Here is a 72089-nt window from a genome sequence, read left to right on the forward strand (position 1 = left end):
TCCAACTCTGGAATTCTATGCTTGGAAATTTCCACGTTGAACCTCTTCCAAGAACATCAAGCTTCCTCACACCCTTTGCATAAAAGAAATGCTTATTCTCATCTTTATTGTTGCAGTCTGGAATGACTGTACAATTGTACATTGTACATAGAACACAAATAGAGGCAAAAATGATTTGAAATGGGATTGTCAATGATGAGTACACAATGTGTTTTATTTTGTAAATGTATTCTCAATTATATTGTAAATAACCCTTTGTGGTTTATCGAAATTACTTGCATGGCCATAAGAATTTAAATCAAGTGAAGATGAACTACGAAACACAAATTCAATACAATAGGCATATTTTAAAACCTTTCAACAGTAGCACATAAATTGAAGATGAAACTAATTTGGTTGTTATTGTTGGAGTTGATGAAATCCAACTCCGAAAACACCCAAGATCACCTGCATGCGAAAACCTATCAAAGGGAAGCCAAGGAAGGAAGAGCGTGGAGCAAGGGGAAAACCCTATACGGACATGAGAGAGAAAATATGCAAACACAAGGGAAAATGTATTTACAATAGAATGTGATGTTGTTGTTATGAAAATACAATGAGGGACCCCAAATATAAAGAGCTCAAGGAATCTTCTAGAACAAGCTAGAAGATGCTAGGAGATAAGTCTGACAACTAAGCATACATTCATAAGAGGTGGAAAGTCCTCGAACAATGTGAGAGGATAAGTATGACTTAGGAGAGAACAAACTCCTATATTGTCAACAACTTATAACTAACTCCTAGACTACAACTAATAAATAAATGCATTTACCTAAGTAAGCTTAAGTAAATAGAATAAATAATTAGTAAATTAATTATTTACTCTAACACCCCCCCTTAAGTGCAACTTAGGGAAATGCCTTAAGCTCACAAAACTAAGATGAATGCAGAATGGGTTCCTGCAACGAGGCCATGTTAGGTACCCATGTACAATGCAAAAGAGATGCAACCTCTGTAAACGAGGAAAGATAGAAAACCACGTGGAAAAAACCCTCTCCCAAAAAGAGGTAAAAACCTAGTGAAGAACAGAAGAAGCCTCCAACTAGAAAAATGTCCCCTAAAACAGGAACAAGGAGTGATCATGAAGAGCATCACTAAAGCATGAAGAAGCTGCAAAATTTGTCATCCGAAAGAAAACTGGTCATCTGAAGAACCTCCATGGAAGAAGAAGGCACAAAATCAAGCGTGTCTATATGGTAGATGATCCATCTCACCGAAATGCATAGGTAGCTAGCCACTGCAATCGCCTTGTATATAGGATCAACCATTGAATACATAGCTCACACTATCAAACCATCAAACCAAGGATGCATTAGAACAATAGCATAACCCACCCCCCCTTAATGCAAATAGGGTGAGATAACAGGCAATTAAGAAGGTGGGCCAAAGTCTCCTGCAGAAAAACCAAGAACGACAAGAGAGGAAGAGGTACAAAACACCCATAAAGACACGGTCAAACTAACGCTAAATGGGGCTAATGTCATGGAAGGGACACTCACTTGACAAAGGGAGAATGTCTAAAAAAGAAAACAACTATCCCCCCCATGGTGCTTTATAAAAATAGTTCAAGTACAACTGACTCAAAACAACATTCATGACCCCTAGAATGCAAGAGTGGCACTTTATCTCAATGCTATACATAAAAGTGCTTCAAAATGATAGCTACAATGATCAAAACCAAAAACAAGCTGCAACAAAACAAAGTACAGCCCAAAACAAAGGAAACCATGCTAGGAAAACGATCCTCGGGCTTAAAATACTCAAGATATCCACCATATAGCAAAAATGCCAAAAAAATGATAGTAAGAGCATGGGCCAAAAAATATAAAAAATGACCACATTTCTGAAAAGGTGACAGAACCAGCTTTTCAAAAATATAAAGTTTTCAAAAAATTGACATGAGAAGCAAAAGATATGCATGCCGGAGTCAAAAACATAACTTCGGACTTCAACTAAAAAAAGGGCAATAAAAAAGCATCAAAACCTGAAAATACTTGACCAATGTCTCCGTCTTGAAACCAGTTTTTCGGCATTTCTTTCAAATCGGAAAAATACCTCAGTATGCTCAAGTTATGGCCAAAAAACTGAAGGTAGGTCAAAAAGGACCTAGGAGATGTGCAAGAAGGTGCTAATGTAGTGTTGATGTCATGTTGACTTCAACATTTCACTGTCCTAAATTTGACGGCCAAGATCACCTGCATGCGAAAACCTGTCAAAGAGAAGCCAAGGAAGGAAGAGCGTGGAGCAAGGGAAAAACCATGTACAGACATGAGAGAGAAAATATGCAAACACAAGAAAAAATGTATTTACAATAGAATGTGATGTTGTTATGAAAATACAATGAGGGAGCCCGAATATAAAGAGCTAAAGAAATCTCCTAGAACAAGCTAGAAGACGCTAGGAGATAAGTGTGACAACTAAGCATACATCCACAAGAGGTGGAAAGTCCTCGAACAATGTGAGAGGATAAGTATGACTTAGGAGAGAACAAACTCCCGTATTGTCAACAACTTATAACTAACTCCTAGACTACAACTAATAAATAAATGCATTTACCTAAGTAAACTTAAGTAACTAGAATAAATAATTAGTAAATTAATTATTTACTCTAAAAATTATTGGATAATACTCATGTATAAATACATTTTACATGTTTACATGTTACCCTTCAATTGTTTTTAGTTAACATGAACTATTAATTTAATGTAATTGTTAGTATTTGTTTCTTCTCCAGGAAGTAAGAGTGATTGATGTCTCTAGTGAAGGGCATCCAGCTTGTCCAATGCATAGAGAGATGTAAAGCTTCCATAAAGTTAGAAAAAAGAAAAAGATGTTGAAAACAGAAGAATGGTGCACAATCTTTTGTTAGTTTGGTTAGTTTGGATAGATGTTTGTTCATATGTGATTATTTAGTAAATAATTATTTTACTAACTAATTAGTTAGAGTAGGGACAGTTATTTGTTAAATAATTGGTCACTTTTAGAAGCAACTAGGAACCAATTTTGTTATTGGTTGTTGGGTTGTTTTAATCTCAACCATTGATTAACAATCAATCTCGGTCATTGGTTTTTGAACAGTAGTATATAAGGGGGTCAGAGGGGGCATTTGGAGAACACAAGTTGGAGAAACATTTGCAGTGATAGCAAATAGTCTTGTAGTGTTAGCAAGGGCCCAGTGATAGCGTTGGGTATAGCAGTGGAAAATATCAGCGAGAGAAATTGGGAGGTTGTCAAAGTTCTGCCAGTAAAAGGCAAGGAATTTTGTATCTCTTAATTTGCTGAAGTTTAATGTAATTCCTCATCTGTAGAACTAGTTTTTCCTTAGGGGGTTTTTTCCAAGGATAATTTGTTTGAAAATATTGTGTCATTGTGTTGCTTATTTATTTTCGTATTTTTATTGGTAAAGTTGCAATTGTGTTACTTTTTGATATTAGCTGTGAATTAATTTTTGGTACTTAAACGATCTTTTAAGATACAAGATTAATAATCAATGACTGCAATAGGAATTTGTATATGGTATTAGAGCAGTGTTGAGGGTAGAAAATTTTTTCCCTAGGAAAGAAATTAAGGGTTTATAAAATCTAGGTTCATCTCTTTAGATTTATTATTTTTTTAATCCCTTGAGATGGCTTCAATTGGTTTGAGAGATCAAGACAAATTGGATGGTGCCTCAAATTTTGGTGGTTAGAAGGCCAAACTTTCTTTATCGTTGGAAGAGAATGGTATCAAGGGTTATGTTACCAATGTTGTAGTTGTACTTAGAGATGTGACATAGCTCACAACATACAAGAATGACAATGCCAAGGCAACCAAGATAATCCTTGATGGTGTCAAGGATCATATTGTTCCACATATCTCAGAGCTAGATACAACAAAGAAGATGCGGGATGCCATTTTGTATCTATACCAAAATGTTACCACCAACAGGAAGTTGATTCTGAGAGAGAAGTTGAAGAATACCTAGATGAACGAAGGAGAAGACATCACAAGTTACCTCACCAAGCTTAGACATGTCAAGGATGAGTTAGCAATTGTTGGATATAGCCCTAGTGATGATCATCTACTGAGAATGGCCCTAAATGGGCTTACTAAGTAGTGGAGTGTCTTTGTTCAAGTTGTCAGTAGATGAGGCACCTTACGAAGTTAGGATTAACTATGGAGTGATTTCACTCAGGAGGAGTTCAAACTAAGTCTTGTCAATGTGGCCAACAAGAGTCAAAAAAGTGAGGTGGAACAAGATAATGTTGCCCTAGTGGGGAAAGGGAAAGAAAAGAAGGGGTCTAAAAAAGGATCAAATTCACAAAGTGAGAAGAAGAAAAAGAAGAAGGACCTTTCTAATGTCAAGTGCTTTGGTTGTCACGAGTATGGTCACTATGTCAGTGATTGCCCAGAAAGGAAGAAGGGAAAGAAGCAGGTGGCAACTTCAGCAAGTGTAGAATAACTCTCTAGTAGAATGGAAGATGAGTTTGCACCCATAGCTTGTATGGGATTAGCTCAACCTCATAGTGTGTTTTTTATATAGATAGTGGGGCGTCATTTCATATGACAAGAGTTATAGAGTACTTCTCCAATTATAAGGAGGAGAACACCAGTATCCAAATCTCTATGGGAAACTTGTCCAAACTCAACCCAGTTGAGAAAGGGATTGTTTAGTTTGAGAGGGAGAATGGAAAGATAATTCCACTTCATGATCTATTGCATGTGTCAGGCTTAGGTATGAATCTAGTTTCCATATATGTCCTTCAGGATAAGGGGTATAATGTACTCTTTAGAGGGACACGTGTTGATCAAGCATAAGGATTGGAAGTCACCCATAATTATTGGAGTTAGGAATGGTCACCTTTATAGGATGCAATTTGATACTCCTAAGGCACTCATGAACATCAATAATCCTAGAGATCTTAGAGAGTTGTGGCATAGGAGGATGGTCCATATTCATCATGGAGCACTTAAGTTGCTTCATGAGATAGTGACAGGTATTCCAGAGGTGAGCACAAAGCATGATGATGTATGTAAGGGATGTGTGTTGGAAAAGTTTGCAAAATCATATTTTCCAAGGAGTGATATTAGATCTAAGGATGTTCTTGATCTAGAACATTCAGATGTATGTGAACCAATGCTAATGAAATCTCTCTAAGGATATGATTACTATGTTACTTTTATTGATGATTTCTCCGAGAAGACCCAGATTTACTTCTTGAAGACCAAGGGTGTGGTTTTCAGTCGCTTCCAAGAGTTCAAAGCTCTTGGGGAGAACTCAACAGGAAGGAAGATAAAGGATCTTTGATCAGACAATGGAGGCAAGTACAAAAGAAATGACTTCCAGGAGTTTTGTACCAAAAAAGGAACCAAGAGAGTGGATTATTCCTTACAATCCACAATGTTGAGAGGAAGAATTGTTCTATATTGGAGGCAGCAAGGGCTATGCTACATGACCAGGACATGCCCAGTTACTTATGGGCAGAGGCGTGTAGTACAATAGTCTACATTTCAAACATGGTTCCACACAAGGTGTTAGGGAAGATGATAGCAAAGGAAGCTTTCACAGGGAAGAAGCCAAATCTAGGTCACTTCAGGATATTTGAGAGTTTGGCATATTGTCATATTCCAAATGATACACGTACGAAGTTAGATCATATTGCAGAGAGAGGATACCTAGTTGGGTACAGTGAAACCTCAAAGGCATATAGGATTTTTATCCCCAGGACCAGAAGAATTATTGTCAAAAGTGATTTCAAGTTCATGGAGGACGAGACATTTAGAAGGTCCAAAGATTTTCCAGTAGATGATCAGAGTGAGTAGCCAACAGAAGCTCCAAGACCAAGTCAAGGGCAATAAAGCTCAAGTACAGTTACTAGTACAAGTGTTGGCTCGAATGGTGAAGGTTCACTAAATATGGAGCAACTGGTGCAACAAGAAATGCATCACGAAGACATAGAGGTTGATATTTGATCCTCTACAGTTGGTAGTAGGAGCCATGAGGTTTAAGATACACAAAGGGATACTCAGGAGTTTGTGGGAGCTCCTAGGAAGAGTATTAACAGCGGAGACAACCAGCCAAGTTTAATGACTATGTGGCACTAGTTAGTCAGTAGATAGTGAGCCTTCCAGCTATCAGGAGGTTGTAGAACATCAGGTATGGCGAGATGTTATGGTTGAGGGATATTCCTCAATAATGTAGAATGATGTGTGAGAGGTAGTGCCTAGACCAACAGATAGAGCAACAGTTGGATCACACTGGATCTATAAAATAAAGCATGGTACATATGGTAGCATCAAGAAATACAAGGTAAGGTTTGTAGCAAATGGGTTCTCTCAGAAGGAGGGTGTAACATCCACTTTTATTGGGTCTTAACTAACAACTAGCATATCAAGAAATACAGTTAATATTTCATATTCATGGGAAGATAGTTATAACAGAGACATTCTTGTGAATGAGATTAATGGTTAAAATTAGTTAAACGAAAATTTCATAACATTTGAAAACATCATCAATGAATTTAACGAGGAATTTAAAATCTACATGCCATAGAATTCAAAAACGAAATACATCTAGGGACGCTTCTACAAAACCAAGATTAGTCTATAAATACCGCTCAAGGATCAAATAGCTATATCACTTTATCATAATGACAAATACCAATATATCATCTAGAGCATCAAATACCACTGTATTATTCAAGGTGTCAATACCATTGTATCATCTAGGGCATCAAATACTATTGTATGGTTTAGAGCATCAAATACCACTAAATCATTTAGGGTGACAATACCACTATGTCATTTAGGGCATCAAATACTACTGTGTCTTTTAGAGCATCAAATACCACTGTATCATTTAGGGTATCAATACTACTATATCATTTAGGGCATCAAATACTACTGTATCATTCTACTTCTTTCTAATGCTAACTATGGCAATAACATACAGTCAGAAGGTACGCTCATATTCATCATTCAAATAAATGAAGACAAAAATAGCAATCCATCAGATAAACCTATCTCTTGCATATAGTTATCTTTCATATTCAGTTGAAAGATTAATCGATCTAATGGGTTACCAATTACATTGACGAAGAGTTGCTTTCATTAAAAGAATAACTGAATCAATGATATAAATCAATCCATCATATCTTCTACTCATATAAACATCATAAAAGTAAAATACATATTCCAGCCAAAGGTTTGAATGCATAACTTATCTTTGTCTACTGCGTATCCTAACATCTTGTGGAGAGGGGAAACATTGTCAGGGGCTTAACCACTCAACCACAAACCTTAAACTTATCCCCACACTTTATCTAACTAGAAATACCCTCCCTACCCAAAATAGACATGGAATGCCTTGTCTAGCCACTTAGCCTCCTGATACTTAATTCCACCACTCGACTTGACAGTAGAGTATATGAATTAGACAACATGAGCTATTGATTAGTTTCGTTAAAAATAATAAAATTATCATATCAAAGTTGATTCCATTTTTTTGTTCTTATAGAACTTTATTTCCACCTCTTCACCCTCTTTCTTGGCCGAACAATCAGGTGAGTCCTGGGTGTCTAATCTCAAAGGATATCAACTCACTGTTGAAACTTAGCTGATGAGAAAGATAATATAAAATCAGTACTATCACAATACAATTCTTAAGGCTATAGAACTTCACTTAAGGAACTTCAGAGACATAAACTTGAATCTGAAAAATTGACTGAAACAAAGAGGTATTCTTAGCATATTGTGTGTATTTGGTTTAGACTTAACATGATGAGATAGCTTCATCGAATGTACCATTTGATATCACAGTCAAGCATCGATATTTAGAAATCATTGACACTATCCTTGCAGCTTTACTATCGAATGCATAATATATATCAAATAAGATTTAGGAAGGCTGATCACATAACCTGATCAACGAAAGATATGGAACTTTTCTTAGCTCTGATCAACTGGCTCTTAAAGTTGAGTTTTAAAATGCAAAGCTCAAAATCAAAGACCTTTCAATGACAAAAATTAGTGACTCTGATTCATCTTCAATCCAATCACAGAATAAGGAAAGAGAAGAATAAGGGAACGAAGGTAGAGCTACCGAACTCGGGGTTGGTTTTTAGATTTGTGTTGAGCAAAAAGACATACAGAAATAATATAGAGACTTGAAAGAAGTTGTAGCTATTGGTGGCAGTTATAAAAAGATAACCAGCTTCTTGGTTCACCAATTTTAAAAGAAGATGTCAAATGTACTCCTCATCTCTTATAGAGACTTATAATTATGAGGAAAGAATTTGAAGGTGTCTTTATATATATATATATATATATATATATATATATATATATATATATATATATATATATATATATATATAATTCTTAAATGGTGTCATCATATTATTATTTTATACGTATATCAATAGAGATGAGCTTGTATAATTTAATACTAAGGTGGCACCATACTTTATACTTGTGCGTGCACACACACACACACATTATTTTGAAGTGATGAGAGTGTCAAAATAAACCATTTAAAAGTACGAATTTTGATTATGTTTAAATATTTAATGTTTTATTGACTGTTAAAATAGCTCATGCATATTGTCCAATGTACACTCTTGTTTGCCTAGTCGTTTACCCTTAATCATGGTGATTCAAGATTCATACCTATTTGCCCAATGATGGTGATGCCCATGTGCCTAATTCTTTTCTAACAATGCTTCCACCCCTTTGGCGTGCTCCCTACAAGAGAAAATTTCACGATTAAAATATTGCCATAACAAGTTATTCATCATAAACAATCATAACGACTAACTACCTTTTCAATTCTTATGAATTCATGATAAATAACTGCCTTCCAAAAATAGCTTTAAAATATCATCATAACATTTAACTAGCATGTCATCTTCATATGAAATTATAATGATTAAGCATCTTACCATTTCACATGATTATAACAAATTTTAATTGTCAACTGACTTCAAGTGAAACCTCAAGGGCTAAATGAACATTTTAAATTGGGTCAAAATTTGGGATGTTGCAGAGGGAATAGACTATGAGGAGACATTTGCTTCATTGGCCAGATATACTTCTAAACGAGTTGTGGTCTCATTTGCAGTATAGATTGGATGGCAAATTCATCAAATGGATGTCAAGACAACATTCTTTAATGGTGAGTTGAAGGAGTATGTATACATAGAGCAACTAGAAGGCTTTATAGCACACCGCATAGAGACCCACATGTGCAAATTGAAGAAAGTCTTGTACGGACTCAAGCAAGCTCCTAAAGCGTGGTATAAGTGCATTGATACATTCTTGTAGGAAATGGGCTTTGTGAAGAGTGAAGTGGATGCCAACCTCTACTAGTTGGTGGTTGGGGATGAGGTTCTCATTCTTTTTCTTTATGTAGATGACATGTTTCTTACAAGTTCACTAGGTCTTATAGAGGATTGCAAGAGAGACCTTGTAGAAGATTTCGAGATGAAGGATTTGAGACTTATGCGCTACTTTCTAGGCATGGAGGTGTGGCAGACAGATGGAGAGATTTTCCTTAATCAAGGAAAATATTGCATTGAAATCTTGAAGAGATTTAGGAAGGAGGATTGTGAAGTCATGTATACACCCATTATCACAAACTAGAGGAAGGTAGATACATCTAGGGAAAGGATGTAGATCCCATTTTATATAGGCAGTTGATTGGTTCTCTTATGCATTTGGTCAATACTAGGCCGATATAGCATTTGTGGTACCAAAGAGTGCATTGGACAACAGCTAATGCACATAATGTGTTACTTACGTGGTATAGTTGAGTATGGGATCAGATATGTTCAATGTGAAGGAATCAAATTGATAGGCTATGCTGACGTAGATTGGGCAGGCAGTACAACAGACAAGAGGAGCACTTTAGGGTGTCGTTTCAATTTGGGATCAGGAGTTGTCTCTTGGTTCAACAGGAAGCAGAAGTCCATGGCTCTGAATTTAGCAAAAGCGGAATACATAGCAGCTAGCATGGCGACATGTGAAGCTATATTGCTTTGAAAGTTGTTAGTGGTCTTATTTGGTTAGAAGGTTGAGACTGCTATGATACACTGCGACAATCAGAGTTGCATCAAGTTGTCCAAGAATCCAGTGTTTCGTAATAGGTCTAAACATATAGACAACATATATCAATTCATCAAAAATTATGTATAAGAAAGGGTTGTTCAACTACAATACATACCTACAAAAGAGTAGGTAGCAAACATTCTAACCAAGGCATTGGGGAAGACAAAATTCATCTTCTTCATAGATAAGGTGTCATGCAAAATAGCTTCCTCACTAAGAGGGGGTGTGTGTTTGGTTGACTTGGATAGTTTTTCGTCCATATGTGATTATTTAGTAAATAATTATTTTACTCATTAATTAATTAGAGTAGGGACAATTATTAGTCAGATAATTGACTGATTTTAGAAGCAACTAGAAACCAAATTTATTATTGGTTGTTGGGTTGTTTTAATCTCAACCGTTGATTGAGAATCAATTTCAACCATTGGTTTTGCATTCCAACAAGAGTGCTATATAAGGGGATCAAGGGGCATTTGAAGAAACAAGTTGGAGAAGCATTTACAGTGTTAGCAAATAGTCTTAAGTGTTAAGAAGGGCATAGTGATAACATTGGAGATAGCAGTGGGGAATCAACGAGAGAAATTGGGAAGCTGTCGAAGTTCTGCCAATAAGAGGCAAGAAATTGTGTATCTGTTGATTTGTCGAAGTTTAATATAATTCCTCATCTGTAGAACTTGTTTTCTCTTTGGATCCATTTGGTTTGTGGAATTTAAAAAGCCAGGATTTCTACAAACCTTGGTTTAGCCAAATCAAGGTTTTGCAAATCTTCATTCTGATTTTTTGGATTTTTCTTAAACCGTTTGTTTCACTCGGAAGATGCATGTGAAGACACATTTTTATGTGTAAACTTGAAGTTGAAGGCAAATTTCAAAAAGCAGTCCAATCTATTGTTTTACAATCCTTAAAAAACATAACTAGGTTTTGATTTTCAATTCCTACTTGCTAGTAGGAAGTTGGAAAACCTAGTTTTGAAGCAAAATTGAAAGTCTGATATGCTAATTCTATTTTGCCAATTTTGAAACAAATACAAAAAATTTCAAATCCAAATTTTGAAAAAGCCAAATACTGTACTGTCATCTTCTAGGAACCAAACGGACCCTTAGGACTCGTTTAGTAGTTGGAATTAGAATAGAATGGGCATTCGAAATTCTAAAATATTTCTAATCCATTGTTTGGGTCTGCACAATCAGAATTGGAATTGGAAAAAAGTAGAATCTGATATCCCCATTTGACCCCCAAAACAAAAATTTAAAATTCTTCAAAATATTTATTATTTAGAATCCACGGTTTAAATCTCATTTTAAATCCCACTTTTTCAAAATGAAGATTTCAAATAAAATGAAATTTAATTGAATTTTACATCCACTATTGCTAGTAAGAAACAATTCTTCGTGACCGGATGAAGCATAAATTCTTATCAATAGCAAAGATCTTTCAATACATATTATATTATCGAAAGCAGAGAAGATCTTTCAAACCATTTCTCACACAATAAAACCCAAAGAGGGAAGGGCAAAGAGGACAGAGTCTTTCAAAATGCAACCCAAAACAGCTTCATAACATCACTTGCATCGAAGGTAAATTTGGTATGTGGGTTCTCACGGTGGCGCCATTGTCATATATGATAAATGCACAGATGGATGTATTGAGTTTTGCCCAAATAGAGTGTAATGCCCCGTAATGTCCATTATACCCGACAACTATGTAAAGACTGATACCACCATAATAGACTCTGGAGTAGACATGTCGATGTTGTTAGCTGCTAGCTCTCTCTCTTCAAGATGGGATCTTGCATTCTTGGGTCGTGAGATAAGGGTGAAAGTGTGGAAGTTGCCCAATTTTTAATGTGGAGTCCATCCACGCTCACGAGGATGCGGTGAATGGCATTTGTTGTGCGAGGAAGGAAGTTTCTTCATCGCCTCTATCGATGACATCGTTCAGGTGTGGAGTGATCATCATCATTATCAAAGCAAACATGGCAGACACGTATATGAAAAAATAATAGTTTTCTTTAAAGATTCAAATGTTGTGGATATGGAATGTTGAGTATGTTGAGTTTCAACCAAATAGGTTCCGAGTATTGAATTCAAAATATGAAATATTTTTGGGTTTCCAACAAACAATCCCAAACTAAATTCTCAAAACTATAATCTAGATTCTAAGTTTCAGAGTCCCAAATCTAATATTCTAAACGCCAATTCTCAAATCATACACTAGCAACCAAACAGACCCTTAAGAGTTTTCCCAATGACGATTTGTCCAAAAATAGTGTCATTGAATTGCTTTTTTATTTCCATATTTTTTATTAGTGAAGTTGCATTTGTATTGTTTTTGAATATAGATGTGAGTTAATTTTTGGCAATTAAATAACCTTTTAAAGTGGGAGATTAATAATTCATACCGAATAATCTTTTAAGTAGGAGATTAATAATTCATACTGCATGATGAGTTCATTATTAGAATAAATGACACAAAATATAGGTGTAAGATGTTTATATATATATATACACACAATCTCATTATAATGCTTTCTACCATTTCGTATGTTTTGATCAAGTAAAAACAGGTTTTCAAAGGACCTGAAACCTTTTACAAAAGACAAGAAAGATATAACAATGAAGATCTTAAAACAACTATGGAAAACCACTCGAGAAACAAGAGGGACACACCAAAATTCCCAACAAGAGGGCAAACAGCCCAAGAAGCCAGGGGAGACCATCAAGATTTACATTTTGATCCAGTCTTTTGAGAACGTAAAGACATGAAATGAAGGGAAAAAAATCAGATCAAGCAAACTATATGTAGTTTAATTTCAAACATTTCAGATCATGTACAAAAATTTCAAGCTGTTACAGATGCACACCTGCATCACTGGTAAAATAGATTGCAAGAGGCGCTAAAAAGCAAAATTTCAATAATTCTGACAAATTTGCTCTTATAGAAAGGAAGGCTATTAATTATAGTATACAAGGTAAATGAACAAAAACTATCTGTAGTCCCAATAAGCCACTTTTTAGCTCAGCAATGTAGAGGCTTACTGAAAATCACGGTAGTACATAAGCGCTGTAAAACATAAATATGTGCAAAACATCCTAAAAGCACAGATAGGAATATAAGAAAAAATCTACTTGCTCCATGTACTTGTGCGCCCTGGCCCCAACAGCAAAATTGTAACTACGGCAGAAGTGAATAGTACAGATGTTATAAAATTTGATTTTGTCTGCGCACAATCAGAATTATGTATACTAGGAGTTCTCCCTGCTATGGCAGGAGATACTGCTCGTGGTGAGGAATTCTGCTGTTGCTGTAAAGGTGATGGAGTTTTCAGTTCATTCTGAGGTGAAGGAGTAGGAGCCACATTCCCCTGATATTCATCCAACTGATAGCCTACTCCAACAAGCAACACAACTCAGAGATCAAAAGACTAAATACAGAATAAGAGCAACGACAGAAAAAAGATAAATGTAACTACTTCGCTTGAAAATACTAACAATCAGATGGAGACCAGCCCAGCCTCAAATTATCGCGATCAAAGACTAACCGGTAACCAGTCATAAAGTTCTCTGCAAAACATTTTCCAAATCAATAACAAAAATCTATGCGGGCATTAAAGTCCACTGCAACATTCATCAATTGTACATAAAAACATACCCAGGGTCCAAACTAAGAAATCCTCACAATTTACAAGCTAATGGAAAATGGTGAGTCGAGTATCAAATTTTGTTTCTGGATTGGATTGTGTATGTTTTTTTAGCATCAATGATTCAGATCACACTCCATGATCCATCATCCAGATGAGAGAGAAGGATAGTGAAAATCTGATGATGGATTACAGAGTGTGGTTCCAAACATTCATGCTCAAAAAAGCATACACCATTGAATCCAGAAACAAAATCTGATATAAGAAATGGATTGTGGAAATCTGATATTATTCCATCATCAGGATGAGAGAGAAGGATAGTGGAAATCTGATGATGGATTACCCAGTGTCATTCCAAACATCCATGCTAAAAAAAAATACACCATTGAATCCAGAAACAAAATTTGATATAAGAAATGGATTGTGGAAATCTGATAATAAGTCTCCAAGAGTCAAAAGCAACTACATGATTGTAAATATTTTCCTGTCATTTTATAGTTTAGAAAAAGTATCCAACCCAAAAAGTGACACTAAGATTCACCGTGTTTGATATTTGAAAGAATGAATGGACCAAGAACAAGTAGCACTGCCATATATCTCACAACCTGTACAGATGCCTAGCAAGAATAAACAAAACTGCATCCATACAAGAAAACAACTATGTGTATTCTTGTATAGTTTGTTTAACAGAAACAATACCCCAAAACCTTGACAGCTTTCCTTTCCTACTTAGTGTGATCCTTCAAACAATCACAGCCTCTGCAGGATTACCTTTCTCACACATGCATTAACACATAGACAGCCTCTGATATGTAATAACAAACAAATATCCTGCAGAAGAGAAGAAATGAAAACAAATTTTCTGACTCTTAGGTGACTACACGCATGTCACACATTCAACACAAAACTAATTGCAGACAATTTGTTCTATTTTGCATTTTGCATTTGCCCGAAACAAGGGTTGAGTTTCTGTATATATCATTTGAGATGTTAATTCAAATTGTATTAAAAGTGAAAATAAGAAAACATCGGAGAATGTTTTGGCCATGAATTTGAATTGCTTAAAAACAAAAAATTCGTTATAAACAGAGAAAACATGCTTCAAACAAATAAAAAAGGAGTGAAAAAACTGTAATCCATTATGAGACGCAACAGAATGCATATTCCTCAAGCTATGGTCTGAGGAAGAAGCTGTAAGAATGGGAGGCTCTCCAGGCTGAACAAGTTATATTCCAGCTCCCAGTGGCACAGCTATTTGAAATAAAACCGAAGCAAAACAAAAACCCATTTGATAGTATCTTATGATCACAGATATATAATATTGATGAACCAATTTTTTCACTGCACTAAACACATTTTCCTGCGACATTTGAAGCGCCTATAATTAACAGTTCAGTGACAAAAAAAAACAGAATGAATTAGCAAGATATTACTTATATTACCTACAAAACCTTGTAGTCGATTCATTCAAGAAACAACATTCACTACACCTCATGAAGGATTTAATAATTCATACATTAACTGAATATGCTGGAGACACCTCATTCTTGATATATTTGAGTTGCTTATTTTTTCTTGTAGACTTCCCAAGATTAGCATTGGGGAGCTAATTTTTTGCCATGAATCCAAAGAAAACCAATTTACAAACGCAACATATAACTGTCAAAAGGGCAATAAAAATGTTTCAGTAGTCCTAGGTATCACATCGGCTTTATTAGTGTACTTAGAGAGTGCTTTGTTCGTTAACAAAACAAAAAAAACTCCCAAAACATATAATTAATTTTCTTATAAATACAAACAATAGCGAGAAAATAGTAAAGCCAACAATAATGAGGAGTACAGACTTAACTAACATATACAAAAAGATGGGCGAAACTCTCTTTTCTGATAAAGCACCCAGGAGAAGTTAATTACTGGAAATCCAGTGTATAAGTTTCATTAACCAAAACAGACTTATTTGAATAAGTTGGTCATGGAACAAGAACCAGTCTGCATGAATGAAAAAGAAGCAAACACGCTTGCCATCACAAAAGTGTATAAATCTCTACAGTTTTGCCACTGTCAATCTTCCTGTGTTAGTTATGACAATTGGAAATTGACAAAGAATGAGTTAGCCCGTTTTTCGTTCTCTTCCTCACAAAAAAAATGACTCCAGATACCTCATAGATCCGAGTTTTTCCCATGGGAGAATGTATAGATAGATGAACATGAATGTTTTAACTACACATGCATAATATCCTTCTTATTAGAAAAGCATAATTTGCAGTAACGACATTAACAGTATTTAAGTAATATTGTAATATTTAGTGTGATTGTCATGCAAGTAACTTTCTCTTACGTTGTTCAGTCAGTTTTTAGTGTCCTTTTGTTCTTTAAATTGTTTAGTCAGTTTTTCTAAATTTCTACTGTCTTTAGTTCTGAATCGTTTCTGTTATGGAAAGATCTTATTGTAGTTGCTTATAAAGGAGTATTCCTCTCAATTGAGTATCTCAATCAATTATCATTTATCATTTCATGGTATTAGAAGTTGGTTTTTGGTAAAATTTTCCAATAAAATTTGTGGTTTAATTACCTAACATTTTCAAGGAAATTTATAGAAGATTTTAGCCAATATTTTCCCAAACAAATATTGCGGATTTTTCTTTGGACGGATTTTTCAATAGAATCAAATTTATAAATTTTTTCTGAACATTTCGCGAGGAAATTTTCAGAGGATTTTTTGCTCGATTTTTTAATAAAATTAAGGGCTTTCAGTTTCTGGTGATTTTTTTAACGGAAGTCATGCTTTCTGCAGATTTTTTACGCCTTTTTCCAATTAAAAGATGATTGTGTTAATAACTACGAGGCTTTCAGTTTTTGGTGATTTTTTTAACGTTAGTCATGCTTTCTGCAGATTTTTTACGCCTTTTCCAACAAAAAGATGATTGTTTTAATATCTACAAGAGTTCACTGTTCTTGTGACCAAAGGGTTTGCATTTTTATATTCGTGATAGGTTATCACTTTCCCACTAAATATCGCTTTGAGAATAATGGGATCTGATCCTATCACCCTATATTAACAGATGACATCGTGAGGATGTAGGTTAAGACTTCAGGATCTCTGGTATTGTTCTAGACCTCTTTCTGTATATCGTTGGAGAGTTGTATCCCGTAAGAAATGCCCAAATGAAAGTGTATAGCACCAAGTGAGATTACAGTTATACATCCGTTGGCATCTTGCCAATATGTATGGCCAATATATAAAGTATGATAAAATGTAGAAACGCTCTGTAGATGTCAAACATTTCAAATTTTCAACCAATCGGTTAACAGTAAGGATGCCCCCCAGCTAATTGTCTTAACTACTGAAAGCACAGCTACACAGAAACTCACAAATTCACCCACGGTTCACATCTCCATGAAGACATTAAATGAAAGTGAAACCAAACAAGATACCATAATATAATGAATCAACCAATTGCAACACCCATATATCCTTGTGAAATCCACTTAAGCTGAGAAGTCTGAAAAAATATAAGTATATCTCACTCAAACATGGCATACAACTTGGTCCAAGCCTCTTGGCCTTTCAGCAGCAATAAACTGGCATACCACCTCACAGACCTCAAGATTCCCTCGGATTTACACCACAACTAGAAAAGCCACTAGGAACTCAGAAACGTGCATAAAATGCTACTCTGAATGCCCCAATTGCTCTCCTTGATGCTCAATTCAACCATGAATTATAAAGTCTTAGGGAGCCCTTGAAAGCCAAAGAGGAGAGAAAATAAAGAGAACTGAAACTAGAATGTCTCTAGACATTTTTACAAGCTGGGGTGAGACTTCTGCGTCAAGCAGAAAGAAAGTTTTGAAACTGCTCCCGCATTTCCAGAACTGCCATTGGATCTTGTGCAACTGCCCCTGTTGGCTTTTTTTGCTCTCCACAACTTCCAGAGGCCAGGAGTTCCGTACACACAAAAAAACCATTTTATTTACATTAATTCTTCAATAGAAAACCAGATATCTAAAAATATTACTCAGGTATTGATGCCACTGAAAAAAATTTGGACCTGTAACACAAGTCAACACTTTACCATGTCGTGAAATTGTATACTTTTTCAAATCACACCTCCCCCATAATGAAGAAGACTCAATGGATGAGAGGGTAGAAGAACCCTCTAAACTGATGACAAATGTCATAGCTTGCACCACAATACAAAAGCCAACCAAAATTCAGCACATCTCCTCCTCCAAATGTCTGGGAAATGCAATGAAAATTTACTTTAAAGTTTAATATGGCGTAACTTATTCAACCTTGGTTCTCTTCATTAATACAATTCAAGTGTAAACTTTTCAAAATTAGCTTTCTTCTTTAATACAATTCATGTTTTACCTTCAACCTTTGTTTTCTTGATTAATACATTTCAAGTGCAAACTTTTCAAAATTAACTTTCTTCTTAAATACAATTCATGTGCTACCACTCATAGGGCCATCAAAATTTAGTATATAATGTTCTTGCTAAGAAAAGGACACAGCATGAGAAGCATACATTATGTGTTACCAGTAACTTCTCCTATAGAGGACCACCTTCAGTCATACAAGGGCTGCAAAATACAACTCAACAAATGTTTACAGGAACATCTACTACAGTTTCATCCATATTCCTGGAACTCGGTAATTTTTTATTTATGCTTACCAACTAGCATCTGTGTCCCTTCTTTGACTCAACATAAATCATAGGGCATAGACCATTGAAAAGTCCTCATTCTAAGTTTACCTACCAAATTTTGAACAATCAAATTAGCTTGTTAGTATGAACCAATCAATCTTAAGATCACTGACATGTATCTTAATGTTAAATAGTTCTTTACTATCCATCAAACCAACTTTCTTGGTAGAGCAAGAAAGTTAAGCATCAACTTAGAAGTGCAATTAATTACATTTATCTCTTTATGATTTTCAAGAGAGAGGATATCCACTTCCTTTTATAGTGTTTCTTATGTAAGTTATTTTCTAAATGAAGCTTCCAACAAGATACTTTCTAATGACCATTCTCACCACAGTGGTCACAATTTGCAGAATTTTTCCTAGCACTAGTGTTATGCGCCTTTGTATCCATAGGCTTTTCATTGGTTTCATTTCATTAAACTTAATGAGATAGTGCCAATATCTATCTCAAGACAATAAGCATGCAACATGCTTCACCAATGTCCACCATTTTGGAAAGCAACACAGGCCTATGAAAATGGTTATGAGGACCCTCTGTGTATTTCATTACTTCTTAACCTTACTTGAATAGCCCATCTGTGAAATCCACTAATGTATTTTTGTACTTTTTTATCCCTTATTCATTTCAAAACCTGTTGTGACATACTCTTTTCCTCTGTGTCGGACGTTAGATGAGATTCCTTCCTAATTAATTGCTTAAAATGTTCCCAGGAATTTATAGGAGTTTGTTGTAGAGCCATTGAATAGGATTATACAAGAGACTCTCAAACCACTACAAATCATGTTTTGCCAAATTTAGTCTACCAAATGATATATTTTGATCCAATGTAAAATATAAGCGCATTCTGAAATATACCTATGTAATCCAGTTGTCAAATTTTTCCTCATCCACATCTTCAAATGGTACATATCTCAATCCTGTCCAACAACATGCATAGAGGCTTGGTTGGAAGAATCTTCTCCACTTTTGGTGTTCTCTTCCTCATTGGAATCCATTGTCTTTGTCCAATCTCTCCCACAGGATTTTAAGTCTCTTCACGGTCCCCATGGACTGGGATAACCTTGCAATGGCGTTTTCCATCATGGAGAACCATGCTTCGACATCTACATAATTTTCTTATCCTTATGTGCTTCTCAACTTGTAGAATTTAGTTCGTTGCAACCACTTGATCCTGTTGTGGGCATGAACCTTCAAATGACTACACATACAATGTAACATCAACACACCAAAAGTCCACATACACTACAGTCAAAAATTGATCCATAATGGAGTTGTTGACTTCAATATTCTTGTCCATGTTACTGGATTCTTCTAATAAGGCCACTGTCATTGTGCTAAATGGAGCACATACAGGAACAGGCCCAAGTCCCAGGCAGATATACATGGTACCCAAGAGGGTCATGACCTACATGTACCCAGTGCTAGACTCAAGTGCACTCATGCTAAATTTAAAATAACTAATCTGAAATTGCATAAAGGGCACAACCTTTACAATAAATTTTTTGCGTACCATACCAACAGCTTTTGGATGATAAGACAGTGAACCTACAGCCAGACATCATAGTAGCAGCAGCCATCCATTTTTCTCTCTAGCATCTTATCATGAGCATGATTACAACTCTTGCATGACGATTGCTTGAACAAGTTCTCAAATATCTAATTGGAGGCATTGACAACTCAATTTTCAAACATTTGTCATCATACAAACAGCACCAACGCTTCATGGCACACGAAGTAATTTTTAAAGCCTAATGTTTCAAGTTATTAAAAAAGTGGATTTAGTTTATTTTTTGAGCATTTATGTGTCTTGTGTCCCTCTGTGTATGTATTGGGCATCTTCAACGAATCACTGATGCAAACCAAGTTCATTTAGCTACAAGGCATGTTGGAGGTTTTGAAAGTTGTTCTTCAGCAGGTTAATTGTAAATTCCTCCTCCAAGAGCCTCAAGTGAATCTCAAGAGTGTTGTTATAGTCAGCATTAGTTGAATAGTCAGCATTTTCTTATTTCTCTTACGTATGTTATACTATGTTTCTATAAATTAGCAATTATTCTGTTAATAATAAGTCATGACTAAATGCTATAAAATTGGTAAGTGATACGCTAACCTGGTTAATCCCATAGTCCGTCATAGAAAAATCTGACTCACTCTAAAATCAGCAACCATGATTCCGTGAATCATACCATATCTATTTTTATTTACTATTTTTGCACAAGTTATTTCATTTATGCATCTACATGAAATTCTAACTGTACATAAAAGGTTGTACATTTTATTCTTTTTGGCACTGCACTGCCAAAATTTGATCTAATCTATCACATAAACGTGTCCTTTTGTTACATTATGTCAATACAAAAAATTTGAGATTCTCTCAATTCATGTACCCCTCATTGGGATGGAATATCTGTCCAGCTTTGAAACAAGAAGCTAAATTATCTAAACCAAAGATTAAGAAAAGGAGAGTGGACTAAAATATTCTTCACAATGGAAAAATTTAACAAATCCATTGCTTCTAACCATTTTGTTGACCTGCGGTCTATTTAAAGAGCAGGAATGATGTTAATCACAAACCAATAAACACATCAAATTGAAAGCATACAAGCAACATCAAATGCATTGAAGAAAATACAAATACAAACAATCCAAACAAAACTTGGACAATAGCGTGCATTAGAGGAATAATCCCAACTATTAACAAAGAAATTTAGTACAAAGATCATAGGTAATAGAAGAAAACACAAGCACAAACAATTCTAAAAAACTTTGGACAATAGCTTGCATTCCAAAAATAATCCTTACAGTTCCAAAAATAAATAGTACTACAAAGTAATAGAACATTATAGAAGTAGAGCACTCACGCGCAACTATTGCATATTCACTCTCCTGCACTGCCAAGCAAAATCCTTCAAATGTGCCCTGAAATGACAAAAAATCATTACATGGTCTAAAACAAGGTTCATATTTGATCATGAAAGTAAAGGGCTTAAACTTGATTTGCTCTAGTCCATACGCAGAATACAAATAAATAAAACCTAGAGAGAAGCCATTCAACTTACATTATCTGAGAACAAATTCACTACAGGATTATAGATAGAAAAGTTGCTTCCACCTTTGAAAACAAATGAGACACTGGGAATCTCAGGTGAGTCCGAAGACCTGCACTCACCAATAAGCATAGAATGGCTCTAGAAGAATTAAATCTGTGAAATACTGCAAAATCTCACAACAAGATCTATTGTAACCACAGATGCCCACAAAAGACAATTAACTTACCTTACTCTGTAGCAATAATCCCAAGGAACATTTTCAAAAAAATGTTTTGGATAATCCACCTGCTCATCAAACTAAAAGAAACAATTGAAACACAGGTTATTGGCAGGTGTTAAGCTTCATATACAAGCTCTTTAATTTCGGCCTACGTTAGACTATAATAATTTTAATTAATAATTCAAGCTAAACACCAAAACCCTTACCTCTTCAGTAAGCTGTTTATATGCATTGCTGGGCAGATATGTGAATGAAGTTCCGCTATCAATCAAGACTTTGAAACCTGAAATTTTCAGAGCTTTTGAACCAACATGAATTCCTTCTACTCCAACAAAGTATCCTGATCTGAAACTAGTGAAATGTTGGAGTTAGCACCATAAATAGTTTACAATTGAAGACCAAAATAACTCTTAAATTTTATGTTTAGCACCAAAAATCCGAAGCACGCTTCTAAAGTAAACCCAAAACAATATTAGATTATGCATCAGCAAGCCATATGATTCAGGAAATCTACTAATAGGCAACAGATCTGGATCAATATTAGCATCCTCTATTGCCTTACAAGCAACAGCATTTACCCAAACAGCAGGGATGAATATACCCAGCAACATGGTTAATCTGCAGTTTATTACTTTTCTATCCTTTGAAATTAGGTATTCTTCAGAAACATAACTCAGATTGAAACAAACAATTTTTAAGTGTTTTCTCAATTTAAAACTTCAATTTTATATCGCATACTTATATCAGTCATACTTTTAATTATCTCCACTTGTCAAATACTCATGGCACACAGTAAATTACCCCGATCCATTATTAATTAAGAAAGGTGTGAACTGCTGGTTTGAAGCTCCTTTATCCCCAAAGAAAATTCTTCCTGAATCATCCAATTGAAAACACATTGAAAATGAATTTCGCACCAATCCTGCTTTTGCTAGCAAACTTGGAACTGAGATATCAGATAGCCCTAAACCCAAAAGACCATCTGGAGCCCCACCAATCAGAAAGCCACCAGTCTGTATTCGGCCACAGCTGTCCAAAAACAAAATACAGCATACAGTTAATATACGGGATATTATAAGTTATAAATATTGTTCATGTCTGATCAATTTCAGTAATACAAATAATAATTTTAGAATTTATTAAAAGGTATTGAGATTTTCATAGTAAAACTCAAAAGACTTACCCAATTACAACTGTTGTTTTAACTGACTGACCAGATGCAAGCTCACTTCCAGAGGCCAAATATAAGACATCCTCCACTAATGATCCAGAACTGTTTGTGTTATCAGATAGATATGACATAGAATAAGGGCATGCCTCTCTCTTTGTTTTGCAGTTGTGACCTAGCTCGCATAAGCTGCTGCTACAAGATAAATGTTTGCTGGTGCTAGAATTTTCCGGTCTGTACATGCTCAGATCTTTATCCTGCATAATCAAATGCCCCAAACACCAGAGAGTTCCTGCCAATCAATCATCGGTGATAAGTGCCAAACCTGTTATAAAAGTTTGTCACATTAATTTAAAGAAATATTGCTTTATAGTTATCAAGAAGTTTGTCCATTTTTAAAGGTTTGACAGTCATGCCCCATTTCCCTTATGAAAATATACTCTAGCAAATTTAGTATTCATCGAGTCTTATACTGCAGAATGGAAATTTAAATGTATTACACAAAAAACTGTGAATATAGACCGAACCAGTAGATGATGTTTTCTACCTACACGGAAATCAATATAAAGCAAAGCAACACAAAGAAGGGGTCATTAAAAAGTAAAAACCCATCTGGTTGGGCTTTGAACCAAATTAGATTTATTTACAACAAAATATATCAAACTACCCTTTGCTTATCCATCATGGTTTTGTTCTATCCCATTTGTATATGATATGCAGTTTACAGATAATGCAGAGCCTATTTTTAAAAAGTTGGACTTACCCACCATTCTCTCAATTTTACTTCAAGGAACAGAACCCATACATCATTAACTAAATTAACAGCTCTGATCCATCTATAGCTAGTAAAATGCCTACAAACCATTATGTAATCGACAGGTCATAAAACCACAAATGCATTGCACCACTCCCATCCACCATATATATTACTGACTTTTGCTGGAACCCTGGCCATGGCCAAAACTAAACCTGTCCGGACTGTATTCTGACTCTGGTCTGGGTCCAGCCTGACTCCTGTCCCAGGCCTCTCAATTTGTCATAGTTACATGTTAGCATATCTGGGTAAAGAAATAACCAAGCCAAATCCAGAGGCCCAGTGCAAATGCAGTGAGAATATGTGTGAAACCCAACCTCGATAAATTTTGACTATATATATATATATATATATATATATATATATATATATATATATATATATATATATATATATATATATATATATATATATATATATTTCCAAATTTAACCATTGGATTTCTCCCCATTTTGGATATATTGTTGAGAGGCAACTTTCCCAAATTCTCCCATAGAGATTGGCAAAAATTTATCATATGTAAATTTATTAATCTCTGAGTACAAGCCTATCAAAATAGACCAGCAACCTCAAGTTATCATATTGAACTTGAACCTTGAACCACATAGTTCAAGTTCAAAGGTACAAATCCAAATTATGGTTCAAAAGTTCAAGTTCAAGGTTCAACAGTTCAAAGAATCAGATGGTCTAACAATCTAGAATTGTTCTTCAGAGTTCAGGTCAGCAAGTTGTCATATTGAACTTGAACCTCGAACCACATAGTTCAAGTTCAATATATATATATATATATATATATATATATATATATTCTTTATTTAATTTCCATAGATTCTTCTAATTTTCTACGAAATTTGAAATTTACAGATAATCTAAATCTCAAATCATAATATTTGCAATAATAATATTAATTTTCATACTTTCTAGTGATTAATAAATTTATTAATTTATTTAGATTATTTTAATATGGTCATTATCTTGAAGAAATTCTGGTCCTGACATCAAATATTGTTTTTCCTCGCCCTCCTGAGTTGGCCCTTCTCAGGTTTGCTCTGAAATCGCTATAAAAGAAGGCTGCCTCTCTTCATTTGGGGCATCTCATCTACATGCAAGCTGTCCATGCTCAAGCTCTCAAATTGAATTCAAGGAGTTCTCTCGACAAGCAATTAAGCAAGTGCATTCAAGGAGTTCCAAGCAAGCAAGGCATTCAAGTTGTTCCATCCAACATTGAGGCATATTGCAAGCATCCACACACATGAGGTCTTGGCTTACATGATTTCCTATTTGTTTTTATGTTGATTTAAGGCTATTACATCAACATATTTGATTGCATATCAAACACAATTGCATCTAGATTGTTATGATATTCTCTGTTGATAGATTTACTTCTACTACATGTTAGTATTCCTTCATTTACTTTTGTTTCGACTGAAGGTTGATTCCTCAATTGGGGTTTGACCAAGGCAGGTGCAAGTGCAGATGTACAGGTTTACAAAGTAACAAATGCAGATATCAGAACTAAGGTTTTCGTTCTCAATTGAGTTTCAGATTTTGTGCAGTGCAGGTCAGGGAAGACCTTGATCTTGACCCTATTCATCCTTGACCAGGGAAGTTGTCCCTGACCCTTCAGGTCGCCCCTATCCTGAGGCCCTCAAATTTTCAGGTCAGTAGATACCAATTCTCAGGTCCTAGATCCAGAGTTCCAGTTTTTGAGGTCGCCCCTATCCTGAGGCCCTCAAATTTTCAGGTCAGTAGATACCAATTCTCAGGTCCTAGATCCAGAGTTCCAGTTTTTGACAGATCCTAATTACAGTTCTTCAAATCCAAGTTGAGTCCCTATCCTGAGGTCCTCAAAATTTTAGGACCAGTAGACACCAGTTCTCAAGTCCCAGATCCAGAACAGTTCCACTTTTTGACAGATCCTGATTGAAGTTTTTCAGGTCCAAGTTGATCTCCCTAATTGGCCTTCAAGGTGTGTTTTGTGCTTCATTTGTCATTTCATATCATTCATCTTTATGTCTTAGATCTAATTAGTATATGTGCTTAGCTTTCATACATGCTCTTTCATCATTTATATCTCATTTGGTTAATTTACTTCTACTTAATAATCACTTAATCAAATCAACAAAACGCATAACAAATAAAGGGAAAGAACGTCCTATCAAAAGAGATCATTCGCATACATCCTTGAAATGGGTTGTATTCAGCATTGGCACCCCTACATCCATTTGGGTAGTGTTAATCAACTTTAGGTCCATTTGAGGCTTATACTTTAAGGTCCCTTTTTCGCTTTCACTAATATGACATTTAAAAATTAGGGGTAGTCAACATAAACACCTTAGTTACTTATCTCACAAATTAAATGCTTCTAATTTTTATGTTACAATATGTAAATGTTATTCATTATTGTAATGACCTTGGCATCAACACTGCAAAAAAGTATGCTTAGATTTGCATGAGTTCTTTGCTAATGCCAAATTTCCTCCTTATCAACACAAATCTCCGCAGCATGTTACATTTCCCTCACCGTGATAGACCTTACCATATCACCAATGCAAAGGACTACAATTCTCAAACTTGGTGACTTCCAATCCTTTGTCAACCTTAAATTTCTCTCACCTTGTTTATGGAAATATAAGTGATTTGGATGTGTTTTGGCATCTTACAATCTATGAGATCTAATAAGACTCCTTCAATAAAGAGAAAAAAATGCCACCAAGCAACCAAACAGAGCCTCTCTTTGCCTTCTAAAGTATTGCCTTCTTGAGCTGTCTACAAGCCCTTACAATTTGTCTCCCCTTATACATCAATTTTAAGGGTCCAATATCTTGTTATAAATCATCCTCTTTGCAAATTTTAAAAGCTCATATAGGAAGGGCCTTTAGGATTCTTGCTTTTGTGCAAGGTGATGATGAAAAGAGTCATGCACATAAAGGTTTGTGTAAGTCCCCTATTTATAAAATACTAGTAAGAGACCCACTAGATTTTCAAGAAAGGACATCCAAAAAGGATTAAGGGTCCTCATGGTCAATCTACTTGACGTATGTGTGTTTAAGTTTTTCCTTGCATGCTAAGAGCATAAATTAATGTCAACATAAATTATCTACCATATAAGCTTTGACAAGGAGTTGAGAGCCATCTACTCAAATAATGCAATAAAGAAGTTCACAACTATGATAAACCCATTGACATCCCTTCAATCTACTCATAAATAGCTCCCTCAAATTGTTTATTCATAAGTAGAACAAATGACCACCTCTATAACACCAATAAACAACACCTTGGTGAACAATGAAGCGACATCAAAGCTAGCAAATAATTCATCACTCGCCACTAATTGGTTTTTGAGATCTGAAATGAAGTGAAAGTTCCTCACTAGGAACTTTAAATCATCAACTGATAAGAAGCAAGATGGAATGTGGTGTTCTCATTGGAGTCTACAATTGCCTTTAAAAGACCACCATATTTATAGACTTGTAACAATACATCAATTTGAACCTATTCATTGCTAATAGTTCACTTTGATAGTAAAAAAATATGTTTCTTGCTATTTCATCTTTCCAAGGCATATTCTCTTGAAATGTTACAAGTTGTTCACTTGGCATGCCTAGAAGTCAACTGCACAACCTCCCTAATCTCTTCCGCTCATTATTATTCTCTAATACTTCTGTGTTTTCTATGCACGAATTTTGATGTGGAATTTGATACTCCAAGGTCTTTGATTCTTCACCTTGCTCTATCCATAGCCTAACTCACTGAAAGACACAACAATCTGCAAAATGTCCCCATTATACCCTATTAATCCTGGATCGATAAGCCAACTGATTGTTTCATTAACCAATTGTTAACCCAATTTTCAATGAACTTTTAGCATTAAAAGTACATAGAAATCATATTAAAATCCCTAAAATGGCAAAAGAAACATAAAAGGCATTGCAAAGCCTACAAAAACTCACAAAATTGACAAGTTGCTTAGAAATAGGATTCATTAAAGGATAGAAGCAAAGTCAATAGAAATGGTGTGAAAATAAATTGCTATTTTTTCCCTTTAATTTTCTTTCTAACCTCTGCAAAATCCTAAACAAAAGAGTAGGAGGCGCAATGGCAATCATCAACCAAATTTGAAAGGTCCTCCTCAATCATCCTAAATTGTGGTAGGCATGTAAGATAGTGTCGAAGCAGGTCATGAATTTTCTCTAGATCACACTTTCAATATGGCCTAAGCTCTCTACACACCATGCTTGATGAATCTTGATGCGATCAATTATATAATTAATATTATACATTTATTTAGCCAATAGGCTATTTGTGGGAACTTTGTTCCCAAAATTTGAAATTTTGGCAAAAAAGTGGTAAGTTGTCAGTTGGTCAGAAAAGTTGTGAGTTGATCTTAAAATTTGTCAATTTGGCCGAAAAATTATAAATCCTTTCCGTTAATTATTTACCGATCAGTTTTTATCTCACTCCACTTTTAACTCTTGTTTTGATATTTATTAATTGTTATCTCCACTTAACTATTATTTTTCTTTTTCTATTTATTACTTGGTATCTCCACATTAGCTCATGTTGTGATCTCTATTTATTTAACTTTTGATTTTTAAAATTGATTTAGATTTTAGTTTTTAAATTACTTTAATTTATTTTTTATAGTAGTTCAATTTTTTTTAAATATTGTTTTTTAATTTCTATGATTTATTTAGTCAATAAAATATTTGTTAGAGACACTGCTATTTTTTCATTTTTTTTTTATTTCTCTTATTAATTTTTCACAATAAATTTTTTGATGGGGTTTTTTTAAATGATTTTTTTTTTCATATTTGATAAATTAAATTTAAATAAATAATATTTATTAATCTATTTATAAGATGTTAGTAGATATTATGTTATTTAAATTGAAAATTATTAATAATCAAATTTATTCACATAAGATTATATTTTAAATCTCCACTTTTAACTATAGTTTTTCTTTTCCTAATTACTTGTGATCTCCACTAGCTCATGTTGTTATCTATATTTTGATTTAGGTTTTAGTTTTTAAATTTTTTAAATTTTTTTATTATTTTATTTTTTTCTTTAAATATTATTTTTTAGTTTCTATAATTTATTTAGTCAATAGAATATATGTTAGATACGTCATTATTATTTTATATTTTTTTTGTATTTCTCTTATTAATTTTTCATAATAGATTTTTTGGAGTTTTTTTAAATACTTTTTTCATAAATAAATTGATTTCAAATAAATAATATTTATTAATCTATTTAAAAGATTTTAATAAATATTATGTTATTTAAATTAAAAATTATTAATAATCTAATTTGTTCGCATAAGATTATATTTAAAAAATTAATTTTATTATTGATCACCTATCGACTTTCATTGCAAGCACAAAAGCGTGCAACTGCTAGTTTTGAAATTTTAAGTATTGTGCACTATTATAAATGGCCCTATAATAAGCAACAGAAACCTATAGTTTATAATTAATATTATAAAATAGTTTTAAAGTTTAAATTAATAGTTTTTTTTATTGGTAACGGCCAAAGCCTAGATTAATTATTGTTATTTATTGTAATTAATTATTTGTATGTGTTAAGTGAATTCAAACCCCCAAGACCTCCCACATGAGAGGCTCACAAGTTACCGTTGTGTTGTAGGCTCTTCCCTAATGTATATTAATAGTTATATAATAAATTATAAATTATAAATTATGTAAAACTTATAATGGATATATTTATATTTAATATATAATTAATATATTTAAATTTTAATGTGTATAAATGCTATTTAAATTATAATTAATATATTTAATTTTATCTATAACACAAGTCTCCCCCTAAAACAGTAGTTGTCAAAACTAGGGGAAAACACCCAGTAACCAACTCCTAAATCGTAAGTCGAATTTTGCCAATTTCTTCGATGTATATCTGTAGGTGAGTGAAATGCTTAAAGCTAAGGTTTCAACTTTTGTTTATTCACAAATCTCTTTGCAGGGATCCTAGAGTGCAAAGTGGTCCAAAAGTGTCATTTCGAAACACTTACTCATACCCGTTATGTTCATGCACCAATAGTCACTCACTCAAAAATGTCAGTACTTGTGGCTAAATTTCTTAGTAGTGGTGCACAAATGGGTAATCACCAATCAAAAAAGCTAAAAAATGATTGACTATTAGTACATGCGTTTTCATTTTTGGGCTATTTTAAAAGTAATAATTGGGTGGTATCTATGACAAAAGTCATAACGGTTATTGGACCCCTATCAATAATTGGGTTTTTTCCCCTAGTGGCATGGTAATCGTTTACTTCAACTAAATAAAAAATGCCTTTTGGCGAATTGAACCCCATATAAAGAACTTACCAATTGCCATTATGAAATATAAAGCATTGTATTTGTGGAATATGATTTGATAGGTTTTCTCTAGTATTGAACTACACCCACATAACTCCTTGCCTCAATCACAATGAAAGTATCGGATCACTTCAAAATGGTTTTGCTCTTAATTAACTTCACTTTTGATAAATTTCTAACAGTAGCAGCTAGCTAGATTGTTGTCTGGTAAATTTTGATCCCAGATAGTTCATAGACTTGGCTAATATTTGATCTTAGACAACTATTTGGTGACTGCAGCTAGTTCATAGACTTGGCTAATATTTGATCTTAGACAACTATTTGGTGACTGCCCTCTTTAAAAGTCTGATAAGTTTTGATTTCAGTTACTTGATAGTCTAAGCTAATATTTAATATCAGGCTTACGCAGCTATTTAGAGACTACCGCTTACAAAGACTGAAAAAGTCTTGGATCACTTCAAAATGGTTTTGTTTTTAATAAATTTCACTTTTGATAAATTTCTAACAGTAGTTACATTGTTGTCTTGTAAACTTGATCCCAGATACTACATAGACTTGGCTAATATTTGATCTGAGACAACTATTTGGTGACTGCCCTCTTTGAAGGTCTGATAAGTTTTGATCTCAGTTACTTCATAGACTAAGCTAATATTTAATATGAGACTTAGGTGGCTGTTTAGGGACTGCCCTTACAAAGTTAACTGGATATTTGCCTATGAAATTAGCAATATGAATATAAATGAAAAAGTCATCTATTTTCTACCATTCAATTTGATCTCAAGTCCTTGATATAGACTTGGCTGACATTTGATCTCACACTAAGGCAACCATTTGGTGACTACCCCCTTAAAAAGTTATCTGAATATTTGCTTTTGCAATCAGTTAGTCAAGAGAATAATTTGCCTATTCTACAATTCTATGGAGAAAAAAGACAAATTCTATTTTCTACAATTCACGAGTTGCATTCTATTTTATTTGCTCTCTGTATTTCTATGCTATAGAAACGCCATTAAGATTTTACAAAAAAATAGTTTTTGTCTCTTTTACTACATTTCTTTAAAAATCTGATTTTTTCCCTGACTTCCAAAAAAAACCCTTTACTTTTGCTTTGCCAATTAATTCCCTAAGCAGTTTTTACTCCTATGGCTGAACTAGTTTACACTCTCTAGAAACTGGTTTACACTCTCTAGAATGCTTCTTGACTGATGTCAAATAAAAACTTGGCCGATATTTGATTTCACACTTAAGGCAACTATTTGGTGACTTTACACCTTAAAAAGTTAGATGAATATTTGCTTATGCAATCAATTTTTCAACTAACTACCTGGTGACTTCCCTCTTAAAAGTTTAGGAAAATATTTGCCTACGCAATTAAAATATGAAAAAAAAAGACGAAATCAAATTTCTACAATTTATGAGTTACAATCAATTTTATTTGCTGTGTGTATCTCTATGCTATGGAAACACCCTTATGTTTTTAAAAAAAAAAAACTAGTTTACACTCCTATGGCCCAACTAGTTTACACTCTCTAGAATGTTTCTTGACTGATCTCAAATAAAAACAAACCAGAAATTCTTGAGGGTTGCACCGAATGGATAATAAAATAATCTTCAGAAGCTATGGGTGCAGAGGTGTAAGACCTCAGGTATAAAACAAAGATCCAACTTGTGGGTAACAAGTTGATACAACAGCACATGAGAATTTAATTTAATTAGCATGGCTTGAAATGAACCAGTGATAGGCCTATCTTAAATATAATCACAAATAGATAACTATAGAAAAAACAACAGTTGTTATGGTTAAGATACAATTAACATATGTACAATCCCAGAAAAGAAATATTTGCACAAGCAAAAATTGTGTTATTTGAGACATTATAACTACAGACATAACCAGCATTGTTGAGTGACCTGATTGAAATATGCAATACAAGTGCTCTTTAATAACATACCAGCCCGTAACTGGAGGCAGAGCTTGGAGCACACTGAATGCAATCACAAGGAACCCAAAAGAGGTCACTACCAGTATCAAGAGCGACCAAAAATGATACATTTGGTGTCCCTATATCAACCCATGTGTAATGCAGCCTGCAACAAAAAGAATGCAAGCAATCATATATCAACACATATGAATTGAAGTAAAACTCATTTAAAAAATAAACCAAGAGTAGAATTGTTATAAAATGTTCTATCCTCGGTAGAGTATCAAATCCTCATGAACACACTTAGCTCAAGCTAAATAACTCTCCAATTAATCATATGGTATGTTCTATGTTCAACAATAGCATTCAATTAAAAACCAAACATTTTTGAAATTCATCGTTTTCAGATCCTTAGCACCAAAAAATACATTGCAAAACAAAGTCAAGGTCACTCATTGTCCTCTCCTTTATTTGCCTAGAGGCCTGTGCATTTAATGGGTAAAATTCAAAAGGATCCCATAATCTTATGAAACTAAATTAAACAATGCTTTACTACCACTCACCGTTATTGCTTGTGCCACTAAATTGTGTACTGTTCTAGTATTCTTGCCTACCATTACATAGGTGTCCTCTCCCTCCCTCATGTACCAGGTTTGACCTTGGATTTTGCTATGCTGAACTTTGCTCATGGACTGAACAATAGCAAGCCACCACAATTAAGCTTGGTGGACACTAGGCATCATAATTTTCATAAACCAAAATGGCCTTGTTCAAGCACCTCGTGGCCTATTTTGCCTATATGTCTATCTGTAAATCTATATCACAAGGTAAAAATTCCAACCTTAATAACCTGCATGTACTTTTATGCTAAGCAGGTTGTGCTGTTTTCCAGAGAGGATAGTTATGTTGTCAGAAAAAAAGTCATATGTTCACAATTTATTTCCTGCTTTTCTGAAAAGCTCTGTCATATCTAATCCCCATTATATCACCTGCACATGCAACCATGATAGAACTTGGAAGACAGGCGTAAAATTACAACCAACCAGCTTAGCAGGCATAACCTCAAGCTATGCAACAAAATCAAACAATCCAAATTACATGGACTTTTAAAATCGTGCTAGGCTAAGCTGCGAAGACAATAGGAAACTGATCTGTAGCTTAAATAACTTGAACTAAAAGATTGCATTTCTGGTCATTTGACAACTCCTCTAACTAAATTTTATCTCTCCGCATAATAAAACCCAAAAAGTGCTTGAATCTTTTGTAACAATACAAATGAGACAAGTATCTCAATAATCATGCAAGCGTTGACCATACAATGCGACACCCATATCGCAAGTTTCAAATCTATCATTAACTCAAGATGACTGCAAAGTCAATGGGCTCTTGGTCTAATAGTGAATTTGAATGGCTCACAAAGAGCCCACCAAGGATCAAGTCTTGCTGAGTGCAAGGCTCCGACATCATAAGCGATGAGACCGGGATTGTGCCCCAGGTGATTTTGACGGCGTGGATGCCCCTCAGTCCTTGGCTCTAAGCCAAATAGGTTTCAGACACGAGTGGGCCCGTATCGGGTTCCTAAAAAGTCTATGTGGTGGCCTTAACTGGTTGGTAGCTCGCAGGCTTTGTGCCTCGCTGGGTTGCCTCCCAGGTCTGAACCCTCCATCAAAAAAAACAGATGACCGTAAAAGCAGCCTATCAACATTAGAAAATATGGCTGACGGAGATCTTCGCAAGCTTAACAATAAAGAACCTTCCATAAGCTCCACGAAGCAATTGAAAGTGATAATCGCTGCCAGGAATTGGATTATTCAACCTCAAAAACAACGTCATTAAGACAAATCTGCTGGCTGATAAAAAAAAACATCTTCTCAACATTTTTTTTTTTTTTTTTTTAAAATCAAGGGCTAATTTACAAGTCTGCAATGCAATGGTAATCTTGGTGTGCTCGTAACTTTGACAAACAGGTAGAAATCAGCCTAACAGCAATAGATCAAAAGTTTGGTGAGGTAGCTTAATAGGTGTCGCCCATATGGATTTGACGCAATAAACGTGGCCCAAGTCTTATCCCGCTAGAATGTAGCCTCCCCGACGATGTTGACGAAATGCACTATTTAAGTTTCCCATTTCATACCATTCGATTTGTCAAATTATTGGGTGCTGCACTTATATACGATACGCATGTTAATACCATGGGCAACATCATATTACATGTCAATGATACCATGTGCTTGCCATTTCTGCCCTCAAAGTTTTGAGGTTATTTTTTCCAAGTAGAGCTTGATTGCATTTATTCTCGTTATTTGTTGCCAGTGAACGGTCTATAAATGGCTTTCAAGTAATTGAAAGCTTAACATTTGTCTCATTATGTTTCTACTTAATTATATTTTTATTATCAACACTTTCAGGGGGCAGAAAATGACAGCCTCGCCCAAGATTTACTATGCAGAAATTTCAAAAAAAAAATCCAAGCCCGTTGGATCTACTGCGTTCCCTTTACACGAGATTGTTCCAAACTTCAGCCTCTGCTGCTTGCAAAACAGCATTAATACTTTGTACAAACAGTGGAGCAACATACTATTCTTCAAAGGGAACTAGTGTCTATATATGATAAACAGAAAATAAAATACAGGTGAAGAAAAACTACAGACAGAGTCCTCAATAGCATCGGCGCAGTTTTGGATCTGGGTCCCCTAAGGAATAAAACAACCAAAAGTCCCGCCTAACATTTCCTTCTTAATGAATAGGCATGATACATTTTCCTCTTCACTAGATACCTTTACCGATCGGACCTTCCAACGTTAGAACCGGAAAATTAGGGATGTGGCTGCATTTTATCAACACGCATCTGTCTATTCAAGTCTCACTGTGCGTCCATATTCACACTAAGAAGTTCGCCTCGCTATTGAAGTTGCACAGAACACGGCCACGAAGCATTAACAGATTTTAGTAGTGAATCTAACGCCATTGACAACATTTTCCTGTTTGGCTAAATACAAGCGTACACTTCACCATCTGCCGAAGTATTCTTATTAATCAGGTGGTCAGTGCATAAAATCAAAAGATATCTAGTCTGATATTACATTTATCTGCCCAATCTGTCCATTTCAAAGCATTTTCTTAAAACGTGAGAATTCCAACTCGCCAGTAAGAGCAAACGCAAAAGCCATGGGACCAAAGAAGGACTAAAAGCATACAGAACAACAATAGATCCAAATGGAAAGAGCGCAAAGGTTTCAAAGCTCTAGAAGCAAGATTTCAGAACCGTCACTCCAGCATATCTACTGTCACGGACACAAGCAACAATGCACTCAACAGAAAAAACAAACAGCAGACTTCCATCACGAGAAACTCAAGTACTTCAAAGCTCAAGAAGCAAACAGTTTAAGCTCCATCATTGCAGATAAAATCCACAGGGACGAACCAATAAAATGAGGGACCACAAAAGAAAACAACAATTTAAACCAATAGATCAAAATGCAAGGGTTTTCATGGTTATCAAACTGAAAGCTTGAGCACTTACCATCCAAAGGTCTCGCCATACTGTACGGTCTCGTTACCCTGCGAGAAATAGAGGGACTGGTACTCTGTAATAAGCTCCCGCCGCTGGCTCAACCGCTGCACATCGTGCTGGCTGAGAGCCGCATAGTAACTGGCGCTTCCCTTCCTGGGCCAAGCCATGGGCGAAGTCCCTCGCTTCTGAGTCCATATAACTCTGGCCTCCTCTGAAAATTTGTGTAACATCTTCATAGAATACACGCCTGAAGAACCTTGGCACGTTTCCATCAAGAACAGCATATACACAGAAACCATGGCAGTAACCTCACAGAGGCTCCATATTCGTTCCTTCGTCATGGAGATAACGTGATTCGTTCTTGCGACCTCAGGGCTCATTTTTGTAGAGCCAGAGCATGACACCATGGCTCTATCCATCATAAAGTAAAAGTACCGAAAGAGCTTTCGTATATTTATATGTCCAGGCATGATATTTGAGATGACATGGCACGCAGTCCACGTGTCGACGAGTCTGCAAGTCTCTAATTTTGAAGAGTTTTATTTTTTTTAATTCCGAAATGAAAATGTACGGTGCCTGCCTGAGTGCCAGGTGTACCTAATCATTACTACTTTTTTTTTGGCAGAGTAACGTGCCATGGATATATGCGCAGGAATGATCCATTACCACCGTCAAATTTGACGACCATTTGAATTTAGTATTAATACTCGCTCAGGTTATGTTGACCACTTTAATTATTTGAAACCCTAGTTTCGCGCAAATTGTCTTATTATAGCGAAAACCTTTTTATTATTTTAACATTTTTCACTATTTTGAACGATGTGTGTCATTTATAGAGAACACCGCCCCCTTCATTTTCTCACCTAAAGTAGGTATGTGTCCTAAAATTCTTCGTCCATGTTCCGTCTTTTAAACCGCTATACTTTTTAGCACCTAATTTGGCTTTTAAACTGCTATACTTTTATCATGTGATAAAACACCTAATTTCTTCTAAATCATTTCATTCAGTAAGACTTTCCCTCTAGATGTAGCGTGTCACACTTATTCTTCGGAGAAGATTGCGGAATTTCCATAGCTATCATGGATTCCCACCTAAACTTTGTGAAATTTTTCATCCTAACATCCTCATCCATTTCTTCTCATAAAAAAGAGGTGAAGTTTGTTTTGGGTAGGGTAGAAAGGATTGGTCTCAATCAAACCAGATGAATGATAGGGTACGAGATAAAGCAACATATTTGTACGTTGGTAAAAAAACATATTGCTACCAAATTATAGTATGTTATCTTATGTTAGCTAATTGTGTTAATATGTGTTAGTAATTTGCAAACACTTACAAGTAAATAACATAATTGCTAACATACTATTGTTTGTTAGCAATAGGTGCAAATATGTTATGCGTAGGCAATGCCCACCTTTTGGTTGATAGTTCAAACGAGATCTATGTCACTTCTTGAACTAGCCCTATAGTTAGAAATTAAACACAATTCAAAAAATTAGAGAGACTGTGTAAGTGACACACATTTAGAGTAGGGAGTATTTAGTCATGTAAGATAAATAGATAGATGATTTTTAATATCTATGAGGCTAAATATAATTATAGGATGGTCTTTTAATTTAAATCAATTTTAGTAATTTGATTTTTTTTGTGCGAACTAATGATGAGCCCACCTAACTTCTTTATATTCTCCTAGTTGAATAAGTTGTGCCAAGAGTTGTCAAATATAATATTCACAAATTTGACCACATTGTCCCCATGTGAATCACATTCTAAAATGAAGTGTTGTTCTATTTCCACCTTCCTAGAATTGCAAAATGTGCAAACTCTCTCTTCTCAAGTCTCCTTTGGCTTCGTCCAACGTCTGGGCTCACAACGAAGATGATAAGAGTTGGTTATGAGTTGTGCAATAAGAATTTTAGCTCTCCAAGGTACGCCTTTTGGTGTTGATCACATGTGAGGTTGAACTTGTTGATATAATGGTTTGATTATTTGTTTGTTTTTTCTTTACTTTTTTTGCCATCCAAGCCTATTTTCCCAATTTCTCTTGCAGAATTTCTCCATAACTAAGACCTTTATTTCTATATTGTTTGTGGGACACTTTTTGAAATGGATATTAAACTCGCTCATCCACTTGATGTTTTGTTATGTCCACATCTTTTAACGTATGCACAATATATCAGTAAAGACCACTTTAGGTCATCTACCTTCACCAATTTTTTTTATTCTTTTTAGATAATTGATGAGGTAGACCATAGCAAGGGCATTGACAGAGGTAGCCCTCACTTTACTTAGCATGATATCATATGAAATGGTGTTTTTTATTTTAAATTTGTTTTTGATCCAATGCTTTTGAATCCTCTTGGTTTGCTTCCATTGTAAGGTTGAAGTGTTGCTGACCCATATTGCACATCCATAAAGAACAACTGACAAAACTAGAAGACCAAAAAAAAAATGAGTAGTTTTCTAATCCCAAACCCTTACCTTACAACACCTATTTTGAAGTGCATAAAATGCCTTCCATCTTCCTAATATTCCTTTCTTTATACAACATTCCCAACTTAGATTTTATTTTTTTAAGTCAATCTTGGGGTACCTATACTCCTCAACTTTCTCAAGAACGTTACCCTCAAAATAGAACTGATGATAATATTATTTTTTCTTTTAGATAAAATCAAGACTTTATTCTTACCGATATTGACCTACATCCCTCCCATTTTACAAAAATACTCAAGAGAGAATAAATGTTCTTGCAAACCACAAACAAATTTAACAACCAAAATGAGACTATATGCATAGAGGAGCAACCTTGTGAAAACTTTACCTAACTAGATACCCTCGCCATTTTACATATCTAACAATTCTTCAAGTTTGTCGGTATATATTCCAACCAAAGTAGGTGATAGTTTATTTGACCCCTATATTACTCTTAGAACACTCTAAAAGGCTAGTTGAAGTTTTGATTTTGACTTTCACCTCTTCGTACTTCCAATTAATAACAACTCTAAGATTTGCAGGGACCCCCAATTCTTCCATCTTGGGCCAAAGCTTGTTCCTAGGGACAGTGTTAAAATCCTTGTTGAAGCCAACATCCTTTCTCTCCCACACTTTTTTGATAATGTGCCTCAAGGTGATACAATTTTGGTCAAATTTTGAGTGTTTTGGCCTAAGACTAGTTTTCCCTTTTAAGCATTTATGATTTTTCTTAGCCCATTTGGTAATTCTATTTTCTACAATGTTGCCAAAACATTTTGCAAATAGAAGGTTGGTTGTTATTTTCTTGTAATTGTGTGATTTTTAACATCCTCACTCTTAAAAAGGGGTTTAGTAATGCTAATACTCTAATCTTTAGGAAACTTGTGCTGGTTGATATTATTGAAGATTTTTGTAATGTGTAGTGCAAGGGTTTTCATGCCCCACTTAAGCTATTATGCTTGAAGTTTAACCAGGTTTTTTTCCTTATTGATACCCAACTTCTTAATACCCATCTCAACCTCATGCACAATAAAAAGGTTTATCATATTGTTGACCAAGGTGTTGGTAATTTGGCTAAGGTAGATATTGAATGTTGTCATTTATGGAAACATATCGTCTATATGAAGAAGGCAAACCTTGAAGATGAAGTTATGGAATTCATACAAGTTAAAAAATTGTCTAAGTATCAATTAGCTTATTTGGCACAACAGATACAATTTTGATGTGCCTAGTTGACAAAGGAATTATTGGCACATGCACAGTTAGATACGAATAGGATAGAGTGTCAGGATGACATGTTCAAGCGCATGAGTCAATACAATTAGTACAAAAGAAGATATAAAAGGTTTACCAATTATGACAGCATAAAGACATGAACAAAGTATGACAGGAAATGGCTAATTACGAATTAAGGAATTATTTTGTTTACAAAATAATTACTTAATTAATTAGGGATGACATCCCAGATGTTAACCCTAAGAAAGAAAGTTGTAATAATATATTTTCCAAGAGTGTGAAAGCTCAAAGGTCGACTGAACACTATTTTGAGAATTACAAAGGTATAAAGGAAAAATTGTAAATGTAAAGTTAAGTGTGCTTCTAAGGAAGACTATGCGAACTTTATGCGATGTGAGTTCTAATGTATGATCAAAGGTATGCAAGTTTTGTGAAGAGAAGCAAGAGTTATTATCAGATATTGAAGATATCAGCAGCAAGCAAATAGGTTTTTGTGTCAAGGAATTACAATGTATATTGTATGCTATGGCAGTGGGATCTTCTTGCATACATTTTGTATTTGTATATAACAACTCGTAATAGGGTTGAGGCTCCTAACAAGGCCTAAGTCCTCTAACAAGGATTGAGACACTATACGCATGTAATAGACTCGTAATAAGGTCAATATCTTTAACCAGATACTTTTGATTAGTGGATCATTTTGTGGGTACCATCCCCATCGAAGTTTTCCCTTGGTCGAGGTTTCCCTAGTTAACAAAATATGGTGTTATGAGTTCTCTTATTGTATGTTATATTTATTGTTTAGTATAATTAGTTTTCTTTCATATGCAAGTTATAAGGCAATTAATAATATCCAATTTTGGGCTAAAGTTTGCAGAATACTGATTCACCCCCACCCCCCTCCCCCACTCTCAATATTCCCTATTTCTAACAATTGCTATTAGAGCTTAGTTACTTAGGAGAGGATGAAAAACTTGAGTAAGATCCCTATGGATATGCAACAATTATAGAAGAACCTAGAAGAAGCTCTTGAGTAGATCAATATCCTTGCTGAAAAAAGAGAGAACTTGAAAGAAAGATATGAAGATGCAAAAGATTACATTTGAAAGTTGAAAAACAAGATTGATCATCTCAAATCCAAGAAGGACTCCAAAGATCAAATTAAGGATAATGATGAAGTTTCAAGATTGAAGAAAGAAAATGAAATCCTAGAACATGAATTGAAGATCACTGAATTGAAGTTAAGTTTAAAGAAAGATGATAGGAAAATTGAGTCAGATATGAAATCTAAGAATGCAAATCTAAGATCCCATCTTACAAAAGTGACATTTGATCTTGAATCCACCAAGTTAAAATATGCAAAACTTGAAAAATACAACACCATTGTCAAAGTAGAGAGACTAAGCAATAATTAGAGAAGTTATATTCTAATAGTGAGAAAATTGATGAGAAAATATATTTTCAAAGACCTTCCTATGATAATACTGGTATTGGATATTTTATTGGAGAAAAGTTAGCCAAGAAATATGAAGTAATAAAGGAACCAAATCTAGTTGTTGAGCATCCCAAACATAAGAAAGATGACCAGAATAAGATTGAATCAAGTTAACCTGAAGATGCATCAAAAGAAGTTGAGCAAGCAAATCAATCTGATAAAATTAATGAACCTAAGAAAACTGAACCACCCAAGGAAGTAAGGTATGAATTTAAAGGTAGATGCTTTGTATGTAATTAAATTGGTCATATGAAAATGGAATGCATAGGTAAGTCATTTAAACATGTCACTAATTTTTATTGTTACAAGTGTCATGGTTTTGGTCATAGAACAATTGATTGTAAGAAACCTAAATTTGATAGTAATAATAGCAATAGTAGAATGTTTAGAGGTACTAACCCTGCAAGAGAAAGAAAGAGATTCAATGAAGGAGCTCATGGAGGAAGGAGCAACATTGTGTTATAAGTGTAACAACTTTGGACACATTGTCAGAAATTACAGAGCACTTATTAACCAACCTAGACCTAATTACATAAACAATGCACTTGAATATCAGTTATGCAATAACTTTAGTCATATAGCAAGATTTTGTAGAATGGATATGAGGAACATCAACAAGAGCCCAAATTTTAGAAGGAACAACAACATAAATGTCAAAAGGAATGATAGCAGAAATAAGAGTTTGAAAGATGAGCTGAGAGAGCATGTGGAAGAATTCAAAGAAGTATTTCTCAAAGCAAAAGATCCATCAAGCTCGCATGTAGTATTGAAAGAATAGTCATTTGATGCACCTAAAGGAAGACTAAAGTCATTAATTATATGTGATTCATCCTATTTGAATTGAGCATCTTTTATGATTGAATTAGCATCAAAAAGATAGAAAAGGTAGCAGATGGTGAATTATGACTTGCACAGTTAGTACAAGGTATTTCATGATCAATTGAAGTTATGGTTAAGAGTGCATGTGATTTGGAGATGGTATGAGTGTGTGCCAAAGAAAAAAAGTCTATTGGTAATCATAAACAACTTTTTTATGAATTGTGTAATTGCACAATTAATGTAGAGATCGATTTGGTAAGATTTAAAGCATGTGAATGAGATCTTGTGTATCATTTGAGCATGCAAAGAGTTAAGGAGTAGTAAAGACAGAATTGAAAGTGAATTAAATGTGGATTAAAGTATGAGGTTCAAAGAACCCTAGTTACACAAAGAATCAATGTATTTTATATTTTACGCAAGAAATGAGCTGTGAATTGAGTTCAAAATTCAATTGCCAAAATGGACAAGACTTTGAGGAAGAAGCAAGATCTAAGTTGAAAATCAATCCAGTGAAACCCTTAGAAGATGACTCTAGCATCATGCTTTCTAAAGTTCGAGAAAGAGTCATTCACCTGGAAAATGTAAGTAGCTACACAAGAAGAAAATTTGAAACTGTGGGAGAAGAACATGTTTCCAAGGAATTCAACCTAATCTATTAACCAATATATGAGTTTTAAGCAAGAGTTTGAACATCTTAAGAATAATGACCCAGTGAAACTTATGTTTTATTATGAATTTAACATTGAAGAGTGAACTAAGGTTATACTTAGCAAAATTCATGATGGGAAGTTTTGGATAGGGGATAATGTAATAGTAATTTCAACTGACCTAATTCGTGAAGTTGTTGGTTTATGCAATGATGAAAGTATACATGTTAATGAGAAGAACATTAAGAAGACAATACTTGAAAACATAAAATCAATCTATAATGGAAGAGGAATAGTGACAACCAAAATCAAACAAGATGATGTAAGATTTATGAGCAGAATAATTGCAACTAAGATATGTTCTAGTTCAAGAAGTGATGACATGGTAGTTGGATTCATACATGCAGCCTATAAAGTTTTGCATTGAGAAAGAAATAGTTAACTTGAGTGAAATTCTAAGAACGCAGTTGGTTTGAAAGGATCAAGAAGGTTAAGAATAGTCAATTCAGATTCCAATCATTGATAACACGCATTTTTTTCTATTTGATTGAAAGATTTCCTTTTATGTCAATAACTAAATTACTTAGTAGTGATGAGTGTACCATGGAGAAGACAACATAGATGCATAATAAGAACCTATTGATAAGATCAATGACAACACAAACCTTATCATGAAGACCTTTTAGAATGAAATGAAGGAAAGATACAAAGTACCACCCACTATGATAGAGAAGCTCAAAAATGATATTTGTTTCACAATTGATACTGCTTTTACATATACTGAGGCAGTTGAGCCTAGAATGTTGTATGTTGAGTCATTTGGTTATGAGGTTACAAAAGAAGAAATTAAGGGATGTGTAGAGATAATCCTTAAATTTGATAAGGATGAAGAGTTTGACAAGCTTGAAACCTATGATGAATTAATGCAATCTGCAAGTCAAGCGTCATTAGAGAAGTCAACTCAAAAGAAAGTTGATTCAATATTAAAGAAGTCAATGCTGGGTGATCCCACAATAATGGGTTCCACTTTTTGACCAATTTTGACACCGAAATCAATATTTTTGCAACAAACATCACGTTCAAGTGACTATATCTCCAAAACTATAAATAATTTCAAGATGACATAAACTAGTGATTTTGAGTACTTTGTTCCTACTTTGTAACCATTTTTTTAATCTAAAAAAAAAATTATTTATGTCAATTTTTTTTATCTCCTCCGAAAAGTGGTACATAATAAAATTCAATATTTTAAAAAGTGACAATCTGTTTGACACACATAACTTTTTTTCTAGAAATGATAATGAAGTAATTCTTTCGATTTTAGATTTGTAACATAAATATCCAGAGGATGCATTTGGTTTGATTTATTTTGGTTGAATATTGTATAGTTTATGAAGTTTTGAAGTGACATGAATCGTAATTCAGACATACGTTCCGTTTGACACAGATAATTTGAAGTCAATTTATCATAAACCATTTTATTTTTTTGAATAGAAAGGTATCTCAATAAGCCAATTCCTCCATATTTTTCAAAAAAAATTTGACCTAATTTACTAATTTTCTTGAGGTGTCAAAGTCGGTTGATGTTCAATCGGTAATGAACCTATAATGAGTTAAACTCATATTTGAAAGTCTTAATGATTAAATTATGTATTAAAATTATAGTCGTTGGAAAGCTTGCTCCGAGTAGCACATTTTGACATTTTTAATTTTATAGTAGGAGATCATTCTTCTGCAATTATGGTAGTCAAAAGAGCAAAAAAATGAAAAAATGAAAAAAAGGTTAAATTTTTTGTGATTTTGCATGTTCGTGCGAACATGGCGTTCGCCCGAACACGGCGTTCGCCCGAACATGTTTACCATGTTCCCGCAAACGTATGTTCGCGTGAACATGCAAATCATGTTTGTGTGAACATATTTATCACATATGTTCGCGCGAACATACGAAATATGTTCGCGCGAACATGATTAAAAAAAAAGTTCACATGAACATATGGCAAACTCAATTTCTCATTTTGCAATTTTTTTCATTTTTGTTCGTCCCACTAAAGTGGAACCCATTATTGTGGGTTCACCCTACTAGAAGTAGGCATGACTGAAGAAGAAATAAGTGTTGTAAAGAAAACCACAATAGGGTTAAAGCAGGTAGGTCAGCAAGGGATGATGTATGTGCCACCCTTGGCATCAACAGGACCATTTGAAGGTGAAACTATAGCAGTTCCATTTATGGCTACACCCATAACACTCTATGCAACAACATCTCAGGATCAACCACCTACCACACATGTTATTCTATTGTCTTAGCCATTTGAAGAAGAAGAAGAAGTGGAAGTAGTCAAGGTCGAGAGAGAATCATTATATTGGCTAGGGTTAAACAAGAATCTCTTGATTTCCCAAGGAAGAAAAGAATGAAGGTTATGAAAATAGGACTTGGAAAGAGACACAAGGAGATAATGCCAAATATACCCAAGAAGAAGATGAGAGGACAAACAGAGCCTAAAAAACCAGCAGAGAAGAAACCTAAAGTTGCAAGCAAATAAAGAAAGGCATGGAGGCCTAAAATTGAGAAGTTAAAGAACAATCATTGATGAAGGTAATTTGTGCAACTAAACAAACTTTATCATCTATACACTGGAATTGATAGATTGGAGCTTAAGAATGCAATTATTAGACTCTTGATATTGTTTAATAAAAGATTTGAAGATGTTAAGGATAAAATTTCTAAAGATCTTTATGAGAGTTTGATAAACAAAAGAATGAGAGTAGCAGATGAAGACAAAGGAATTAAAGAAAACCAACTCAGAAAACTATGTAAGATTGATAGTGATGAGCACCCAACAAGTCTACTAAAGAGTCTTGAGACATGTCTTAGGAATAAGACTATAAGTATACTAATTATGGGAGGTAATTATCAAGAAGTTAATGAAGAAATAGAGAAAGCCATAGTACGAATGATGGTGGATCTAAAAAAAGGCAGCAACTCCAACACCACAAATTACCATTAGCACTGACACAATGCAAATTGACATCACAAATGTCACAATTGATACAACAGAAGATCCATTCAAGGATTTTGGCACTAATGTTTGCAATTTGACCAACCATACTAGCTCAGAAGAATAGGATGATGAAAATAAGAAGCTAGCAGAAGAAGAAAATAGAAAAGAGGATGAAGAAAAGAAAAGATTGAGGAAAGAAGAAGACGGAAAGAAAGATAAAAGAAGAGGAAGAAAAGAGGAAAAAGGAAGAAGAAGAGAAGAAGAAGAAGAAGAAGAAAATAAAAGGAAACTTGAGGAAGATGAGGAAGATAAAAAAAAAAAGAGGAAGAACACAAGAAAATGGAGGAAGAAAAGAAGAAAATTGAGGAGGAAAAGAAGAAATTAGAAGAAGAGAAGAGAAAAAGAAGAAGAGAAGAAGAAAAATGAAGAAGAAGAGGAGAAGAAGAAAAAGGATGAAGATGAGAAAAAGGCCAGTGCACATAGTTCTTCTAGGACACCCCTTACCTTATTAGCGTTAACATGATCAAATGATGATAATTAGACTAAACTGATCTCATCACTCAACAAGATCATCGAGAAAAATGGAAAGGTAAAGATTTTACAGATTTCATTCATGGAGGTAATAGAGAGACTTCATAAAACCTCAATTGTAAAGACAACTGACTCAAATCTCTACGACAGAGAAAAAGATGTACTACAAGCTTTTGATGTGGAATTTACCAACCTATATGATATTGCAACTATTCAAGAATAGGCCAAATATGATGCATAGATGTTTGACATTGTCTATTAGAAATGATTTGGGAGCTCTTTATGCATGTATCAAGGAGTTGAGAAGATGTGAATAGGAAGGAAAGGGATTGTATGCAAAGTGTGCATTAACATTTAAGTTCACTAAAGAAAAAGATGAAGAGTTGAAGAAGAAGTATGAAGAACTTGAAGTAATGGTAAATTAGCTTCAACAACACAATTAGAAAATTGAAGATATTCAGACAAAGATTGGAAATACTTATGATGAGATAAGTCTTATTAAGATAAACAAAGAAAGAATTGCTAAAAGATTTTCACTTCTTAGAGAAAATCTCTCTCTAAAAATGACAACTTTCAAATGACAAGTAGAGGAATATCTTAAGACAAAGACATCTTTTGAGAAGTTTGTCTATTCAGACATGAATGTAGTTGAAATTGCATTCTATGGACTTTGTGCCCTTCTCAATATATTTGAAGGAGTTAGAGATTCATTGGAGAAGAACTTCAAGAGTCTAAAGAAAAGTTTTGATGTCTGTATGACACGACTATCTACCTAATGCAAAGGTATAGATCCAAATTTTGAACAGTATATATGTTTTTGACACCTTTTTCATTGATGTCAAAGGGGGAGAGATAAGGAAAATTGTATATAGGTATATGGGTGTAAAGAAGAATTAAGATATAAGACAGGGGGAGAAATAGTCAAAGGGGGAGTTATGAATTAAAATTAGGAGATATAAGGAAAGATGGTTACGTACAATGATCCACAAGTTTTTGAATTTTGAAAATTTGATAAGGCCAAATTTTATAAAGTTTTGATGATTAAAAGTTTTGGGACTTAGCCAATTTTCCCATATGTTGCCATCAATGCCAAAGGAGGAGATTGTTGGCAATTTAGCTAAGATTGATATTGAATGTTGTCATTTATGGCAACACATCTTCAGTATGAAGTCAAACCTTGAATATGAAGTTATCACATTCATACTTAGAAAATTGTCTAAGTATCAGTTAGTTTATTTAGTAGAGCAGATACAGTTTTGATATGCACAATTGACAGAGGAATTATTGGCACATGCATAGCTAGGTATGGACAAAACAAAGTGTTAAGATTATAGACACCTAAATCTGATCACATCATTAACATAATATTATTTAGTCATCTTCTAGAACATTATTGATTAATTATTTAATATTTAATTAATTAATCATTATCCCCTAGTTAATTAATTCATTTAATTAACTATAGTCCAATTGATAAAATTAAATGACAAATCAGAAGTCTAATTATCAATTAAATCCCTAATTGCACCATGCCCATTTAATTTAATTCCACATCCCCTTTTATTAAATAAATCATTTAATAAATTAAATCCCCAACCTCTAACTATTCCTAAATCCCTATCATTAGCTAAATCCAACCCATTCACCCATGCTAATCTCTCCTAGCCAACTAATTAACCCATCTCATTAATGCTAGCCCACTTGCATTCCTCTTACATGTCACTTGCATCCTAATCCCCTCCTAAGCTAAGCCTAATCCTTTTCCTAAACATGTGCACAACCTTAAGCAAGGCTTAAGAATTCTTAAGTTAAAACAAGTCAAACTCCCATCCCATCCCTCTTACATTCCTATCCAAAGGCATTAAAGCCTCTTACATTCCTCTTCCACACTCCTTCTCCCTCATAACTCCCTTTGACCATCCATTTTGACCCTACTCTCTCATCCAATCCCCTTGTGACACTTGTCACAAGGCTATGAATTTGAGAAAGCACAATCCATATCCTTCCCTCTCCTTTAATCCTAGCCTTCCCTCACCTTTCATCCATCCTTTCATCTTGGCTCTCCATCTCACTACCCCTTGGCCTATAAATTAGACCCTTTCCCTCTCATAATCTATCCACCTTCATATGCAAACTTATAATATTATTTTGAGAGCTTACAAACTACCAAAATACCATTATAATGGCAAAATCCATCCATGCTTCCATTTTTGAATCCTTCACTCACCTCCATAGTTGATCACAAATCCAAACACTTAACACATATCACCATCTTGGACGCATCTACACATTAAGAAGGCTTGTTGGAGTGCTCTCCTTTGGTTTACACACTCTTTTGTTTACCTTCTTTGTCTAAGTTATATGTGAGCAATGTCTTAGTTTTGTGAATGTTATATCTTGTTGATGTTATTCACATGCTAACTTCCATGGCTCTACATTTTGGCACGCCTAGTGGGACCCCACATTTGGGTCATTCTTAATCACTTTATGTTTATTTCAAATAATCCAAAAACTTAACATTTTATGTTGTTTTTTTTTTTTTATATTAGGTTTTTTTATTTTGTTTGCAAACCAAGGATAATTGATGCAAGAGCATCCTTAGTTGGTTGGCAATCTTGCATGTTGGGGTATTCTGGCTTTGGAGTTGGAGGACTTGGTTAGTGGAGATGATACTCTGTCAACACTAAGTTATTTATGGTTGGCGTGTTAACCAAGTGACTCAGTTAATGAAGGCATTCGACGATGCTTGGGGCACTCAACAAATACTGTAAGCTCAATTTACACTGGGAGCTCCATAGTAGTGTTGCCCAAGTTACTTGCTCAGTGAAGGGACTTGGTTTGTAAAGGTGGCACTCAACGTATACTATGGCTCAGTTTGCACTGGGGCTCAGTAGTAGTGTTGCTCGAGTTGGCTTGGTCAATGATGGAGCTTAGTTATGATTGGTGGAATGTTGATGCTTGGTGGTGGTTTATGACACTTGATTTGGTCTTGGTCTCTATGGTGCCCAAGTTGTTTGTAAGCTGACTTTTGGCATCTAATTTGGGTTGTAGGTAGTTAATGAGTATTGAAGCTAACTTGTGGCTTAGTTGGTATCAGTATGGGTGTCTTGTGGAGTCTTAAGGTAGATTGCAGAGTAGGATATAGTCATCCAACTTGGAGAAGAGGAAGAGGTGTAAGAGAAAATTTTGAGAAAGGCTAGCAGTTGAGGCTTGACAAACTAGGAGATTACTTGGTGGGCTTGCAAGCACAAGTTGAGATTTCATTGGGGTTTTCTACCAAAGTGTGGATCTAGACTAGATGGGATTAGTGTCGAGTTGGGTTTTGAAGGATCTTGTAGAACCGTTTTGTAATTTTTATTGTATTTGGCCGTGACCTGGAAGGCCTTACAACTACGTACATTGCATGCAAACAATTGTTATATGAATAAAGTGTTGATAATTGCTATTATATCTTGCGTTGCTGTTGTGTTTCCTTGTGTGGTTATTTGTAGAGATATAGATTACCTCCAGTAGGGGTGCCATCAAATTCTCGTTGCATCAATAACAATAAAGTCGACACGCTTCAAACCATCCAAATGATTTTCACATAATGAAATGCAAAAAAAAAAAAAAAAAATTGTGATCCCACGAATGTGAGATTGATAACTTCTTCATGCAAGATTGACAACTTCTTCACGCGAGAACGTGAACCTGCAATGTAGAGAATGATGCTAAAACTACAAACCCTTATGATATGTATTTTATTTTATGTTTCCATCCCCATATTCACAATAGCAGGAACACTTGTATGACATTGTGAGTTCATGTATACAGATGGCGAGATCACTTTGTGAAAATCTCCCAGTAGGAAGATAAATTATGAATTTCTCCCCTCAAACCCATGAGTAAAAACATCAGCAAGAATGATCCTCTTGTCTGCGAGATCGCCTCTTCATGAGATCGCTCTATGAAGCTTTTGTTCGCAACCTGCAGTTTTACAATTTTCTCTATTTTTGTTTACCAATTTTTCTTACCACATTCTTGTGAGTTTGAGCACATTCCCATGTTGTGGGATTGCTTGTTGACTTCGACGGGTTTGTTGTTATTTTAACTAACCTATTTTGTGAGAATTCTTGCAAGTGAAGGAGCTTGGGAAGTTGTTATTATGCTAACTTTTGCTTGTAGATTGCCATTAAAACTATTTTTTTCTTTGGAAATAACTTATATGCTTAACCACAGGTCTAAAACTTACACATTTCAATTTGGGCTTAAAAACTTGATCAAATCCAATCTTGAGTGCTTTAAAGGAAATAGGGTTGTTGTGAATACAAACTACGCTTAGGGTTGTTGCGAATAGACTTTCTAACAACCTTCCAAAAAATGATGGTAAGACTCTTTGATAATAGATAAGATAAGAGAGAAAATAATCTTTTGAATGACAAAACAACTTTGAAAATGACATGTAAATTATCTCTTTAGCAAAAGGATTTTGATAGAATCAAATGTGTATGTTTTGACAAATGTTTTTCACAAGGGCTTTTCACAAATAAGATAGTTCAAGAACACTTTATCCCTATGGTCAATTTGGCTTCAATGTGTTACTCATACTTCCAAAGATTATATCATCCCTTGGTAAAATCGTTTCTTGCCCACCTAGACTCATTTTCTATCCAAAAATTCATGCTCTCCAACTTAAGTAAAAAGGTATACTTAGCATAGTCACTACCTTTAACCAAAGTTGAGATAAACCTAGTGGAAACCTCATGTCATATCAACCAAAACCCAAGTTTAAAAAAGTCAAACTTAAGAAAGCATCAATATATATTGAGATAGATGCAAAATGCAAGAAACACACACCAGATCCAAGACTTGATAAACTAGATAGGATTGAGAAAGAGGGTATTGAAGTTGCCCTAAAAACTAATTGGGACCAAAATATTCAAAACATAACCTTAAGACGTGGAGTCAATCAAAGCCTCATCAACTACACTAACTATACCCACTTTGATTAGGTCCTTCTTCTTCCACACATAATTTGTGCTTATCACATCATAGATTTGTCCCTTAGGGTTATCATATAGCTTATTATCCCCCCTTACACTTTTTTTAGATCCATCATCCTTAAATCATGCTTTCAAAAACCATCCCCATCCAAATCCTATCAAAGATCAAAATCCTCCAGCATCCCCATCATCCTTAAACATTTGGTGTCACTTTGTTAGAGTTATCTATCCTACATCCTACATTTATCATACTATTATGGTTATCCCTTTTGACTAAGCATTGTCTAGGGTAGTCTATATTTGTCCCTTGTGTCCCTTATCATCTTGAGCTAAAGGTTGGGCTCCACATTTAATAAAATCACTTGTCTTCTGAAGGGTCATAAGTCTATCCTTGAGTTGACATTATCATCATATCTTGAGCTTAGACATAGGGCAACATCTCTTTTACTTTGACATCATATCACTAATCCTTTAGTTCCTGTAGATATCAAACCATTAGAAGTAAGATCCTTCATCCTCCTCCTTTACATCTATCATACAAAGAAAATCCTTGCGTTATAGTTGTCGCATCCTTAGAAAGGCTTAGCAAAGCACCCCTTGCACCCATTATCATATCATCTTACATATCACCCTTAGGAGCATTATCATTTCATGCCACCTACCACACATTTTGGCAAGAATGAAAGGAAGAAGACATGTACCCTAGTCTCAATGGTGGCTCGGCTTGTACATAGCCAGATCCGATGGTGTCCATGATCACACATGACCTACCACAACAAAATCCACAAGATTTGGGTCTCTCACTAGACATCGATGCCTTTATGAATCAACCAGGGCACACAACCCTTGTTAATGCTATCATAGATAGAAATAGAGAAACCATCATGGCAAACTTCTTGAGAAATAATGTTGGTGCCTTCAGCTTTGGGCGACCACCACCTTTGGATATATTAGATCCTGTCCATCCCTTATTTGGTAGACTACCACCACCCATTGGTCCATTTGATCCTAACGACCCCTTTTTCATACTAGAAAGAGGACATCAAATAATACAACTAGAACTCATGGATTAAAATATACCATCCACCCAACTTGGTGATTCCATCCTACAAAGTAACCAACCCATTATGGTACAATCATTAGTCTAGACAACATCTACAAACACCTCCCCATCACTACTCCAATTTCGCAACCCACCTCTCTCCCACTTAGCAGTATTGTGCCTTCCCTTCCCCAACTTACCCCTTCCACCTCATATACATCCACTAGCACTGCAACTAATCCCTTCCTTTAGAACATCTAATCAACACTTCAGTATACCACATGGATACCTCCATTAGGGTCTAAAAATCCACCTTTTATCACACCCAATATCATTATCAATCCATTTGCTCCCATTCAAAACACCAATACCACATTTTCACTTGGTCCTTGGAGTTTTCCACAATCACAAGGACAAATTACAAGTCTCTTAACTAGCAATCCATTCATGACTAATTTTCAACCACCACCACCATCCTTAGTCAATCCCGCACCTACTATCACAAACTATTTTTCCATGCCACCCCTAGGAAGTAACCAAACAATAACACAACAATCACTACCAACAATATGAGTATTTCCCTACATCGACTATTTGGCTCCCTACAACTCCCAGTTGCCACCTCAACCAAGTGCACAATCCTTGCATGTAACCTTGGTATATCCACCATCACCACCCTTCCAACAACAATCAGTACAATAGCTACATATTCAAACTTCCATACATAATCATCTGGTCAGACAATAGTCCCACATCTACCCTCCACCACAACAAACACACTACCAAAACCAAACCCAACAAGCACAACAATATATCCAACTGCCACCCCAACAACCCATAAATCTCATCCCAACAATGGTACAATCAACATTCCACCGATCACAATATACAAACTAAAGCCATCCATACTCACTTGCTCCATCCGATACATATCCTACACCAGGGGCACCAAGATTGGGGGCACCAATAATAACACACGTTAACCCCAAATGGGAAGAGATGAAAAGTGCCCTAAAATCACTCAAAGATGCAACCGAATCCAAAACCTTCAAATTTGAAAATGATAGCCCACATCCATTTGATAGAGCTATAACAATGACACCTTTTCCTAAACACTTTGAAATCCCCAAGTTTGATAAATTCAGGGAGAAAGTAGATCCAATCATGGATGTCAAGGATTTTTATATGCACTGTCAAGAAATGACCTACAATGACATATTCCTCATGTGCCTCTTTCCTAAATTTTGGGAGATCCTGCTCTTAGATGGTTTTTTCAAATACCCCAATGTACGGTTAACACCTTTGCTAATCTTTCAGAAGCTTTTTTTGCTTAATATGCTCACCTAGTTAAGATTGAGTTATCTATAGTAGATTTAGTCCACACCAAACAAGAAGGACGGGAAAGCCTCACTAATAACTTACAATGATGGAAAACTCTCACAACTCAGATCTCGTGTACTATACTCGAGCACCACCTTGTCAAACAACACACATCCCAGCCTCATGCACCATGGTTATGAATTTCTTACAAACATAAAAAGACATCAAGGAAAAGGGCATGAGCCTTGAGCAAGGACTCATTAAGCATGGAGTCATCAAAATTTACAAAGAAAACACCCTAGAGTGAGGGCCATACAATGACAAGCCATGATACTGGAACAAAAAAAAGAATACTGTCACAGATGGTGCCACTGACACCTGAATGTCCAAGTGGTTGGTACAACACCTAGCACATAATACACTCCTTAAATACACCCACAAAAAAAATTCTATCAACAAAGCTACCAACAACCTCCACCACAACAATATCAAAACACCACCCAAGCACCTACACCAAATACCAACAAATCAAACCAATGCTATCACTATTATAGCTAGACCAAAACTGGGGTTCCAAAGACAACCCCAAGTATACACCCCTTTCGAGGAATCAGTCAATGTTATTTTCAAAAAATTGGCCAAAGATAATCTTATCCACCACCCACAAACACAACTGCTAGATCAAAGTCAACCTAAGGCAGCATGGTACAAAGAAAACAAGTTTTGCAAATTTTATCATGTCAAAGGGCATCCCACCCTCAAATGCATGCAACTCAAGGATTATGTACAAGATCTCATTGATCAAAAAGAGATCATCATAGGAGCACAAGCCTCTCCCAACATAGGAATATTGATCTATCATAATACATTCCCACCACACAATAATAAAAATATAGACAAAGTGCCTGTACAAAACAACAATACCAACAATACTAGTTTTGAACAAACAATATTCAAACCAAGTAGGGTGATAATCATGATAGATCATAGTACTACACTTTTGCATACCTAGACTACGATAGTTTGATTGGTTGCATATCCCAGGTGGAACCATATGTTAATGTAATCAATATCAAAGGCCTTGATAATCAATGTGTAGTCACTACACAAAGAAACCAATTCAACATTGCAAGGCCATCTATGCCTACCTTGTTAGGACCATATTACAATATTTTGGAACACCTTGGGAACATGCCAACCTAAATCTATATCCTAGATCTCCTATGCACTAGCCCACTTTATAAAGAAATCCTTGATAGTACACTTCATGAATCTTGTGTCCCTATTGATATGAACGCTTCAAAATTTTGAAACTTGGTAGGCCATCTCTCTACCTCATGTGCATTATCCTTCAAAACCTTTGATATCCCAACTATTGAACTAGATCACATCCTGCCACTCCGCATAGTCGTCATGGTTTCTGACTTGGCTATCAAGAGGGTCATGATCGATAATGGATCGGTCTTAAACCTATGTACATTAAAGTCCATCAAAAAAGTAGGGTACACTGACGCAGACATCATAAATGAAGTCATCACAATCAAATCCTATGACAACTCAGAGTGAACCATCAAAGGAACCATTTTATTTCCTATCAGAGTTGGGGCTACTACTCAAGAAATAGTTTTCCATGTAGTTGATCTTAATCTACCCTTCAATATCCTCCTCATTTTACCATGGATTCATGCTATGAAGGTCATTCTATCCACTTATCATCAGTGCATGAAATGTTCACATCATCGCACTGAGATAACCATCCATGTTGATCCAAAACCCTTTGCATGTTGCAATGCGATAGAGGCATCCTATAAAAACCATTTCCCTGGAATTGAGATTGACATCACCATCGCCAGCTCTTTCAATACCTACCATGATCCCGACACCATCCTAGCCTCCTCACTCTCCACTGTTAAGATCAAATATGAAGATTGTGATGAATAAAGTCTCTTAGATGCCTTTGTTGTTGGTGCTTTACCTCTTGGCCTACATACTTAGGGGTTCTTGACCTATCAAGGACCAAAACAAGACATAAATCCTCAGCTCAAACAACTCAAGCCCACCACATTTGTTGCCAATGGGATCCTTGATGGAGAAGAAACAACCCTTGATATCAGTACATCATTATACAAAGACTCACTTCCAAAAGTTCAACAACTCCTTGACTACTTCAAATAGAAATATTTGCACTCACACCACCTTACTAGTGAATAGTGGGATTATCAAGGAGGTAGCCTAGGACATGAAGAGTCAGTCATACAACAACTAGTAGAAGCATACAAAGAGGAGAAGAAGAAAGGTCTAGGCTATGGACTCCTCGTAATTGGGGGCACTACTAAGAATAATCATGCCTTCTTAAACATCTAGAGAAACCTTTTAGAAGTCAAAGACATCCCTGAGGAGGTTGAAAAGAAAGCCTATGATAATATTTCCCTTGAAAAAATTATGTTAGGAGCCTTTGTGGTTTGTGAACTATCCATCAACCTTATAGACCTTCCCCTCACTCATCCTAAACTCATTTATTAGGGCTAATTGAGTGTAATACATGTTGACAAGTTTTCTATAGAGCACGTGCCCCTCAGATTCATCGAAGCCAAAATACCATAGAAAAAGCCACCTCCACCATCTGCTTATGTCTACAAATTGAACCCAAAGAGCTACTTTGGGTAGGATGAGATCTTTAGTCATAAAAATGATAAAAATAAAGTAAAACAAAATTAGAAAATAAAAACAAAGGTATCCCCTGGTGAAAACTCTTTTGGAGCACCACCATATCATTGAGAAAATAAGATAAAAGTAAAGGATGTATTTGATAGTGAAAAACTCTTTGAGGTGCTTGAAGATGGGGATTTCATCCCTCCCCAGATCGTAGGCATGCAGTAACATCAATCCTAACCAAGGACACCAGGCCAGTCAACATCAGTCTGACAGAGATGCCCAGGACCACATACATCACAACATCCTTACCACCAGATCAAGAAAACCTTCTCATTGAGGTACATTTGGAAAATATTGATCAATTCACATGGTCTTATTAGGACATGCCAGGACTAGATCCTAAATTATTGGTACACCATTTGGTAGTAGAACAAAAGGTCAAGCCAGTCAAGCAAAAACTCCCAATGATGCATCTCAAGGTCGCTCTACAGGAAAAAGTAGAATTAGAAAAGATGTTGGAAGCAAAGGTCATCCATCTAATCAACTACTTAGAGTGGATTTCCAACATGGTACTGGTTAGAAAACCCTTTGGTGATATCAGAATCTGTGTAGATTTTAGAGACCTCAACAAAGCTTGTCCAACAAATGACTTCCCTTTGCCAAATATCAACATGATTGTGGATCTCGCAGCTGGATATGAACTATTATCCCTCATGTACAATTTTTTTGAGTATAATACGATACATATAGAAGAATAGGATCAACATAAAACAACATTCACTATGTAACATCTAGTTTTTCTTGGGTCTTATCTAATAACTAACATATCAAAGAAATATAATTATTACTTCATTTTCATAGGAAGACAGTTATATCAGTTATGTTCATGTGAATGAGATTAACAGTTACAATTACTTAAATGAAAAATTCATAACTAACATCTGAAGACACCATCAATGAATTTACTATGGAAATTAAAATCTACATACCATGGATTCAAACCGAAAATCAATGTAGGGATGCTTCTACAATCACCCAGATTAGTCCACAAATATCACGTAGGATCAACTGACGATTACCATCAAATACCAGTATATCAAAATCAAAAGACGATTACCATCAAATACCACTATATCAATATCAAATGACGATTACCATCAAATACCACTATATCAATATCAAATGACGATTACCATCAAATACCACTATATCATTTAGGGCATCACATACCATTATATCAATTAGGGCATTAATTACCATTGGATCATTTAGGGCATCATATACCACTATATCATTTAGGGCATCAATTACCATTGGATCATTTAGGGCCTCAAATACCACTATATCATTTAGGGCTTTAGATACCACTGTATCATTTAGGGCATCAGATACCACTATATCATTTGGGGCATTAATACCATTGTATCATTCCTTTCCTTCTGATTGCTTAACTATGGCAATGATATAAGATTAGAAGATATGCTCATAATCATTATTCTTATAAATGAAAGACTAAAATAAAAATCTATCAGATAAATCTATCTCTCACAAAAAAATATATTCCACGTTTAGTTAGAAGATCAACCGATCTAACTGGTTGCTAATTATATTGACGACAAGAGTTACTTTCATTTAAAGAAATAACTGTAATGATGATACAGCTCAATTAACCTTACCTTCTACTTGAATATACATCATAAAAGAAAAAATACCTATTTCTGACAAACATTTGAATGCATAGCTTATCTTTATTTGGTACACGTCTTGACATCTTGTAGAGAGGGGAAATATTGCCAGGGGCTTAACCACCCAACCATGGACCTTAAACTTATCCCCATGCTTTTTTTTAACTAGAAAGGCTCTCCCTACTTGAAATAGATATGGAACACCTTGTCAACCACTAAGCATCTTGGTATCTAATCACACCATTGTTAGGATTTCACCACAAACAGAAATAACAATTACATGCAAATATAAAAAATATCAAAAAATAATAGATCACACAGAAAAAAACACAAGGCACCAAGATATAATGTGGTTCAACCAATCCCTGGGTTACGTCCGCAAAATAAAAAGTCTAATATTATTACAATCTAGTGACTGCAACCTGATTACAATCTGTAATCCCTTACAACTCACTACCATGATAAGAACCAATTTTCAGATCACCCACAATAAAAAAATCCGTAACCCTAAGCCCTTTTATACAAGTATTTTTACCACTTTATAGTTATGATTAATAATTACACATCAGCCCAAAATCCTGATAAAATAGGTCCCAAAATTTTTTTGGGGGGCTCTGCCCCTAAACCCTTGAACAATCAAGGCCTAACAACCCTGGTTAAATTGGGGGTTATCGCCCCCAAACCCCCGCTTGGGGCCTGACCTAGCCTCAAACCTCACCAAGGAATTATGGAGTATGTACAATACTTCCCTAATCAGTCACCACAAATTAACAACCACTTGACTTGACAAAGGGCAAAAATAATAAACATGATCATGCATGAGCTATTAAATGATTCCTTTTAAATATGATGAACATTGTTATGTCACATCTGATTTTTTTTCTTGTTATTGCAGATTCCTTTCTCTCACCTCTTCACCCTTTTCCTTGGCTATATAGTCGGGTGAGTCCTAGGTGTTTAAATCTTAGAGCAACCAACTCTTTCTGTTGATCCTCAATTGATATAAGAATCTTACATGTTTTTCAACACATCACATTTCTATGACCTAAGAATATAATCTTAAGACTTATATAATAATTACCATTTGATTCTAACTTTCAACGACATAAATAAAATACGATATCATGTCATCGATACTTGGCTTTTATTTATCATAAATAGCTCTATCTTAGAGATGGTTTATTTGATGATGTTTAAGCAAATGATTCACATCATGATACAAGACTATATCTTATTGTTGTAAAAAATTGGAATGTAGCGATATTTGATAATAAAATATATTGTAAAGCGTGGAACATAAACACCACATAACCTAGTTAAATCTAGAATTAGAATGTTGTCTATTGGGTACTAATAATCAACTTCTATTGGGCGCTGTTAATCAGCCCCACCCTTCACGGAAGAACAGAAAACTCCAATGTGATTAATAATCACGTCTTCAATAAATCATCAACAATAATTCGTGGAAGAAATATACAATGGTAAATTTTAGAGATATCACATTGTATCTGCAGAGGTATCTAGAATACAGGAAGAAGATGGAAGCCAAAAAGAGGAAGTTAGATGCAATAAAAAGAAATAAGAAAGTAACATAAATCTTGGTTAAATGTTATCAATTGGAACCTTCATGGAAGAACTCTAAATGCAATATCAGTGTGATTCCAATCACGTATTCAGCAAGAGTATAGACAAAATGAAAATCATTGTGGCATAAAATATGTAGGAAAAGAACGAAAGGAAATCTGCAGAAGGATATCTCATGAGGAATGAGAATCTATGGTCTCTCATGACTTTCATAATATAAAGAGGTATTTGGAAGTCTCTTTGGCTTTGAAGAAGTTGTAACTTATCAAGAAGAGACTTGGCTCTTGGACGCCAAATAAATATGCCAAGTGTTCAATTGGTTTCAAGTAAAGAATTGAATAAATAAGAAAAATAATTTGAAAGGTTACAAATAAAAAAAATAATATAAACATATTTATTTACTTGCATGTAAATATATTTTATTAAGATGATACATATTAAATGTTTATCTAAGGTCGTACCTTATAAAATATGTATATCTAAATATATGTTTCATCTTGGAAGATTTATTTATCTTCTTGTACATGCATTTAAATGTACGTATTAAATAGATAAAATCTTGTATAAGAATAATATTATGATGTCACCTTTAATTTATATTTATGTGTACGTACATAAATATGTATTATAATGATGTGGTGGAAAAGTCAACCAAAAACCATTTGAGGTACACATTATTTTTAATTAAAATGATTAATATTTTAAATATTTATTTAATAGCTCATGTGGTTCCGTTGACTGTATCTTGATGTTCAAGTCACTAGGTCCTCAACTATGGTGATTCAATAATTCATACCCATTTGCTCAGTGATGGTGATGCTCCTTTGCCCAATTCTTTTTTGACAATGCTTCTACCCCTTCAACGTGCTTCCTACAAGAAAATTATCCTTAGTTTAATCATATTACTATAACAAGTTATTTTATCATAAATAATCATAATGGCTAACTGCCTTTTTAGTTCCATGAATTCATGATAAATAATCAACTAGCATGTTATCTTCACATGAAATTATAATGGCTAACCATCTTACCATTTCGTAGGATTATAACAAATTTAACTGTCAACTGACTTCATGTGAACCTCAACAACTATATGAACATTTTAAATTAGGTAAAAAACTACCCCTTAGGGAACCTTTTTTCTACATCATGGTTCCTTTTGGGTTAAAGAACATAGGCACAAACTATCAATGAGCTATGATAATTATTTTCCATGACCTCATCCATAAAACTGTTAGAATTCTTTAGAATAACTGAGGAGGGGGGGGTGGGGGGGGGGGGGTGGATGAATTAGTTATTCAAGGTCCAAATGTCCTATTAATCCCTTTTTACTACTTTTAATGAATCCATACACTTTTATCAATCATATAAGCAAGTTATAGTAAATCAACATGCAAAGATAAAACATGCAAGATCAACACATGACACAATGATTTACGTGAAAACCCAATTTGGGAAAAACCACCAGTAACATGCTACTTGATTCTCACTCTTCTGAAGTGATGCCCTGTTAAAGGCCTGTCTTGTTAAAGGCTTACAACACACTGTTAAATGTGACCTTGTTAGAGGATTTCACCAAACTGTTAGGAATGGGTTTGGTTAAAGGTCTTTAGAACATTCGCTTGGAATGTCACCCTGTTAAAGGATATATCTTATGGCTATTAAACCAACCTAAGTCCATAGGATTTAAACTTACTGTTACAATTGCTGGAAAGTAACGATAATGGTCTTTTGATCTAATATAACTTACAACATACTTTGCAGATTTCAGATCACACTGTCAGTTCAATCCTTATGCTTGGCTTCAATCTCTTCAGTTCTGACTGCTTGTCTTCCTCTCAAGCTTCATCTCCTTGAGTCTTCTTACTCATTCTACCAATGCAATCATCCTTGTGGTCGTTTATCCAAATAGAATTCTTGTGCTATCTTCTCCCTTAGCACCTTCTTCAGTACTTCATTCTTTTATGCTTGACCACCTTTTTCTCTCTCTTTTCATTAACTTATGTCTTCTTAAATAGAAATTTGATTTGCCTTTGCTGCTCAATTCTCCCTTTCCAATTTTAGGGTTTCAAGATGGATTAGGTAGGATACAATGTATCTATTTCATATCTTGTTCTCTTCTAGAAACTTCGCCAATTGTATCCTTAAAAATGTTCTACATGGTGTTCTATGCCACCAGCTCATCATTCTTATCTTCCTTTTAATTTATAAATTTCTAAATAACAACCTTGTCGGCTTAGATCTGGCGAATCTTCAATTTCCAAAATAATGCAGCAACTCGGCATTATTGAGTTACTGGTGCTCGACACCTCTATGTTACTCAACACCTATACCTGCTTGGCACTTGGTTCTGCTCAGCACTTGGTTCTGCTCGGCACTTGATTCTACTCAGCACTTGATTCTACTCGACACTTGGTCCTGCTTGGCACTTGGTCTTGCTCGGCACTTGATAAACTCTGTATCACTCGGCATCTAAAGTTTACTCGGCATCAACTAAGAATTTGCTCGGCTCTTACTAGCTTGCTCGGCTCCTTGTTTCTAATGAACTTAGTTGAGCTTTACAAGAAGACTTAGCTAAAACCTTAAATCTTTGATATGTTTCAGTGTGCCCATTCTTTGTATCTTATAGTATGTCATCAAATACACTTTTTCATCAATGGCTTAGCTGATCCTTGTACTTATTACAATATCATAACTTCAACCTTTCTCTAGGTGTTCTGGTTATATCTTATTGATTGCCTCCTCCTTGACAATCAACTAATTGATAGTATTTGGATCACTAAAGCAATTGTCATTCCTGCAAGTAGCAAGTTTGACCTCAATGACAAAACAATAATTGAGGACATTCTTTACCAATTCCATATATTATTCCAACAACTTTACTTATGATTATTTCAATCATTTCCAACAATCTCCCTCTTTGGCATTGATGGCAAACCAAACTGATCAATTAATCAACTTAGTTACCACCAAGATTGTATACGTTGTCTTGTTGTGCTGATCTCATATATCTCCCTCTTTCATATATATCTGCCTCTTTCTTTGTATTGATCAGATTTTTGCATATTTCTCCCTCTTTGACATAAATGCCAAAGATGTAGCATCTTTATCATGCAAAATATACGCTTTGACTTCTTGTTGATTTTCTCCCGCTGTCACCATGCTTGTGACTGATTTGGAGTTTCTGCTCCTGCTGTCATCCTTTGCATCAACTTGTTAATATTTCAATGATTTATTCCTGTTGATGCAGGACAACTTCCTTGTTGCCTTAAACTGCTTGAGTTAGGGGTATTACCCCCAGCTTGCCTCTTAGATATTCATAGGCATCCTTGGGCAATGGTTTGGTAAAGATATCTGCAGTTTGTTCCTTTGTGTGAATGTATTCCAAATTTACTTATTTGTCTTCTACCAATTCTCTGACATAATGATACTTGATTGCAATATGCTTGGTTTTTGCATGCATCACTGGATTTTTGGATATGTTTATAGCACTTGTATTATCACAATACAATATTACAGGTTTTGTTACCTCTTGTTTCATTCCTTCCAATAGATGTGTGAGCCATACAATGTTTGTGCAATTGACTGCAGCTGCCACGTATTTTGATTATGCAGTGGACTGGGATGCACATGTTTGTTTCTTGCTAGTCCAGGTGACCAGCCTTTTACCTAGAAATAATGCACCTCCACTTGTGCTTTTTCTATCATCAATGTTTCCTCCCCAGTCTGCATCTGTATATGCATTGAGCTCAAATTTTCCATTCTTTTTGTAGTATAGACCAAAGTCATCAGTTTCTTTAAGATATCTCATTATTCTTTTCACTGCTATGAGATGATTTTCTTTAGGATTAGCAGAGAACCTAGCCACTATTCCAACTGCTAATGCTATGTCTGGTCTACTATGTACAACATATTGTAGTTTTCCAATCATGGATCTGTACATTGTTTGATTGACTTCATCTGACTCATCATTTTTGGACAGCTTATTTCTAGTTGCCATTGGTGTGCTGACTAGTTTGGATTCCTCCAATCCAAATGTTTTAAGAATTTCTTTGATATATTTTGATTGTGTAACAAATATTCCATGTTTGATTTGATGTACTTGCAATCCAACAAAAAATTTGATTTCTCCAAACATAGACATCTCAAATTCATGTTTCATTTTGTCAGCAAAGCCTTTGCAAAGCACTTCCTTACCACCAAACACTATGTCATCCACAAAGATTTCAGATACAATAATGTCTTTACCTTCTTCTGCTTTAATGTACATGTTGCTATTGTCATTAGTTCTTTCAAATCCAATTTGCACTAGACACCTGTGAAGTCTCTCATACCATGCTCTTGGTGCTTGTTTCAAACCATAGAGTGCTTTATGTAGCTTACACACCATATCCCTGTTGTTTTCATCAACGAATCCTTTTGGTTGTTCAATGTAGACTTCTTCTTCTAGTATACCATTTAAGAAAGCAGATTTTACATCCATCTGATAGACCTTAAAATCTTTGTAGGTAGCATATGCAAGTAAAGTTCTTACTCCTTCCATTCTGGCAACAGGAGCAAATGTTTATCCATAGTCTATTCCTTCTTCTTGAGCATAACCCTTGCATACTAGTCTAGCTTTGTTTTTGGTAATCTCACCATTCTCATCTAGTTTGTTTCTGAATACCCATTTGGTGGCAATCACATTCTTGTTAGTTGGTCTGGGAACCAAACTCTAGGTTTTATTTTTTCTTATTTGATCAATTTCTTCTTCCATAGCTTTATACCAGTCATCATCTTGTAATGCACCATATACTGTCTTGGGTTCAGATTTGTTGATCAGACATGATTCTTGTCTTAGTCTGTTCCTTGTCATTGGTCTTGCATCTTTGTCACCAATTATCTGTTTAGCAGGGTGATGTCTTTTTACATATTTGGATAACCTTGGTTCTGTCCTTGTTTCCATATTTGATCTTTCAGATTTAGGATCACTATGCACTTCGTTGTCAGGTTGTTCTCCATTATGTGTACTGTCTTCAGAGTCAAATTGTCCATTTCCTTCATTCTGCAACTCGGCTTCTGAATGCAACTCAACATTCACTGGTTGAGACTCGGCTGAGACTGAAGTTTGTTGTTGAGTTTCAATTTGATTGACATAATCCTCATTAACAATCATTCCTTCATAAGAATACACAAAGGTTCTGTACTCTTCCATTTTCTTTGGTACTTTAGCTTGGACTTCTGTGTGTTCATCAAAATTTACATTTGCACTTTCCACAATTTTGTTAGTGTTAATATTCAAGCACTTATATGCCTTACTTCTAGTGGAGTAACCAAGAAATATACCTTCATCACTTTTTGCATCAAATTTTCCATTTCTAGCATCTTTAAGGATAAAGCACTTACAACCAAACACTTTGAAATGTTTTACATTGGGTGAGTAACCATACCATAATTCAAAAGGTGTTGTATTTGTACCTTTCTTGACTTGTACTCGGTTCAGTGTATGAACAGCTACACTTACCGCTTCTCTCCAATATTTTAGAGCAATAGTCCTTTCCATCATTAATGTTCTGGCACAGTCAATCACAGATCTGTTTCTTCTCTCAGCAATTCCATTCTGTGGTGGAGTTCTAGGAGCTAATGTTTACCTTTTGATTCCTTTATCATTACAGAATATCTCGAATTCATTTGATGTAAATTCACCACCTCTATCTGATCTTAGGCATTTCAAGCTTTTTCCAGTTTCCTTTTCAACTCTAGCCACATACCACTTAAACATTTGAAAAGCATCAGATTTTTGTTTTAAGAACATAACAGTCATCATTCTGGAATAGCCATCAACAAATAGCATTATGTATTTATCTCCTTTATAGCTTTGTATTTCCATTGGACCACATAAGTCAGTGTGAACTAACTCAAGTATCTCTTTAGATGTATAGTTTTTGCTTTTGAAACTTGACTTTGTCATCTTTCCTAGCTGACATTGTTTGCACATGATGTTATCAGGCTTTTTCAATTTTGGTAAACCTCTGACTTTCTTCATTTTACTGATGTTGACTAGATTGTCAAAGTTGACATGACATAATCTTCTATGCCATAACCATTCATCATCAAATTTTGCAAATAGGCAAGAAACATCATCCATATTAAGGTAAAACAAATTACTCTTTTTTTGATCTCCTTTTCCTATCAGTTTACCATCAGTATCATAGATTTTTGTAGTTTTGTTTCCAAATTCCACTTTGCAACCTATATTGCCTAACTGTGAGACACTCAGTAAATTGTAGTTTAATCCTTCAACATAGTATGCATTGTCACATGAAATTTGTTCTGTGAGCTTAATGGAACCTTTTCCTTTGATTTGACATGGAGCATCATTACCAAATCTAACACTATTTCCATCATACTGAGTAAAGTTAAAAAACTTACTTTTGTCTCCTATCATGTGATGTGAGCATCCACTGTCTATGATCCATCTGTCATTCTTGTTTATACATGTTACCAGTGCTGTGGGGTCTTCTTCATCAGATTGGTCCTTCATGGCTACATAAAAAACTTCATCATCATTGTCATCAGAATTTTCTTCAACAATATAGCACTTCTTACCTTTTTTTTTGTAATCTTTCTTGTCATCATCTCTTCTGTACTTGTATTTGTTGCCTTCCTTGGAGTCCTTTTTCTATGGACACCTTGCAACAATATGACCTACTTCATTGCAATTAAAACAAATGATAGGCATCTTACCTTTGAATTTTCCTTTGCCCCTGTGAAATCTTCTAGCGAGCAATGCTTCCAATTGTTCCACATCTTCCTCATCAGTGCTACTGTCACTGGATAAATACTTCATTTTTCTTCCTTTCTTTGATTTTACCTGTTCAACATCTTTTAGTGATAACTTGGCCTTAAAGGAAGATTCAACATTTTCAGGTTTGTAGTTGTCAAAGTTAGATAACTCAAATGCAGTGAGTCTACCTATTATACCTTCAAAATTTAGATTGTTTCCTGGTATACATCTTAGCTCTTGTATTGCTGATACTCTAATAGCATAGATAGGGAGCAAGGTTCTTAAGAACTTACTATTAATAGTATCTTCATCTAGTTGACCACTCAAGCATCTTATTTCACTTACCACTTCCTTTATTCTTGCACCATACTGAGCATCATTCTCATTTTCTTCCATTTTCATGTCATCAAACTTTCCTCTAAGACTTTCTCTTTTTTCTCTTTGTACATTATGATCTCCTCCATAGATGTCTGATAAGGCTTTCCACATTTTGAATGCAGTGTCACATCCTTTGATATCATCGAATTCAGCATAGCTGAGTGTAGAGATAATTTCCAGCATTGTCTGATTGTGTTCTTGCTTGTTTTTCATGTCTTCTGCAGTAGGAGCACCTGTTGGATTTACATGTTCAGTGACAATTGAATTTTGGGCATAATCTCCTATGGATCCAAGATGTAGCTTCATCAAACTTTGCCATGCAACAAAGTTGTCTTTGTTGAGCTTGGGAACTTCTCTCTTTGACATTTTGATCTTTTCTGCTTGTAGTCCCTTTAAACTGAATCAACAGTCGGCTCTGATACCAATTGTTAAAATTCTTTAGAATAACTGAGAGGGGGGGGTGAATCAGTTATTCAAGGTCCAAATGTCCTATTAATCCCTTTTTACTACTTTTAATGAATCCATACACTTTTATCAATCATATAAGCAAGTTACAGTAAATCAACATGCAAAGATAAAACATGCAAGATCAACACATGACACAATGATTTACGTGGAAACCCAATTTGGGAAAAACCACCAGTAACATGCTACTTGATTCTCACTCTTCTGAAGTGATGCCCTGTTAAAGGCCTATCTTGTTAAAGGCTTACAACACATTGTTAAATGTGACCTTGTTAGAGAATTTCACCAAACTGTTAGGAATGGGCCTGGTTAAAGGTCTTTAGAACATTTGCTTGGAATGTCACCCTGTTAAAGGATTTATCTTATGGCTATTAAACCAACCTAAGTCCATAGGATTTAAACTTACTGTTACAATTGCTAGAAAGTAACGATAATGGTCTTTTGATTTGATATAACTTACAACATACTTTGCAAATTTTAGATCACACTTTCAGTTCAATCCTTATGCTTGGCTTCAATCTCTTTAGTTCTGACTGCTTGTCTTCCTCTCAAGCTTCGTCTCCTTGAGACTTCTTACTCATTCTGCCAATGCAATCATCCTTGTGGTCATCTATCCAAACAGAATTCTTGTGCTATCTTCTCCCTTAGCACCTTCTTCAGTACTTCATTCTTTTATGCTTGACCACCTTTTTCTCTCTTTTTTCATTAACTTATGTCTTCTTAAATAGAAAACTAATTTGCCTTTGCCACTCAATTCTCCCTTTCCAATTTTAGGGTTTCAAGATGGATTAGGTAGGATACAATGTATCTACCCCATATCTTGTTCTCTTCTAGAAACTTCGCCAATTGTATCCTTAAAAATGTTCTACATGGTGTTCTGTGGCACCAGCTCATCATTCTTATCTTCCTTTTAATTTATAAATTTCTAAATAACAACCTTGTTGGCTTAGATCTAGTGAATCTTCGATTTCTAAAATAATGCAGCAACTCGGCATTATTGAGTTACTGGTGCTCGACACCTCTGTGTTACTCGGCACCTATACCTGCTTGGCACTTGGTTCTGCTCAACACTTGGTTCTACTCAACACTTGATTCTGCTCGACACTTGGTTCTGCTCGACACTTGATTCTGCTCGACACTTGATTCTGCTTGGCACTTGGTCCTACTCAGCACTTGGTCCTGCTCGGCACTTGATAAAATTTGTGTCACTCGACATCTGAACTTGCTTGGCATCTGAAGTTTACTCGACATCAACTAAGAATTTTCTCGGCTCTTACTAGCTTGCTCGACTCCTTCTTTCTAATGAACTTAGTTGAACTTTACAAAAAGACTTAGCTAAAACCTTAAATCTTTGATATGTTTTAGTGTGCCCATTCTTTGTATCTTATAGTATGTCATCAAATACACTTTTTCATCAATGGCTTAGCTGATCCTTGTACTTCATTACAATATCATAACTTCAACCTTTCTCTAGGTGTTCTGGTTACATCTTATTGATTGCCTCCTCCTTGACAATCAACTAATTGATAGTATTTGGATCACTAAAGCAATTGTCATTCCTGCAAGTAGCAAGTTTGACATCAATGACAAAACAATGATTGAGGACATTCTTTAGCAGTTCCATATATTATTCCAACAACTTTACTTATGATTATTTCAATCATTTCCAACAAAAACTCTCGAAGATTATGTCGATGACATCTTTGTCAAATCTATTAATGCCATGGATCACATGGCTCACCTTGAATAAGTGTTTGATTGGTTAGCAAAGTACCACCTCATGCTTAACCCCAAGAAATGTATTTTTGGCATAACATTAGACAAGTTCCTAGGATTTATCGTATCATGATGTGGCATTGAGATTGACCCCCAGAAGGTCAAAGCAATCATGGACATGCCTGCTCCTAAGACATTGTGACATCTTCACACTCTCCAGCAAAAATTGCAATCCGTAAGAAGTTTCATCTCACAGATGAATTTCATCTATTTACACATTTTCTCAAGAAAGATTAGAGTTTCAGATGAGATTCTATATGTTAGTGCAGCTTCCAGAAGATCAAGTAATACTTGGCCAATCCTCCTATCCTAGTTCTTCCATTTGCCGGGAGACCCTCGATACTATACATAATAGCCACTCCAACAACATTAGTCACATTTCTAGTATAAGTTGATGATAAAGGGAAAGAACAAGTCATCTACTACATTAGTCACACTCTAGTTGGCTACGAGCTTAATTACACTCCTATGGAAAAAGCTTGTTTAGCTATGGTTTTCACCACTCAGAAGGTCCACTGTTACATGTTGAGTCATACTATACAACTCATCTCCAAAATTTATCCTTTAAAATATGTGCTATCTCACACAACACTCACAAGCCACCTAGCATAACGAGTCATGCACCTTAGTGAATTTAACATCCAATATGTCAATAGAAAGGCAATCAAAGGACAGGTTATATTAGATCACTTGGCTGATGTACCATTAGTTGATGCTTATCCTCTTGTTATGGAATTTCTAGATGAACATCTCTGCATGATAGAAGAGCAACCATCATGAAAGGTATACTTTGATGAATCCTATACCTCCCATGGGTTCAAAGTAGGAATATTGTTGGTCACCCCTCAAGGTGACTATAGTCCCAAATCTTTAAAACTATGGTTCTAGTGCACAAACAACATATAAGACTATGAGGCTCTTATTATAGGTGTCAAAATTGTGGTCAAATAGAACATAACGAAGATACAAGTCTTTGGAGACTCACAATTGATTATCAAATAGGTGCTTGATGAATACAAAACAAAGGATGACAAGCTACTACCATACAAAGAATTGGTCAATCAATTAAAGCAACATTTCACAAAGATCATAGTCACGCAAGTACCAAGGTTACAAAACAAGGTTGTTGATGCAATGACCACTATGAGTTCGCTCTTGGAAACTCCTCATGAAGCTACATAATATGAGTTCTTAGTTGAATAGCTACATGAGCCCACATACAAGAATGATGAATCAACATGAGTATGCATCTTGGTTGGTCCCCAATCCCCATGGTACCATGATATTCATGCTTATCTAAAAAATGATATATTATCCCTTCACCTCACATGAACCCAATGCCAAAACCTTATTCGTAGATCATCCCACTACACTATCGTAGCCAACAGCCTCTATCTTTGAGGTTATCATGATACCCTCTCTAAGTGTTTAGACCAAAATGAGGTTGCCATGGCCCTAAAAGAGGTACACGTTAGACTTCGTGGTGCTCACACAAGCAATATTATCCTAGCTAGACAAATAATCAGAGCAAGTTACTATTGGCCTACTATTGAACATGATGCTCGTGAATTTTTCAAAAAGTGTCTACCTTGTCAATAACACACTTTGACTCAAGATCTCCAACCTATCACACCACCATAGCCATTTGCATGCTGGGGGTTTGACCTTGTTGGTGTTATTGCACCCTTATCTTTAGAAGGTCACAAATGGATCATCACTGCTAGAGACTATTTCACCAAGTGAGTTGAGGTAGTCCCACTTGTCATCGCCATAAGAGTTCATATTTCTAAATTCATCTTCTATCATATTATATACCACTTTAGTATCCCTGCTACCATTTTCACAGATCACGAAGGTAACTTTGAAAACCTCAATATGGAAGAATTATACATCTCCCTCCACATTCATCACCATTTCTCCAACCCATACTTTCCATAAGGTAATGATTAGGATGAGGTAACTAACAAAATCCTACTTAAAATCCTCAAGAAAGTTATTAATGACTTTAGCCGTGATTGGCATCTGCAAATCAATCCAACCTTATGGGCTTACCACACTTCATTTCATATATTCATAGGGACAACTCCATACTCCCTAGTCTATGGTGTCAAATCAATCTTGCTTATTTAGATTGAACTCCCATCTTTGTGCATATCTTTACGAGGACAAATATTAGATGAAGGCTACAGAGTCACCAAACTCACACAACTGGATCTACTAGATGAAAGACAACAACAGAACTACGACCACCTCATGGTCTATCAAAATTGACTCAAGCACAATTTCAACAAAAAGGTTCACCCATGATAATTTCAAGTAGGTGACATGGTCCTCGAAGAGAACATGAAAGTCTAGGTAGATCATGAAAAGAAGGGAAAGTTTGAGCCCACATGGCTTGGTCCATATGTTGTCACAACATCTCTTGGCTTAGGAGCATATCATATATCAAGCCCTGAAGGTGGAACATTGAATGATCCTACCAACATCATTAACCTCAAGAATTTCTATACCTAAACCCCTCTCTATATCCTACTAAAACTTGAAAAAAAACACCAGAATAGTAAAGAAAACTAAGCATCCAATGGTAAAAACTTGGCAATACAAGCACCTTGGATAGGTACCTTGGTGAAAACCTAGCAATAGGTGCCATGTTTACTTGGCCTTTGTATTATCTATCAAAGAACCACCCCACATCCCTCCACTTCTGTCTTCACATCCATTTATCCATCTCCCCATTTTCCTAGGGTGTTCCAACATCACATCACAACACTGTCAAATACCACTATCCCAATCCCTGAGCTTGGAAATCTAAAAATCAATGCCCTGTATTATACCACCCCCATCTCTCATGTTAACACAACCCTTGTATTAATATGCTTGTATCTTAAAAAAGCTTGTATCATATCTATGTATCAAATCCATGTATCATATCTGTGTATCATACTACCCCCTTGTATTATAGTCAAATGTATTATATATTTACTCGCTATCTCCTCATCCTAAGCTTTTGTTGCAAATAATACCACCAACCTCTCATGCTAAAACATCCTATCACCCTAAAATTTTGTGCAATGATCCTTGTAAATACCTTGGATAGTTAGTTATAAATCCTCTCTTTTACATCCTTAATTTGGTCCCCTTGTACATATCCCAATTTCTCTTTCATGTTAGTTTGTGTCTGGTCACAACCTACAACTCTCTTCAAAAGGTCCTTTATAGAGTCGTCATGTGAGCTCCCTTTTCATTAAAGTGTTTTCTTGAAGGTTATTTTTGCCATGTCCATCATAGTTCTAGATGATACCAATAGGTCCTTGTAGGATGTATCCTTCATCATGTTTGATGTTGGTTCATTGGTATCCAGTTCTTTCGATGTCTTTGGAAAAATATTACTTTTTTATGGATTTACTCTTTCTTTTGATTTCTTTTTATTTTTTGGGATTCCATTTGGTTCTTAAAAGTATATTTTCCAAGAAATTTGGTTGTTCCCTCCTCAAAGTCACCACAATCTTCTATATCATGGTGTGTTGTGAATGGGGCAATCTGAGAGCAAGGTCTTGATTAGGTATTTTCGTTTCTTTCTTTTCTGCCTGTAGATCAATTGGATATGACCCTTGCATGTTCCAAACATATGATCACCTGTGATCACATGATGCACTTGGGAAATATTGTTTGCCTGTGGATTACCAAGTGTCCTTTCCACTTTGATTCCTCTGGGATTCAAGTGTGACACTAGGGAAATCCT

At 35.1% G+C, this 72089-nt stretch overlaps 1 protein-coding gene across 5 annotated transcripts; it reads right to left on the reverse strand.

Annotated features, from left to right (window-relative positions):
• Positions 1-8702: 8702 nt before the first annotated feature.
• On the reverse strand, positions 8703-35982 carry LOC149536615 (aspartic proteinase-like protein 1). 5 transcript variants are annotated; one of them, XM_089806965.1, is made up of 10 exons: positions 35507-35982; positions 32014-32149; positions 22922-23163; positions 22540-22767; positions 21945-22089; positions 21745-21815; positions 21528-21627; positions 21330-21387; positions 13614-13685; positions 12909-13509 (listed from the first exon to the last, which is right to left on the reverse strand). In XM_089806965.1, exons 1-10 carry the CDS (start codon positions 35965-35967, stop codon positions 13247-13249), a joined length of 1776 nt encoding a protein of 591 aa, XP_089663091.1. In that variant the 5' UTR covers positions 35968-35982; the 3' UTR covers positions 12909-13246. The 5 variants fall into 5 exon arrangements, 4 of the variants coding, with proteins under 4 accessions (XP_089663094.1, XP_089663091.1, XP_089663092.1 ...); XM_089806966.1 differs by having other exon boundaries at positions 21945-22083; positions 35507-35924; XR_016357953.1 differs by lacking the exons at positions 12909-13509; positions 13614-13685 and adding exons at positions 17550-17688; positions 17836-17999.
• Between the last annotated feature and the right edge of the window lie 36107 nt (positions 35983-72089).

This window comes from Cupressus sempervirens, chromosome 10 (genome assembly GCF_028749045.1).
Source record: "Cupressus sempervirens isolate cs-2001-9-10 chromosome 10, ASM2874904v1, whole genome shotgun sequence".
NCBI lineage: Eukaryota > Viridiplantae > Streptophyta > Pinopsida > Cupressales > Cupressaceae > Cupressus > Cupressus sempervirens.

Bases quoted from the DNA above. Each gene is read 5' to 3' on its own strand.
- LOC149536615 (XM_089806965.1), bottom strand. From the start codon at position 35,967: ATGCCTGGACATATAAATATACGAAAGCTCTTTCGGTACTTTTACTTT. The intron at 21,816-21,944 runs GTAAGGGTTTTG...TGTTTCTTTTAG, and splicing joins ATAAACAGCTTACTGAAGAG to TTTGATGAGCAGGTGGATTA. The intron at 13,510-13,613 runs GTTAGTATTTTC...TTGTTGGAGTAG, and splicing joins GGGCTGGTCTCCATCTGATT to GCTATCAGTTGGATGAATAT.